Below are 72089 nucleotides of genomic sequence, written 5' to 3'. Positions count from 1 at the left end.
GAAGAAAGAAAGAAAGAAAGAAAGAAAGAAAGAAAGAAAGAAAGAAAGAAAGAAAGAAAGAAAGAAAGAAAGAAAGAAAGAAGAGTTGGTTTTTTATGCCAACTTTCTCTGCCACTTAAGGGAGACTCAAACCAGCTTACAATCACCTTCCTTTTCCCTCTCTACAACAGACACCCTGAAGTAGGTGGGGCTGAGAGAGCCCAAGGTCACCCAGTGGCTTCATGTGGAGGAGTGGGGAAACAAATCCAGTTCACCAGATTAGTGCCCACCACTCATGTGGAGGAGTGGGGAATCAAACCCAGTTCTCCAGATCAGAGTCCACCGCTCCAAACCACCACTCTTAACCACTACACCAACGCTGAAAAAGCACTTCAAGTATGGTTAGGGATATTTTGGACAGAGCAGGCAATAATAGGGTTGCCAGGTCCCCCCTGGCTACTGGTGGGGGATGTGGGGTAGGATTGCCAGCTCCAAGTTCGGAAACTTCAAGAGATTTGGGGGGTGGCACCTGGGAAGGACGTGGACCTCAGTGGGGCACACAATGCCATAGAGTCCACCCTCCAGAGCATCCATTTTCTCCAGGGGGATTGATCTCTGTAGTCTGGAGATTAGCTGTAATTCCAGGGGATCCCGAGGTCCCACCTGGAGGCTGGCATCCCTTGGCAATAAAGATCCAGGAGAAAAAATATGAGAGTCAGGAGCCAGTTTGCATAATCTGGTTGTGGTTAGAATTCTGGACCAGCATCTGAGAGACCTGGAATCAAATCCACAGTCAGTCATGGAAGCTTGCTGGGTGACCTCGGGCCAGTCATTCTCTCAGCCTCACAGGGTGGTGGTTACTGGGATGAAAAAATGGAGGAGGGATAGATAAAGCCTTCAGACTTGAGGGAAAGGGATTGGTTTTAGTAACATTGGCTGCGGCTTTCACTAGACAGGCCTGATATTAGGGATGCCAGCCTCTTTTTTTATTTATTTTTTATAATTTTTATTGTAATTTTTATTAAACAGAAAACAAAACATTTTAAACAATAACAGAAAGTTACAGAAAAGAAAGATTATACAATTGAGATTAGAAAAAAAATAAAAAAATAAAAAGTCCCCTACCCCCCCTTTGTGCTATGTGTCTACCCACCCCCTATTGTGACTTCCGGAGAAGCACCTCTTAGCTTTATATCATCCGCTATATAATTGAATTTTCTTTAATACAATATCTTGATTTCATTTACAGCTCTTCCACAATCTTCATAAAATCAGTCTTTGCTGTGTCAGCCCAGGGCACAAAGGCCTTATGCCAGTCTCTTTTGAAGTCTTCTGCATCATATCCATGTAGACTATTAGTTAATTTGGCCATTTGTACAAAATATAACACCCCTCCAGGTGGGGCCTGGGGATCTCCCAGAATTATGGCTCATCTCCAGACTACAGGAACCAGTTCGCCTGGATTAAGTGGATGTTTAGGAGGGTGGACTCTATGGCACTGTACCCCCTGAGGTTCCTGTCTTCCCCAGGTTTCACCCCTGGAGCTGGCAACCCTATCCCCTGTCCCCTGCCAGTGGCTAGGAGGGACCTGGCAACCCTACCTGATACACAAGTGGATAACCCCTAGATAGGGTTGCCAACCTCCAGGTAGTAGCTGGAGATCTCTCGCTATTACAACTGATCTCCAGCCAATAGAGATCAGTTCACCTGGAGAAAATGGCCGCTTTGGCAATTGGACTCTATGGCACTGAAGTCCCTCCCCTCGCCAAACCCTGCCCTCCTCAGGCTCCGCCCCCAAAATCTCCAGGTATTTCCCAACCCAAACCCTACCCCTAGATGAATATACATTAACCCCTTATTGTGTTTCTGTAACAATTCCCTATCATCCCATGAAAATGTGCTAAAATCCTTAGCCCTGGGTCACTGCCTGCACTGAAGGGCTGTTTTAATGTGCCAGCTGCTCCTGTATCTGAGCCTGCTAACTGCATCCTCACTCTCCTGCTGGGCCAACAGATGTCTTCTAACTGCCCACTTGCCCAAATAATTCTGAACTTACTGGATTTCACAGCTACAAGGAATTATGATAACGTTTCCATCACACTTGGCTAAGGGAATTGTCACTGTATCCCAGGCATGGGGTCAGGTGGAATAATGAAAACAAGTCTGGACTTGAGAGCCAACCAGCTTGTTAGAATATGGCAGGTGTAAAAAGACCTGAGTCATACTCTGCCTGCTGGTTTGTACGTTCATGATTTCCAGGTAACAGAGATCGATTCACCTGGAGAAAATGGCCACTTTGAAAGGTGGACTCTATGGTATTATACCCCATTGAAGTCCCTCCCCTCCCTAAACCCCGCCCTCCTCAGGCTCCACCCCCAAAAACCTCCGGGTATTTCCCAACCCAGAGCTGGCATCATGAATTTTTCTGGTGTGGAGATGGGGAGGGAGCAATTGCTTGTACCTCCATACAGAGGGCCATTTCATTCTTCTGGTTCTAAAGAAAGGAACAGGATCCTGAGTCAAATGAACTCAATATGGGGATTTCCCAGTATCTGGAATGGAGAGAGTCCAGGATGTTCTGAAATAGGACTGCGCTCATAGGGTGGGATCCAGCCAGGTTTTTCTTCTCAATCTTGCTAAATTCCCCTCCTTATTACTGTCCCTGACCCATGTGGCTTTTGTCTATGATTCCCAGCAGACCTTTTGGTGGCCAAATGTAACCCCATCCCCCCTTTTTTCAATCAGTGGAGAAGCTGGTTGGATCCAGCCAATGCACCGCTTGCCAACAGATCACAAGTTTCCAGCTAAAGCTGGGTGGTAGACAGAACTGAATGAGACATGGGCATTTTCTGGAGCCAGACTTTCATAGAAGACTTATAATGAGGCTTGTCTCTCGTTTTCCCATTACACTGGCTTTTAAATGCTGTTTTCTAAGGTGCCTGTCTCATCTCTCATTGGCTCTTTTCAGTTTTTAGTACATTAAGCAAACGAAGGGCTATTTCGCATTTAGTTCCAAAGGACTGGATGTCGCCATGTCAAGAAGACTTGGCACTTGCTTCCTGCCAATGAGAACTTGTTCCCCTTCCCATATAAAATGTGGGCAAGGTTTCGATTCTTCCCCAGAGTGCATCCACTTAATTTAACTAATTTCGCAAAAGCTGCAAGGTGTGCATTTAATTTAAGAATTCCTGACAGCTACTTTTCAGCCCGCTGATAAGAATCAAAGCAGGAGAAACTTATGCCCAGTGTCCTCAGCCTAAGAGAAGAAGAAGAAAAAAGGTTGGAATGGGGTGTGCAGGTGTGAATGGAATTAATTAGAGACCATAGAATAGAATCATAGAATCATAGAGTTGGAAGGGACCACAAGGGTCATCTAGTCCAACCCCCTGCCCAATGCAGGAATTTCACAACTACCTCCCCCACACACACCCAGTGACCCCTACTCCATGCCCAGAAGATGGCCAAGATGCCCTCCCTCTCATGAACTGCCTAAGTTCATAGAATCAGCATTGCTAACAGGTGGCCGTCTAGCCTCTGCTTTAAAACCTCCATAGACCTGGTCTTTCACTGGCTCTTAAAATGGCTAGAGAAATTTGACTCTTATTAGAAGTTCAATGCAACCTCCATGTTCAAAGTCAATTAACAGGGGGCAGCCCTAGCTACTGTGGGAAACAACTATGGGACGGGACAAAGAGCCTGGCCTGATTCTGCAACACTATTCATATATTTTTATGTTAGGATAATTGAATGAAATAAAAGCTCAATTTTAAAACTGTAAGAAGGAAAAATGGATGACCTACTTTCCAAAAAGTATATTAGGGGAACACAGCAGCTATCTGGAAAGGTGGGATTTTTTACGGTTAGGTCCATCATTGGCAATGATGGCTAAATGGAACTGGCTCTGTAACGGGGGTTTTTGGTCTGTCCTTGGGCTTGGGCAAGAAGCTTGGGATGGATCCTTCCCTCTATACAATGTGCCCTTTTCCATCCAAGAGACTTACAGTGATCTCATTTGAATACTGGTCACATGACAGTGCTAAGTCTCTAGTATTGTCTGTTGTTTATTCATAGCTCTGCCATTAAAGGATTGGCTGTACGACAGTCTGGGATGGATCCTACCAACTTTTTCACTTCATCTCGCCCCAGCCCCACTCCCTTCCTCACTGCAGTTCCCATCCTGTCTGGATTTTGTCCATATTTGTTCCAGGATCCCCAGCACAGCTTTTTCAGTGGTCAAAAGGGGCTCCATCCTACCTCTTTTTCCAGCAGAAAAGCTGGGGGGGGGGGTCCAACCCTCAGTTTCCTATGGCCAAATACATCAGGTCCAAGGGAGAAGGTGAAGGGTGGAGACTGGGAAATGGAGTGAGAAAAAAAATCTTTTAAATTCTCTTTACACATACTCAGTTTGCCTACTTGCTAAGGATGTTAATAAGGCAGAGAGCTGTATTTTATAGAAAAGAACCACCAAAACCTAATGGTTTGAAATTATCTCAGGCAATATAGCGACATTGCATACATACGCACAATTCATGAACGTCGTACAGAAGACTTTCTGCTCTTCTGTTTCCAAACCTGAAGCTGCATTTTCCCGTGCTAAAAATTTGCATATTTTCTCAGAGCCCATTTCTTTCTCACAATAGACAATATCCAGCCCTCCTGCCAAAGAAATGTCCGAATGCTAAAGAGTGGTGGCTATAACAGTCATTATTACAAAAGCCACTTTGAGTTGCAAACACTTTTTATTTTAGAATCATTACTAAAAAAAAAGATGTGTATGCGTCTTCGCTGCTGTAATTAATTATCCTATAACCATAAATATGCAATTTTTTAAAAAGTTGTATTCACAGGCCCAGCATGAACAAACATTGTTAACTGTGTTTAATATTCATGACTCATGGTTTGCATTTGCTGCTAGTGGGGCGGGGAACTGGAATTAATTAAGCAGCTGGCTTTATAAACATTCACACCATTGGAGAAGATAAAATAAAGATTCATAAGACTGTGTGCAAGTAACACCAGCATAATGAGGGCCATCAAGAACTCAGGCCAACCTCTGTAGGGATCAACTGGATTTGACCTTGAGAAGACAGCATGATACGAAGAGGAGGGAAAGAAGTTGGCCTTGATACACGAACAAAAAAGACTGGATCCTAAAAATAACAGAAGTGTTGGAAAAACCAAAGCTCATAACAAGAATAAAGTTAAAAGGAAGCATGCAGTTCATGGGTGATAGAGAGATACGGAGGGTTAAATAAGAAATTAAATTATAACTAGTGAATTTTGTTACTACTGATCTAATCCTTTTGCTTAAGGAATATATTTCAAAAAAATTTTTACTATATATTAAATTAACAATTAATATGTAACAACTGTAATGATTTAGACAATTCAGAATTAATTTAGTAATTAAGTTTGATGTATATTTTTGGATTAGAATCTCAATACAAAAGAGTACATAAATTTATAGCAAGATGGAGGAAGTTGAGAGGGAAGTCCTTTATTTTAATATCATTTTATTAATGGATGAAATGCTTTTCAACGACGCTGTTAAATTTTTCTTTATTTTATATTTGAAATGAATGTGTTGCTGAAAAGTTACCTACCAGTAAAAAATTGCGAAAACAATAAAAAAATTATTAAAAAAAAGAGAGAGAGAGAGAGAAGACAGCATGATACAACTTGGTGATCTGGCAACTTGAATTTATGGTTTAACGGCTGTATCATTTTATATGTTATTTTCATAGAACACTAGTGTCACTGCTCCCACGTTCTCAGGCTCCAGTGGATACAGCCCTGATCCTTGAACGGCAGCCCTCCTGGCAAGCAAAGCCTGACTCCTTTGGATATGAAGATTTACTTCATCATAGGCCTTCTTGGTACCTCCCAGTTCTTCAGAGTACCTCATGCTTCTCTGAGGGTCAATTTAAAGACTCTTGTCTCGTTGCTCACAGGGAGTTTCTCTCCTGCTCCCTGGACACTCCATGATTGTCCCCCAACTCGCTTCCCCCTAATAAGGGAACTCTTCACTGGGTGCCAGATGATTACCAGCTATTTCTCTTACACTATTGCTCGATGAGCTAGATTCGAGTCCAGGAGCACCTTAGAAACCAACAAGGTTTTTGGGGATATTTATTTAATTAATTCATTTAGACCCCGCCTTTCTCCCAAACGGAGACCCAAAGTGGCTTAAACCATTCTCCGATCCTCCATTTTAATCTCACAACAGCCTTGTGAGGTATGTTAGCTTGAGAGAGTGTGACTGGCCCAAGGTCACCAAGCGAGCTTCCATGGCATGACTGGGGATTCAAACCTGGATCTCCCACATACTTGTCTGACACTCTTACAGCGCATTTCTGAGCCTCCAGGGCAAAAGCCCTGAGGTCTTTCCATTCCTCTGTTAACCCAGTTCTTCCCTCTCTCCTGAGCTCAGCCCGGCTGAAATCTCCATGCAGAAGGCAAAGCACTGGACACAGAAGCTTGCTTTCTCTCACAGCCAATCACAAAGCAGCATGTAAAGAGGCGGGGATTCAAATGCTTCCTGGGAGCTCTTTCTGAGCAAAAGAAACAGAGGCTTGGATTTCTCCTCCACGCAGACACTTTCCTTTCAGATTGCTCCGTTTTTTGTTCTTAAAATGCTTTTTTATGTGGCAATTGGGTTTGGGGGGAATTTTCTCCCACAGTGAGCACTGCGAAGTAAGCCAATTACAAAGCAGAATTTAAAGAGGCGGGACTTGATTTGAGCTTGGAGACTGCTGGTGCAGAGATTCCCAACTGGAAAGTGTGGGTCCCAACTAGAAAGTGTGGGTCCAGCCAGCAATGAACCTCAACTCCCATGCATAAATGACCCTGGAGAGTCTTCTGTAAGTTGCTTGCCACGGGTAGCATTTAAAAAGTGAGCATTCTACGATACACAGTCTCTAAAATCGAATTGGACCTTGAAAGATAGAAAGATGGAATACAAACAATAAATAAATAAATATCTAGTATGTAAGTTGCTCCTCTTCTTTGGATTGCCATCCAAGATACTAAGGAATTGTCTAGAGATGCTTTTGGTAACTGTAACTGTCCATTCTTTTGGTCAGTATCCTCTTCTTTCTCCTATTGTTATCTAAAACATTTCCATAGCTCTTTGGGGTGTGATTTGTTGCCCTGGTTTTTTTGCAAACCTGGGGCTATTTTCAGACTTGTAGGAAGAACTGTTTTAAAAAATAACAGTTTAATAACAGTTGTTTTTTTAAAAAAATATGTAGCACGTATTGGTTAAAACTTACGTATTAGTTCAGTATTAGGAAAAGAAACACCTGTTTGTGAGGAACAGCTGGGATCATCACTGCTTTTAACTAACACCTGGATGAATATAACTTCAGGAATAAAAGTTTCTATCTCAGCGTAGGTGGCTAGATTACATTACCATTTTTTTCATTATAATATACTTTTAACTGCCACTGTAACTATTTAAAAATCAGCCTAATTTCTTTGAGAAAGCACAAGATTTCGGACAAAATCTATGGAAATAACACTATTAGATCTCCTGACTGAATCCTGCACTACGTCTTTGCTAATGGAAGGGATTTCTGCCAGTGGAACAGGACTTCCTCATCCCTCCTCCCCCAATTGCAGCCCAAGATGATCCCTGAAATGATGCTTCTGGGGAACAGGAGACCCCCCTCCCTCCATGGATAGCATGTGGAAACACTTGGAGGTATGCTGTGGGAGGAGGGGATTTTAAGAAATTGCCCTCCCTTCAGGTAGCAGAATTTTTCCATGGGATCCAACCATGCAGCAGCAGCAGAAGAAGGAGGAGGAGGAGGAGTTGGTGTTTATACCCTGATTATACCCTGATTTTCTCAAACTGGCTTACAATTGCCTTCCTCTCCCTACAACAGATACCTTGTGAAGTAGGTGGGGCTGAGAGAGTTCTGAGAGAACTGTGACTAGCCCAAGGTCACCCAGCAGGCTTCAAGTGGAGGAGTAGGGAATCGAACCCAGTTGTGCAGATGAGAGTTCACCGCTCTTAACCACTACACCACACTGGATGCCGCAGCTGAAGTTTAAACTTCCCAGAATTCCCATTAACCTGTTTGCTGTAGAACTGTTTGTGTGCCCCATGAACACTGTTCACTTCACAGGTTTCGGTTGTGAGTTCTTGCTTCAAACTGTGTGTGTGTGTCAGGCCTATTGAGTTGGCCTTCCTATTGCAAAAATGGGGAGCATATAATGAAACTGCCAATGCTCCCATATATATATATAAATATATATATATATATAGTAACAGGATAATGACTATATACACCAATAAATATTTGATAAAAATAGTCACTCACTCCATGGGGGAGCCATTAAGAACATGATTTTAAAATATGATACATAATTGCAGTCAATATGAATAAAAGTCACTCATCCCTTAAGTTCAACCCAGCCTCGCCTAGTCTTCATAGCTCGCCATCCAAATTTGGCCACTAAGGTTAGCTCCATGTTCTTATCTGAGAGCATGTTAGAAAGGCGGATTGTTCTGGATCTCCCTGGGAAGCCATCTATTACAGAGGAAATGGTTTCACATATCTTGCTATAGATTTTCCAGTTAAACATGACATGATCGAGGGTCTCTATACTCCCATCAGAGCAAGGGCACAGACGTTCACTGTAAGGTAACTTTTTATATCTCCCTTCCGATATAGCTGAAGGAAGAGCATTACAGCATTTCCAATTTCATCTGTTCTAGGGTTGCCAGTTCTGGTCTGGGGAATTCCTGGAAATCTGGGGACAATGCCTAAGGAAGGGGGGAATTTGGGGAGAGACTTCGCCTAGAATCTATGGTATGCCATGCAGTCTGCTCTCCGAAGGTGCCGTTTTCTCCAGGAGATCTGACCTCTGTTGTCTGGAGATCAGTTGTAATTCCAGGATAAGCCACCCCACCAGCCTGAAGGTTGGCAAACTGTTTGCAACCTTGTTGTTATAATCTATGGCATAGACTCAATAAATAAACAATACTTAATACATAAATATAAAACATATGCAGCTTATACTTCTTCATATATTTTTGTTAACATGAAATCTAAATGCCATCCTAGGCCCTGTCTCCAAAGCACTTAGGATGGCAACTAAACCCAACTCTGGCACATTATGGAGACACACTGGCTTTAAGAGTCTCAGGTTTGGGTGCATAGTCTTTTCTTTTTCCCATCATTGTGAAATTCCAGGGACTGTTCTCACCCGATCTTCTTTGTGAGATTCTTTAATGTTAATGTGAGCTTAGGATCACACCATGGATCTATGTACATCATAAACATTATCTCTTTACTTTGTCTTTAAAAAATCTAGACTGTCTTTCAAACAATGTGGTCCTCAAGGCACCTTACAACACTAATTTAATACTGTGTTGCAATAAGATGATAAGAATTGGATACAGATACAAAGCAGAGCATGATAGATAAGTCAGAAGAATATAGCCAAAGGCCGCTTAATCAAATGATGCTTGGGGAAACAAATAGGTTTTCACTCAGCGTGTAATAATAATAATAAAACAGGTGCTTGACAAATCTATTTGTGGAACATATTAGTATATATGAGTGAGCCAGCATGGTATAGTGGTTAAGAGCAGTGGTTAGGAGCGGTGGAATCTAATCTGGTAAACCGGGTTTGATTCCCCACTCCTGCACATGAAGCCAGCTGGGTGACCTTGGGCTAGGCACAGCTCTCTTAGAGTTCTCTCAGCCTCACCTACCTCACATGGTGTGTGTTGTGGGGAGAGGAAGGGAAGGTGATTGCAAGCCAGTTTAATTCTTCCTTAAGTGGTAAAGTTGGCATATGAAAACCAACTCTTCTTCTTCTTCTATGTTAATGTTTGTTTCTGACGATATTGCATGGAGTTTAATGTTACTTTTATTTATTTTTAACCAAAGAAGCCTCAACAGGCTATTAATCTAATTGGAAGGAAATGCAAGGCAGGGAAGAATGCTGCTTAACCTTTTCCCTTTGGTAAGTTTCCAGCTGAAATCACCCCTTCAGCTATTTGTACATTCATGGGAGAAAATTATGTTGGGGAGGGAGGGGAAGGGAAGCTCTTATGCCTGTCATCCCTTCATTTGGGACTTCTGGGGCTGCTTTTAAGTTAACCCTCACACACACACACACGCAACCATTGGAGAGGGAATACAGAACTCAATTGTAGCATGTCATTTGGGGCCTTAATGTGTCTAACTACATATTATCTGAAACACAGTTTAATGGCACTCTGATTGCTGCTGTTTGTAAAGAAAAGCAGTTTCAGGAGGGGGCAATTTTGAGGCCAGAAATGACAGCAGGCAGGTGTCATTCTTTGCTGCTGAGTCCCCATTGTACAAGTAAACATTCATTAGGGAAATGCCCATTCCTCTGCCACTTCACCTCGCAAAATCAAGAAGGCAGGGTGACACAAATAGCAGCGATGTCACAGGCACCAGCCAATAGTACCTTGGGAAAACTGGGGGTGGAAAGTGCCGTCCAGTCATGGCCCACTTATGGTGACCCTGTAGAGTTTTCAAGGCAAGAGACTGATGTGGTTTGTCGTTACCTATCTCTGCATAGAGACCCTTGACTTCCTTGGTGGGCTCCCATCCAAGTACTCACCAGGGTTGGCCCTGTTTCTCTTTTGAGAGGGTTGGCCCTGTTTCTCTTTTGAGATCTGATGAGATCGAGCTAGTCTGGGCCATCCAGGTCATGGCTTTGGAACAACTTAAGCGAGGCCTCCTGAGCCCTTGCTGGAGGAGTGGGGAATCAAAGCTTGTTCAAATGGTTCCTCCCAGCATAACTGAGGCATAAAGGTGTTACAGGCCTCTTATTCAATTCTCTTATCCTGATTTGGTTATTACTTAGGGATACCTTGCCTAGCCTATAACCAGTCTATAACCTGGAAAGAGTTGAAGGCTTAAGAAGAGTTACTATGCTTGAAAATATTTACAAATGTAACTCAGATTCATAGAATAGAATCATAGAGTTGGAAGGGACCACCAGGGTCATCTAGTCCGACCCCCTGCACAATGCAGGAAATTCACAGGAAATTCCTCCCCTGCACACCCCAGTGACCCCTACTCCATGCCCAGAAGATGGCCAGCATGCCCTCCCTCTCATGATCTGCTTAAGGTCATAGAATCAGCACTGCTGACAGGTGGCCATCTAGCCTCTGCTTAAAAACCTCCAGGGAAGGAGAGCTTACCACCACCCAAGGAAGCCTGTTCCAATGAGGAACCGCTCTGTTAGAAATTTCTTCCTGATGTCTAGACAGAATTCTTCCTAATGTCTAGACGGACAGTAGGCCATTGTGCTCAGCTGAGCACAAGACATAGAAACAGTTAATACAATGGCAGATGATAGTGAACAAATAACAGCCACTTTCAGGGGAAATTATGAATGACTAGACCCATGCCTACAAGATCCCAGAGCTCTTTAGAATAAGATCACAATCTGCTCCTTTAGATTCCCTCATCCTTGAAAGACTAAAGAGCGATGATGGTGGTGGAAAGCGTTGTCAAGTTGCAGTTGACTTATGGCAACCCTGTAGGGTTTTCAAGGCAGGAGACAAAGGGCAAAAACAATGGTCGCTTTAGCCTCCTTTATTCCCTGTTTCAGCCACTCGGCGAACAGGGAGTAAAGGAGGCTAAAGCATCCATCCGTTTTCACCCAAAGAGAGGTGGTTTGCCATTGACTGTCTCTGCCTAGCATCCCTGGTATTCCTCGGTGGGCTCCCATCCAAGTACTCACCAGGGCTGACCCTGCTTAGCTTCCAAGATCTGATGAGATTGACCTAGGCTGGGCCATCCAGGTCAGGGCTTTGGAACAACTGCCCGAACGCTAAGAGTTGCACTTGCATTTGTGTGATAAGAAATTGTAGTTCACCAGTATGGATTACATGGATTACCACGTACCCCAGAAGGGAAGTGCTTGGTGAGTCACATCATCTGATAATTTAAGCGAGGCCTCCTTGCAAGGAAACCACAGCATCTGGAAGGGCCCTAAGCAAACATTTTAATCCAGGGCGTGCCGTTTCTTTCCCGTCATTGTCTTTACAGATTGGTGTAAAGATATGTCTTATTTCAGCTAGTTGTTAGAGACAGGGGGGGAAAGGAAAAATAAGGCTGTTTCACAAAAAATCAAGATGGAAATTTCATCCCAAGGAAGTAAATTGGGGGGAGGGGGTTAAAAGATTTAGGATGCCACTCTAGTGCGGTTGGATTCTGCTTTTTTTTTTACTGCAAATCTTTTGTGAATCCCTACAAATCTTTGTGTTAAATATGGAAAGAAAATTGACAAGACTGCTTTTAACTTCTGAAACTATAAGAGCATTCATACACCGATACTCCAATCTTGATGTGGGGATAAAGATTTTTTTTAATGCTTTTCTATGATAACCATGAAGCAGCCACCAACATGCCTTCCAAGACCGCGTTTCATCGCTTCAGACGTGTTCAGCATCCGAACGCGGCCTCCCGGGAGAAAACATGACAACGGTGATCCTAAAGGGATGTGAATCGACAAGCAACAACCCAAACCAGAGATGCCTTTGGAACCACCCCCGCCCCCCCCAAATCCTTCCTAACTTCTGTTTGCTGAAAGTTCAAGCCGGAATTGGATTTACTCTGCAGGACTTTAAACCAGACCGTAAAGAACAAGCCCTGTCTTGCACTTCGGGTAAGTCAAAGAGGGCCCAGGGAGGAATCGTCTCTGATCGTGCTTGCTCTCTTCTTGAGCAGGCTCCAGTTCAGCTCTTGAGAAATTGAAAAAGATTACCCCCCCCCCAAAAAAAAGAGCTTTCGTGGAAGATTGCCCCCACCCTACCCTACCCTACCCACAACCTTCTAAAGAAAATCATAAAGTAAGTCAGCATGCTCAGTTGTGGTTGTTTTAAAGTCCCCTAAAGGGGAAATGTGGTCCTGTAGGGTGACGTTTGGATCATTTGGGATGATCCAAAAGGAGAGAGAAAGCGAGCGGGGGGGAGGAGGGGGGGCAGAGAGAGAGAGAGAGAGCCTGTGTGTGTTTTCGGTTCTTCCTAGGTCCAGATTTTGCATTTATAATGAAGCTGAACCGACAAAGCGTGAAAGTGGTCTAAAAGGGAAAACAAACGCCAGCAGCTCCGCTTGCAGGGTGCCAAGACTCATCAGTATTCCTGACGCTCCGCTTCCAGCGCTTCCCGACACACACACACACACACACACACACACACACACACACTTTCCCCCCTCTCTTGTGTTTTCATTTTTTCCCTCCCCTCCTGCACTGGCGACTCCTCCCCTTTTCTTAAGTTGCTGCGATTTGTAAGTTGCAGTCTGCAAATCCCATGCCTCTGGCCAGCCTTCCCCGGGTCTCTTCCTAGCTGCCTTTTCCGCGGGTTTCTTTTCTTTGGATCCCCTTGCTGTCTTCTGGGGATCTGACCTGAGTCCTCAGCTGCTGCCTTTGGCTTGTCAGGATCTGAAAAGGTGAGCGCCTTTATCGATTCAGGTTCCTCCTCTGGTTCCTTCTGCACCGTCGTTGTCGAGTCCACTGGGTCGCGATCACGCTTAAGGGTGTCGCCTGAATTGTCCCTCCCCATTTTAATCATAAATTGTTATGGCAGGTAGGTGGGAAGTCCCTTGAATACTCCTCCAGCGGGGAACAGGACTGAATAGATCTCTAACTGGGTTTAAAATGAACACATCCACACTAAGATTTAAGCTGTATGAACAATTCCCAATACGATGTTTGTCTAGGTTCTCTAGAGATGACCGAAACGAATGAATGATCATCCCTTTCCTCTGTTATAAGGGCAGAGGGATGGAAAGGTTAAAACATAGGAGAAAAGGGGAGATATAGTCAATAATTTGTGAATCGCTTGATTATAAATATATTGAAAATGTTATCTTCAGTGCCTCAAGCCAAGTTGGAAGATACCATGGTAAATATAGTTGTGTCTCATCTCTGTTCTGATGTGATGCCTGATTTTTGCGGAGAACCGCCGGGTTTTCGCAGCGGGAGGCTGGAAGAGCAAGCGGTATTGAACAGCATGGTCAAACTGGATAAATTAATAATAGGAAGCAATTGTGGTATACTTGAAGGAAAGCAGAATGGATTTCAATCAAGATTTTTAAAATGATTATTAAACAAACAAAAAACCACCCTTAGAATGGTTAAAGTGCCAGTTCTGGTCTTTGGTTTGGCTTTGAAGCAAAACATTATTTTGGAGCTTTATGTATAATAAGCAACCAGTGTTAACCTAATAGGTGTTTTTAACGTTTAGTTGGTTCTGTTTACATTGGTATTCTGAGAACAGTACTTCTCATGGCAGAGGAGTGGTAATTGTAAAAAAAATTATAATAAGAGTGCATCTCGCGGAAATAGACAAAAAGTTTAGATGGTCTTGTTTCTGGCCATGGGTCTAACGCAAGGCATTTGGATCGCTTAGGAAAAGCTGGGGGGAAAGCACACAACTGTTTAAATTCTTCTAAAACACATAATACTCTGGATAGTGTGGTTTCCTTTTCCAAAAAAAATCTAAAATATTTGATATGGTACAGATTTGTAGGAAAGTTTGTAAGCGGTATTCAAATGATCATGCATGATCCGGTGGAAGATAAATCCTGTTGATCGCAATGGGAGTGTTAAGTATGTGCTTGAATTTCATCCTTTGACATCAATGGGGCTTTAAAATTTGGCTGGATTGTGCTCACATTTCTTCTCTCTTGATGTAGAAAGCTCATTTCTCCTTTATCACACTACGTTGTAAATTTATTTCATTACATCAGCTACAGCGCCCTGATGTTTAATGCTCAAGCAACTGAGTGGAAAAGTCATCTTAATTTGTGCAATTTAAATAACCACCTAAACCAACATCATACTGAGAACTAACTGCGCAGTCCGAAGCAGATATACATCCTTGTAAGTCCATTGAAGTCAATAGACTTAGAAGCGTATAGCCCTGCTTAGGCTAGCACTGTAGGAGAGCAACCTAAGTAGGTCTAATTAGAATCCTACTCAGGTCTGTTAAATGAGGCTTACTCCAAGGGTTGTATTCTTGGGGTTGCATTGTAGCATTACCAAAAACCTGCAGATATATGCAATATATTTCTTGCAAATTCATAATTCTGTTTTCCAAACAGTCAGATTGTTAAAATGTTACAGTGGTCAGTCACACTTCATGGTTTTGAAGTTTGTAGCTTAACCCATATTCTCTCTCTCTTTCTCTCTCTCTCCCTCTCTCTCGGTTTTTGTTATCCTTGCTCAAGGAGAAAGAGATTTCCAGTTCTTTCTGGGGAAATTGTAACTTTGCAAATTTATCAAGACATATTCCCAAGATACAGATGACGAAGGGTAACGGAGAAGACACAAGATCTAGCAATAGGATGGAACGCTTCCAGCAAGGAGTCCGGAAACGTACAGTGATGGCAAAAAAAAGGGTCCAGAGTATAACAAAGGATGGTGTTAAAAGCTACCTGCTGAGGAATTTTTTTGTGCTGTTCACCGTCATCGGGGTCATTGTTGGTGAGTAATTCAATCGCAGCGATCTTGAAAAGCATCACTAGAACAGAAGTGTTTCTATTCACTGTTCTTCCCGATTGAGAAGAACCTATTGGCTTAGAATTATCTTTTTCTATCTGTTTACTCCAGGCCTGGAGAAAGTTTTATTATTCATAGTATGGTTTTCAGTCCTGCCTACCAGCCCATTCAGTTTAAATTAGTAGCATTCAAAAGAAGTAAATCAGAGGGAAACTTGAAACATCATTTTACTGACACCTTTAAAAAGAAAAGAAAAGAACAAACCTTCATCAGATGCCCATTTTGTCAGATCACTTAATCAAAATGGTTGAATCTACGAAAGAAAATCAAGTACGATCTCAATACAACCCCACTCAGGACGTCCGTCCATTTCACTTAAGCAACCTGTAAATTACTAAAAAGACCAAACTGCCCATTGACTGTTCCAAAGAAAAGAACACACACATCCTAAATAGCGGTTTTCTTCTCATAGTCAAAGAACTGCAGCCCACTTACATCCAAGGTCATTTTAGTACTTGTGCTGATCATGAAATTCAGTGGCCAATGGGAAATCTACCTGCTCAAGGAAGGCAGAAGGCAACCCGATTAGGTATTGTTTGCAAAGCAGATTAGGACAATGTTTGCGGAAGTTTTAAAAGAAATAAAGTTGACTTAAGGAATTTTTCATTCTGTATTTACAATAACCCAAATATTAATAAATAATATTTTTAAAACTTTTTTTGCTATAAATAAGTAGTGAACTGGATCTGAAGAACTGTACAAGAAAATTCACACTCCAAGTATGTTTTGAACTTGCTTCATGGTCTATTTCTTTAGAAACTGAGGACAGTTTTAAAAGCAGTTGATGAGATAATATGGTCATCTGCTAGGGTTGCCAGGTCCCTCTTCGCCACTGGCAGGAGGTTTTTTGGGTGGAGCCTGAGGAGGGGGGCTTGGGGAAGGGAGGGCAGGGACTTCAATGCCGTAGAGTCCAGTTGCCAAAGCAGACATTTTCTCCAGGTGAATGGATCTCTGTCGGCTAGAGATCAGTTGTAATAGCAGGAGATCTCCAGCTAGTACCTGGAAGTTGGCAGGTACTAGCTATCAAAGCTAGTACCTGGATAGTTGGCAGGTACACAACTATCAAAATGTAACTATACTCTTTGGCAGGGCTGCCCTTTATTTTATTTTTAGTTGAAAAATCTGAACAAGTATTTGATTTCTTTATTACATGTGTATTGTCCTTTCTTTTAAAAACGCATGGCTTTTCAGGTAGCTTCCCACCAAGGCACTGATTGACAGATATGCTTAGTAAGCTATAACAATTCATCAGACCACACATATGCTAAGAAAAGATTACATTTAGACACAACCATGAAATAACCTTAGTGTATTATTTATAAACTATTCAATCAAAAGATTGATTGCTTTGTGAAACTCAACCATCAGAAACCTATGTCTACGAGTCCTATAGAAAGTATGGGATGTAATCTCAGTTGAAGAACTTAATTCCCATTAAACAACTGACTTGAAGGACTGATGGATGTATCTTCCTAGGACATTACAACAATAAATATCTTTGAATGAAAACACTTCCACCCCTTTTTCGTAATGGTCATTTGGATGAGTTTCTGACAATCCTCCAGCTGCTCATGTCTGCAAAAATATTATTCGTGTGAGCCATCTACTTGAATGAGCAGTGTAAGGCTAGAGCCAAAGATTGACATGAGATTGCAGCTTCTATTCAATGGACTTGAGGGAGGGGAATCACCGTCTGACCTTTCGTAGTTCAGGGAAGGAAACGGGTGATCTTGCTTGACTTTTCTGCTCACACATCACACTCAGGAGTAGAACCATGACATTAGGGTTGCCAACCTCCAGGTACTAGCCGGAGATCTCCTGCTATTACAACTGATCTCCAGACGACAGAGATCAGTTCCCCTGGAGAAAATGGCTGCCTTGGCAATTGGACTCTATGGCATTGAAGCCCCTCCACAAACCCCAGCCCTCCTCAGGCTCCACTCCAAAAACCACCCGCCGGTGGCGAAGAGGGACCTGGCAACCCTACCATGTCATGAGCTTGTCTCTTGTGGAAGTGGACCAGCTAGATCGTTTTCCCACCCTGCTGTGATTCACTGATAGTTGCTTCCACATGTGTGTTCATTGGAGAAGAAGTCATATCAATTTCTTCTCTTCCCTCAGTAGTATTTGGCAATTGTAAATATGAAAACTAAAATGTAAAATTCAGTTCCAGTGAAGCAGTGTATTCTGAAATGTCTCTGTTGCAAGGGATAAATTTGGAAAGCTTGGTTCATGTAGTACCTATCTTTCTGAGTTTCCAGATATGAAATTATGTCAAGTATAACTGAAGGTCTTTAGTATATAGTTTCACAGCGATGTTTTCAAATGGTTCATTTGAATATTGAGTTTGAGGAAGATGATCTTCCAAAACAATCCAAACTGTAATAATATTTAATAACAACTGACAGTTACAAAACCATGATCTAATTTTATGGTTTATTGAACTCTTCCTCAAGCTGAGCAAAGAAAAAATATAGAGAGGGAAGAGAAACAGGTGTGACACACAGACCATGATGGAGGACCACCTGCCATATGTATTGGCCCAGCCTGTTGGGATTTGTCTTAAGATGGTGGCTCAGGAAGCTATATAAAGACAATGCCTAATTAACATAATGTTTACGTCCAGTGCAAAAAAGTTCGAGTTGCAACAATGATTTTTCCTAAATAGACCAACTTGGCTACCTGCATTTATAAATAGCTCTTATCTTTTTGGATGGATATTGTCTGTTCTAATCAAGAATGCAAAGAGCCAACAGGCAGGCATGTAAGAGCGCTTCAAAGGTTCAGGCAATGATAAGGAGAAAGAACACACTTAATGGCTAAAGTCAGGAAGAAAAGTCCACATAGTATGGTTGCCACATGCCCACTGGGAGTGGGAGATTTCCTGCCAACACTCCACTGTCTGACAGGGGAAAGATTTTTTTAATGGAAATGATGCCATGCATCTCTAGGGATTACCAGAAACTCTATGGTAAAACCATAGAAGTTTTGGCAATTCCTTGAAAGGACTGACATCATTTTGAGGAAAACCCTAGAAGTGATGTCAGACCTTTCTAGGAATCACTGAAAAATCTCTGGTTTTACCATAGCATTTCTGGTGATTCCTAGAGAGGCATGACATTACTTCCAGTTTTTCCCAGAAGTGACATCACACCATCGCTGATGGCTGCCTTCCCCCCACATGTCCCCACCTCATCCAGTCTCTTGCTGGTTGTCACACAGACTTGCAGGATCACCATGGCAGAAAGAGACCTGCCCTCTTACCAAAATAACAGTGGTAACATTCAGTCTTTGCAACAGGAAATGCTGCTTTAAAATGGCTTTTTCACATTTGCTTATGGGAGCAGGATGGAGCATCTCCCATAATTTAAAAGCTTGACTTCTCTACTAATATCATCAGTAAAGATACTGATAGATTTATCATTTGTATACTTGTGCAGCTACCACTCTCCCACAACAAGTCAGTAAAACAAATAAAAAGTATTGGACATAGAGGTATATCAGGAGGGCCTCCTCCAAATGATTGTAATCCAGAAATCATTAGTTTAGATCCTGGGTCTTGAATGAAGGTAAAGAAACTGAATGTAGAAGCAAGAAGAAAATGACTAGGAGCTACTGTAATCCCCGAATGGGTCTGACTTTAAAAAGGCAATAGTGTTATCTTCTAACAACTAAAAACTAACACAATTTTGTTCCAGTGTGAATTTGTTTATTTTAGCTGCAGCAGACTCCCCCTCAGGGATTAGGTTCAAGGAAAGACTTTGCTAAATCTCCAGACATCCGCTTTTTATTTTCTCTCTTCAGCCAAGAGAACTCCACTGCCTTTATTCTTTTCTTCTCCAGATGAAAAGGACCAACCAGGGTCCCCCACTGCCCATTTCCAGCTGTCACTGTAGATGAACATTCTGAGCTGCTCCCAAGCGGAAAGAGCTCAAAGCCTGCAGTATCTTCCCCTTGCGTATTGGTTGAGGCCGCTATCCACTCTGCAGTCTTGAGTGTAGGGTTGCCAGGTCCCTCTTCACCACTGGAGGGAGGTTTTTGGGGCAGAGCCTGCAGAGGGCGGGGTTTGGGGAGGGGAGGGACTTCAATGCCATAGAGTCCAATTGCCAACGCGGCCATTTTCTCCAGGGGAACTGATCTCTGTCGCCTGGAGATTAGTTGTAATAGCAGGAGATCGCCAGCTATTACCTGGAGCTTGGCAACCCTACTTGAGTGCCATGTGGTAGCCAGGACTGGGTTACTGAATAAGGGCACCTGAAAAGCCAAATACAGGTGCACATGCATTGTTGTGCATTTGGGGTTCTCATCCTCCTCCCATTGGCCCCTGCGTCCTCTCATCTTGTTCAGATTCCCACCTTCCTGTCACTTCCTTTCATTCTCATGGCTTAAGGAGAGAGCCAGCGTGGTGTAGTGGTTAAGAGTGATGGTTTGGAGCTGTGGACTCTGATCTGGAGAAGCGGGTTTTATTCCCCACTCCTCCACATGAGCGGCGGAGGCTAATCTGGTGAACAAGGTTGGTTTCTCCACTCCTACACATGAAGCCAGCTGGGTGACCTTGAGCTAATCACAGTTCTATTAGGAGGTCTCTCAGCCCCGCCTACTTCACAGGATGTCTGTTGTGGGAGGGGAATGGAAGGTGATTGTAAGCCGGTTTGAGTCTTCCTTAAGTGGTAGAGAAAGTTGGCATATAAAAATCAACTCTTCTTCTTCTTCCACACACCTCTCCTGTTGCTACCACTGCTTCCTCCTCCTCCCCACGGCCTTGCCCATCACCTTGTCCTCCACCCAACCCTCTCATCACCACCCACTGCTTGGGTTGCCAAGTCCTCCCTAGCCATTGGTAGGGGATGGGGGGACAGGGTTGTTCGATCCAGGCTGGGAAACTCCTGGAGATCTGGGGATGGAGCCTGGGGAGGACAGGGACTTCAGTGGAGTACAATGCCCTAGAGTCCACCCTCCAAAGCATCCATTTTCTCCAGGGGAACTGATCTCTGTAGCCTGGAGATGAGCTATAATTCCAGGGGATCACCTGGAGGCTGGCATCCCTACCCACTGCTGCTTTCTCCTTCCTTTCCCCTTTCTGTTTCCACTTCTTCCTCTAGGGTTGTCAGCCTCCAGGTGGTGGCTGGAGATCCCCCGCTATTACAACTGATCTCCAGGCCACAGAAATCAGTTCACCTGGAGAAAATGGCCACTTTGGAAGGTGGACTCCAGGGCATTATACCCCATTGAAGTCCCCCCTCCTCAAACTCCACCCCTCTCAGGCTCCACCCTTAAAATCTCCAGGTATTGCCCAATCTGGAGCTGGCAACCATAGACCCACAGCACACTGTCTGTGCACATGAATCACCCATCTCTTTCCTCCAGATTTACAGAGACTAGTGGACTACAAATTATGGCTAGTTCCACCCTGCCCATGATTCCTATAAATACCAGCCCTTCTATCCAAGCTCCCTATTCTGCATAACTGAGAGATGCCTTGCATGGTTTCATTTTGCTTATAGTATCCTAGAGTTGGAAGTAGGGTTGCCAGGTGCCCACTGGTGGCGGGCAAACCCCCGGCAATTTACCCCTCTGCCTGTCGAACACCTGAGGGTCAGCAGGCAAACATGCATGTGCGCGTGCATACTGTGCGCGTCACTTCCGGTTTAGAACTGGATGTTCTGCCTCGCGAGGGGCCTTATACCCCTTAGTTTGAGTGATAAAGGGCCGCTTTACCTCTCAAACTAAGAAATAAAGGCCCTTTGCGAGGCGGCACTTCCGGTTCTAAACTGGAAGTGATGCGTGTGTGTCGGCGCGCGCACACACGCACACACCCTCCAGGAATTGCCTGGAGAGTGTTTGCCAAACTCAAGGGCTTCCCTGGACTGAATTCTGTGGTTACCAACCTCCAGGGCTTGCGTTCTAGCAAAAACAACCTATTATAATCTTTACCAAGTTTTCATATCAAGGTTGCATATTTAATGGTGATATTCCTACACTCTATATTCTAACTATAACTATAATGCGAGACATAAACCAACTCAAAACTATGCATACAAAATCTCCCACCTATATATAATACAGTTACCATACAATTGATCAGTCATCATACAAAATCTCAAGGTCAGAGGGTAATAGCAATAGTGATATAGTTTATGGACTTTACTTGTTACATATGGAGACTGTACCCTCTGATCCAACCCCCTTGAAGTCCCTCCCCTCCCCAAACTCCACACTCCTCAGGCTCCACCTCCAGCATCTCCTGGTATTTCCCAACCCGGAGCTGGTAACCCTAGTTGTAAACCAAGCCTACTTCACCTGGTATTCCCTGGTGGTCTCCCATCCAAGTACTAACCAGGGTCAATCCTGCTTAGCTTCTGAGATCAGCCAAGCATGTTCAGGGTGGTAGGGCTATAGGCCATCTCATCTCATTTCAGAAGCCTACCATTAGGTTGCCATTATAACTGAACCAGCAATGTACATTTTGTGCTTGCCCTGCACTGTAGGATTGCAAATCATTATCTCCGGTTGCAGTCCAGGCAAATGATCTGCTTAGCAATGCCTCTGAACCAAGAAATCAGGGTCATCTCAATGAAAATGACCTTCAGTTGCTGCAGGGCAAAGAAAAAGCATTTCTTCCCATAGAGTAATGAACAATAAAAAGATGTTGTGATGATCACTAATATAGACTGTTAAGGGATGGATTAGATATTCATGCCAAATTGGTCTTTCAATGTCTTTTACCCATGATCAGTGGAAGTTTTATGTGCTGAACTAGACGGTGGGAACAAACCACAGGACAAAGCTACCCTAATTATCTGCTTGTTAGCTTTCTGAGGGCATCTGGGTGCCATTCTTAGAGATTGCTGGATTACGCAGTTCTTACATTCCTATGCTCTCCGTTAACTTTCTGTCAAGCCATGAAAAATCTTGATTGACCTTAATTAGGATGAGGTACAGTCATTGTAATTACATGTTCTTCTATAAATATATTATATCAAGGTTTTGTCTTGCTGCATTATTAGTTCAATTCTAAACAGAATTACACCCTTCTATGTCGCTGGGTTAAGAAGACCGTTTAGGATTGCAATCTGTTTATGGCTGCAATCCTCAGAATACTTTTCTTGGAGTAAGCTCCATTTTTAAAAAAAACGGACTTCTGAATATGCTCCCTGTGTTTTTCAGGACGACATTACAGAGTTCAATAGGTTTCTCATAGTCAATCGGATGTGACAGATTTCACAGACAGGCAGCCCATTCCTGAAAGGAGGTGACTGCTCCACAGAATACGGTGTCACCTGCGCTGGCGTGGGGCAAAATATGGTAGTGTCCAGGCTCCGCCGGCTCTAGGGTTGCCATCCTCCAGGTATAGCTGGAGATCTGATGCTATTACAACTGATCTCCAGCTGAGAGAGAAAATGGCCCTCCCCAACCCCACCCCCAAAATCTCCCACTGGTGGCAAAGAGGGACCTGGCAATCCTAGCTGGCCCCTTCCGCCAGCGCAGCCTCACTATTTTCAATGGGGCATTTCCCCCATTTTTTCCTTTCTTTAATTTTAAAAACTTTTTTTAGGCTCCACGGCAGCCGAGAAGCCACTCAGGAGGTGGTGCTGCTCCACCGTTCCCGGCCACCACGGATCTACCCCTCCCTTCAGGACTGCGCTCTTAAGCTGTGTTAACTCTCAGTATTTGTGCTTCTTAGTGGACAGGTGGGATACAAATTTAATAATATAAGTGGAAGGAAGATATGTTTTATTCAACTGATGGGCCCTCTATTCTCCACTTCTTCATAGTGCTCTTAAGCCAATCATGGAATCGTGTTTGAGGGTTTTTTCCACGTTTCTATTCCAGTTTAACTTGGATAGGAAGCAGTGTTATCTTTACATAAGATAACATTTCGCTGACACTTCTTAGCGCAGAGGTCACCATTCTGGATGACATATTAAACAGGATTCTCAATGGATTCACAGTGTTTTCTAAGCAGCCCCTTGAACTCTTTCTTGGTCCTGTCGGTTCTCGGTATTCTGGATTTGGTAAAAATTCAGGAAGTCTAGTAAGTTAGTGGCTAACAATTATATACCATTGTCTAATGGTCCCCTAACTATTTTAAACGGTGTGAGGTGTCAGCTTTAATATGTTTAATCAATTGATTAGTAAGATAAATCATTAATTGATGAAGAAAAGAATTCAAGTGTAAGTTAAGGGTATACACATTTATTTTCTGAACTGTTTCGAGCCAGGTATGTCACTGTAATATGAAATGAAAGCAGGAAATATTTAAAATAGCCTTTCTGCATGTAAAGTACCTACACATCCTTCATAAGGTTGCTAACCTCCAGGTACTAGCTGGAGATCTCCTGCGATTACTCCTGATCTCCAGACGATAGAGATCAGTTCACCTGGAGAAAATGGCCACTTTGGCAATTGGACTCTATGGCATTGAAGTCCCTCCCCTTCCCAAACCCTGCCCTCCTCAGACTCCACCCCAAAAACCTCCGCCAGTGGAGAGGGGGGACCTGTCAACCCTAATCCTTCAGTATCTCAAAAATGGGCCTATGTGAGGTTTGCTGTTATGCAATTTAATCAATTTAAAAGGTAGTAGTATACTTCAAAAATGTTGGCTGTAACCCAGGCAAAATCAAGCATCAGCTATTTCAATGGGACTTATGGGTGTTGAACTTTAGTTGGATCAAGCTTGTTATTTTAAGGGAGCAATTCTAAGCATGTCCTCATAAAAGTCCCATTTTATTCAATGGGGCTTACTCCTTGAAAGTGTTCTTGGGATGGCACTTCTAGAATTAGTCCATTGAGAAGGTATTTTGCTGCCTTGGTCCAATTTTTGGGATGATGCAGATACAGTAGGTGATGTATAGCAGCTGTGTGGAAGACAGCTGTAGCAAAGGAAATGTTAATATCTACAATTGAGGCTGGTGGTGTGATGCAGAGAGGGGCTTCAGATATGTCTGTCTGTCTGTCTGTCTGTATGTATTAGAAAGCCCTATCCTGCTTTTCCAAAAAATGCTCAACAGCCTACAGAATGAATAAAATACAACCATAAAAAATGGAAAATATATGGCTAAGAGCACATGAAAACAAACTGTTGTTTGCCTAATCCTAACAGTGAAGCCACCAGGCAGATCTCTTAAGAAAAGGAAATCTAGACATGTGGTGCTGCTATAGAAGAGATCCTGTCTCAGGTCATGGCCTTACTTATTTCCTAGAGAAGTGTCTCTAATAATAGGGTTGCCAGCTCAGGGTTGGGAAATACCAGGAGATTTGGGGGGTGGAGCCTGAAGAGGGCGGGGTTTGGGGAGGGGAAGGACTTCAGTGGGGTATGATATGATGGTGTCCCCCTTCCAAAGCTACCATTTTCTCCAGGGGAACTGATCTTCATCGCTTGGAGATCAGTTGTAATCCCAGGAGTTCTCCAGTCACCATGTGGAGGTTGGCAACCTAATCTAATAATGATTGAACAGGCAGATTCATACAGGATGAAGTTTCAGAGGGTAGTCATGTTGGTCTGCAATATAACAGCTAGATTCGATTCCAGAAGCATCTTAGAGGCCAAGATTTTGGGGGTATAAGCCTTTGATAGTCAAATCTCCAAAAATATGCCCCAAAAATCTTGTTGGTCTCTAAAGTGCTACTAGACTCGAATACAGGAGGAAGTGGTTCTTCAGATATTTCCGACCCATTTTTGTATGAATGTGAAAAGGGAAAGATGGTGGGTGGGCGTTTTGGGGCAGCTTAACCTACAGACGGACCTTCTGTACTTCCAATTGATCCAATTTGCTAGGGATGGTCCCTATTTTCTGGTAGATAGCCCCAGGAGGGGCAATGGCTCAGTGGTAGAGCATCTGCTTGGTGTGCAGAAGGTCCCAAATTCAATCCCCGGCATCTCTAGTTAAAGGGACTAGGCAAGTAGGTAATGTGAAATACTTCTACCTGAGACCCTGGAGAGCCGCTGCCAGTCTGAGTAGACAATACTGACTTCGATGGACCACGGGTCTGACTCAGTATAAGGCAGCTTCATGTGCTCATGTGTTCACTATCTGTATTTCATTCCTACATTTTTTTACCTTACTTTTTAAATTGTTGTTAGTGAGAACTTGCATGCTAGAAATCATCAGTCACTCCTACATCTCTAGAAATTAATGGCAGATTTACACCCTTCTAAATCCACTGAAGTAAATGGGTTTAGGAGGATAAACTCTGGTTAGGATGGCACTGTGTCTCTTATGGGAGGATGCAGCTTGTATACACATAGAGATGCATGCATTCTGAGCACCAAATAACCATCCATGTGGACAGTAAATGGTGCTGAAGGTGTATGTTGTGGCTATGCTGTAATAATGCAGCCAGGTCAGTTGTGGGCTTAAGCATTTGGAATGGTTTTTCAAACGGAACTTATGATAATCAGCTTATTCACACACTCTGCCCTAGAGACCGGTGAAATTAATACTGGCAATTACCTTTGGTGTGAAAATAAAGTACAAAAGAGTACAAGACGGAGGAGGAGGAGGAGGAGGAGGAGGAGGAGGTGGTGGTGGTGGTGGTTGAGGTTTTTTTATATGCCGACTTTCTCTACCGCTTAAGGGAGACTCAGCCCTGATCTGGATGGCCCAGGCTAGCCTGATCTCATCAGATCTCAGAAGCTAAGCAGGGTCGGCCCTGGTTAGTATTTGGATGGGAGACCACCAAGGAATACCCGGGTTGCTGTGCAGAGGAAGGCACTGGCAAACCACCTCTGTTAGTCTCTTGCCATGAAAACCCCAAAAAGGGGTTGCCATAAGTTGGCTGCGACTTGACGGCACTTTACACACACACACACACACAAACCGGCTTACAATCACCTTCCCTTCCCCTCCCCACAACAGACACCCTATGAGGTAGGTGGGGCTGAGAGAGCTGTGACTAGCTCAAGGTCACCCAGCTGGCTTCATGTGGAGGAGTGGGGAAACCAACCTGGTCCACCAGATCAGACTCCACCACTCCAAACCACCGCTCTTAACCACTACACCGCGCTGGGCGTTTGGGCTAAGGGGAAGATGCTGATATGGTAATTGACATCGCCATCAGCACATCTGCCAGACGAGACTTGTGCAGGACAGTCTTAAGCATGTTTGCTCTGAAGGAAAATCCATCGGAGTTCAAGGGGGCTTACTCCCATGAAAGCATATTTAGGATTGCAACACTAGGCAAACAGCTAGATTAGAGACCAGTAGTACCTTAGAGACCAACAAGATTATTGGGGTATAAGTTTTCAAAGAGACAAGGCTGCCTTTGTCAGCGACAAATTTCAGTGTGTGCATTTTATACAAATGCGCACACACATGCTCGCACACATAAACATGCAAACAGTCTGTTTCATTTTTAAAAATTGCAATTTGCCTTTAATAAATAGTTCAGGGAAAATTAGGTATGTGGAATTTGTTTATCGATTGGAAACATGTGGTTTTCCCCCTTCTTTTACAGAATGTTTGCTTCTCCCCCCACCCCATGTGAAAGGTCAAGGGAAAACCTGTATAACAGCTTGGGGGGATTTCTTTTGAAGCTTTGTTCCACTGAAGGGCTCATAAATGATTTGGAAACATGAAACTCTTACTGAGAAGACGTTGCTACAGATGCAGCCGCTCCACGCCTGATCCTGCAGGGGTTCCTCTTGTGTGGTTACTAAGCACCCTGGATTCTCAGTCAAATATAGCTGAATATCTATAAGTTTTTTATAATTAGGTTTTTTTTAATTAGTTGGTTCTTATACTCCGATTTTATCTACCCTTAAGGAGTCTCAAACTGGCTTACAACCATCTTCCCTTCCCCTCCCCACAACAGACACCCTGTGAGACAGGTGGGGCTGAGAGAGTTTGGAGAGAACTGTGACTGGCCCAAGGTCACCCAGCAGGCGTCACGTGGAGGAGCGCGGGAAACACAACTGGTTCACCAGATTAGAGTCCACCACTCATGTAGAGTAACAGCAAACCTCACATAGGCTCATTTATGAGATACTGAAGGATTAGGATTGACAGGTCCCCCCTGTTATGGATGTATGGATGTATGGATGTGAATCTTAGGGTGGCCATGAGTCAGAAGCGATTTGACGGCACTTAACACACACACATGTGAATCAGTGTGGGTAAGCAGGGGAAACCTGGCTGAGCTCGGGATTCTCCAAGGCTCCTGAACTTGTGTGTACCTATTGACTACTGGGGGTTGTTCCCCCCCCCATCACGGTCTGGAGGGGAGTGGCCGCAGGCAGCCAGGGGGCATATAAGCAGGGTCTGCCCACTGTAGTTCCAGTTCTGTTCTCGTTCTCAATAAAGCTGGTGTTGTTGGAACTCCGTCTCTGACCTCGTGTGTCCTCCCCCACGCGGACCTAACAGTGGCGACGAAGGCTGGTAGGCTGACCGGCTGTCCTGCTGATCTCACTCTTGCCTCTGCTGAATTCACGGTGCCCGGTAGGCAGCCCGGTTTGCCTTGCTGGTTTCACTTCGACACGCTTGGGAGACTTTTCGGGGTGGAGCCTGAGGAGGGCAGGGTTGGGGAAGGGGAGGGACTTCAATGCCATAGAGTCCAATTGCCAACGCGGCCATTTTCTCCAGTTGAACTGATCTCTATCGGCTGGAGATCAGTTGTAATAGCAGGAGATCTCCAGCTACTACCTGGAGGTTGGCAACCCTAATGATCAGGTGCCTGGAGCCCAAGCCCTATGAGGAAAGGCTGAGGGAGTTGGGAATGTTTAGTCTGGAGAAGAGGAGGTTGAGGGGGGACACCATTGCTCTCTTTAAGTATTTGAGAGGCTGTCACTTGGAGAAGGGCAGGGAGCTGTTCCAGTTGGCAGCAGAGATTAGGACTCGCAATAATGGGTTTAAATTATGGGCGGAAAGGTAGCAGCTGGATATTAGGTAAAGAAATTTTACAGTAAGAGTTGTTCGACGGTGGAATCAGCTACCTAGGGAGGTGGTGAGCTCCCCCTTCACTGGCAGTCTTGAAGCAGAGGCTGGACAAGCACTTGTCAGGGATGCTCTAGGCTGATCCTGCATTGAGCAGCGGGTTGGACTAGATGGCCTGTAGGACCCCTTCCAACTCTATGATTCTAGTCTGACTCTTGGGAAAGGGCAGGCTGGTGTGGGTGGAATCCTGAGCATTTGTGAGAGGATCCAACCTAGTGGCTAATCAGTAACAGCCTGTTTGTGTCTGAAAGCATGGTGGATGTCATAACCAGTTTAAATTTTTTCTTCCTCAGCCAGGTTTCTACTTTGTCTACCTGGAGACCTGCGCTGCTGGTTTGTTCATTTAAAACCAACCTGTAAATAAATGAATCTTAGTTGTTTATATATTAAGCTAGTCTCAGGGATCTCGGTAATCTCCTTGAGCACCACAAAACTTACCTCACAGCTGCAAACCCAAAGTCCATACCCTTGCTACCTGTAGAACACTTGGAAACTGAGGGGAAGGGTTATAGTTCAAAATGAACCTAGATCTCAAAAATCCTTGTAGGCTGCATGCATCCCCTCAGTGGGAAAAGAAGGCTTCTCACATGGCCCATTTGGCATTATTTACTGTTTTGACTGGCAGCTGTTCTTCAAGGTAAAGGCCATCCACATCACCCACTATGTGTGTGTGTAAAGTGCCTTCAAGTCACAGCCAACCTATGGCGACCCCTTTTTGGAGTTTTCATGGCAAGAGACTAACAGAGGTGGTTTGCCAGTGCCTTCCTCTGCACAGCAACCCTGGTCTTCCTTGGTGGTCTCCCATCCAAATACTAACCAGGGCTGACCCTGCTTAGCTTCTGAGATCTGACGAGATCAGGCTAGCCTGGGCCATCCAGGTCAGGGCACATCACCCACTACCCAGTGCTTTTAACTGGAGATGCCGAGGCTTGAACCTGGGACCTTGTGCCTGCGAAGCAGCTGCTCTGCCATTGAGCCACAGCCCCATGCTTGTATGTGCTCCTACTTTTTATATTGCAATTATTTAGAAGGGATGCACTGTAGATTGAAAGGTGTTATTTTTCTCAAGATGCAGTTCTTTAGGTGCATCCCTGCAGCTGCCAATCACACATGCTTCCACCGGCCGCAGCAACTGGTGGAATAGCCTTCCTGGTGACATCAGGGCCCTGAGGGATCTTAAGGAGTTCCGCAGGGCCTGTAAAACGGAGCTATTCCACCAGACCTATAACTGAGGACAGTTATAGGCCTGGCGGAATCCATCATTACTGGCCTCCCCATCCCGCCCTCCACTCTTGCAGTCTGTGGGGGGCTGAACTGCTGATATTCTATTACTCTGTGGCACCTGGGTACATTTATGGCCCTCTGCGTGTAAGTGTTTACTGAGATTCAAGATCAAGTTTATTAATATGGTCAACTGACCAATCACGTGCCAACACATCAACATTTCCAGACACAATAGTTTTGCACCGCAGAATCACAGACTACCCGTGCCTATAAAGGTGTAAGGTCAATAAAAGCAACCCCTCGTTAAAATTATCCCATTAAAATTGATAAAATTGTAAAATATTCTAACAATCATTCTCTAATAAAGCTCTGCGTATTTTAATAGCAACAGCGCAGAACTTGGCAGTTTGGAGCGTAAGCTGAGGATCTTCTAATAGGAGCTTCTTTGCCAAAAGCTCAACTGACTCTTCAGGGAATTTGCCAAGTAGGGGGGGAATAAGCTTTGATCTGACTTTGTGGTAGAATGGGCAACATATCAGTGATTTTACTGAGATTATGGTTTTATTGACGTTGATGATTTTATGTGTTTTATATAGATTATGATTTTAATCGTTGTTACCCGCCTTGAGCCTGGCTTACTGGGGACGAGGGCGGGCTATAAATTTGAAAAATAAAAATAAATTAATAATTATGGCACAGCAAGGAGCCTGTTCAAGAGAGCCGGGTGCAGGGGTTCATATCCTCAACCACGAAACCCCAAAGAGCTTTCTCCGTGTCGCTCAGCCCTGCATCTGAAAGCTTTTGCACAGAGATGCTCTGGAGAGAAAGTTGCAGGAACCTGCAGGAGGAGAGGCAAAGAGGAATGCAGGATCTGGCATGTCTACGCTCACTTCCGGCACACTAACTCTTGCTGTGTAGAAGAACGGCCAGCTTGCTTGCAATGAGAGTTTTCTGCACATCAGTGCCATTTTGGATACTGTCTAAGGCACTACTTGAGCAGGGATGCCAGGTCCCTCCCTCTCCTCTGTCGGGAGGCTATGGGGCTGAGGTTGGGATTGCACACGCCCATGCTGATGCGTGTGCACATCACTTCCGGGAAGTGCTGCCTTGCAAAGGGGCCTTATACCTCTTAGTTTGAGTGGTAAAGCGGCCCTTTACCACTCAAACTAAGAGTTTCAGTGATATAAGGCCCCTCGCGAGGTGGCACTTCTGGTTGTAAACCGGAAATGATGTGCGCGCGGTGTGTACGCGCAAGTGCACCTTTGCCCACCGACCCTCAGGTGGTTGGCGGGCAGAGGGGCGAATTGCCGGGGGGTTGCCTCCACCACCGGGCACCTGGCAACCCTATACTTGAGGGATGTGAAATATACCACACACTCACAAAGCATCTTCAGTTCTGTGTTATCAGGTGAGGGATAGGTACCACACATGGAAACTGAGTCGGCACAGGGAGCAGGATCCCACCGTGTGATAGCGGAAGAGAAGTTTCCCTTAACACTATCCTGTTTGCACAAAAGTTCCTGCGAGATTTTTCATTTCTTATCCGGGCCGCTGGGTACAAAAATCACAAGGCAAAAGGCTCTTTGGTGCTGTCCTTACAGTCTGATTGGGAGGTATAAATGTGAATTGATCAAAGGACATTATCCGGGCAGGGGTTGGTTTGCTGAAAGATACCTCACATTTGGGCGAAAATGCATGGTCGCTTTAGCCTCCTTTATTCCGTTTCAGCCAGGATCAGCCAGGATCAAACGCACGTTCAGCGAAACACCTGGGTTCGATCCTGGCTGAATCCTGGCTGAAACAGGGAATAAAGGAGGCTAAAGCGACCATGCGTTTTCGCCCATTATATCTTGCACAGGCTTAAATACCAGACAGGATTCAGTCAGCTTAATGTAGTGCAAGGGATATTTATGTTTCCACTTGCCCAAGAGCCCTTGCACAAGTGGAAATATTTCACGGGATCCAACCTTGGAATATTACTGGGTGTGAACGTAAACGGTTACAGGCTGGTACAGAGTGGCAGTGGTAGAAAGTGTCATCACGTTGCATCCGACTTATGGCGACCTCGTAGGGTTTTCAAGACAAAAGATGAACAGAGGTGGTTTGTCATTGCCTGCCTCTGTGTAGCAGCCCTTGATTTCCTTAGTGGTTTCCCATTCATGTATAAATGTGTCTTGTTTGTGGGCTCCCTAGAGGCCCCTGGTTGGCCACTGTGTGAACAGACTGCTGGACTTGATGGGCCTTGGTCTGATCCAGCAGGGCCTTTCTTATGGTCTTATATTATTACATGGGCATTCTACAGGGATTCCCGCTTGGAAGGAAACGGGAGCAAATGCAACCTAGACGTTTCCTCAAGGGCATTCTAGGTTGATGCACCCGACCACCCTGCTTGTGGCAGCCACACTGATGTACAAAATGTCAAGTTCTGCTCACAAGTCTGGCGACTCACTCACCATGAGAAAGGAACCACTACAGACAGACAAAGGAAAACATCCATGCTATGTAGCCGGGCAGGTCATGAGTGTGGTGACCTTTGGTGACTGGCTATTCAAGTGAAAACAAATGGTACCACAAGCAAATGAAGGCTTATGTGAGAAATCCTGCTAAGGGATAAGGCCTCCATGAATGAACTCAAACTGTTTGTTTCCTCTTTCCAAAAATCCCTGTGACTTGTCTTGCGGGGAGTGGGGAGGGATAGGGATTTCTAGCAGAGTTTTTATCTCTTTCACAAAAATACAATTCCCAAGGACAGGGCCACTGAGAGGGGGGGCTGAGGGGACAAAATTCAGGGGGGTCCAAGTCAGCTGGAGGGACCCTGATCCCATCATGCCACCCTCCAGGGGGTGGCTAGAGATCTCCCACTATTACAACTGAACTCCAGGAAACAGAGATCAGTTCACCTGGAGCAAATGGCCACTTTGGGTGGTAGACTCTATGGTATTATACCCCATTGAAGTCCCTCCTATCCCCACACCCTGCCCTCCTCAGACTCCACCCCCAAAATCTCCAGGTATTTCCCAACCCGGAGCTGGCAACCCTCGTTGTGCTGCATTCACAGAATGCATTTTTTTAAAAAAATTATAATGCAGTTTTAAACTGTAGCCATTAGGGGCGGAGAGAAGGCATAGTAAAAAGCACTCAAAGGCCATTTATGCAGGGCTGTTTCCCTCGCGGTCACCCCGCCGACTACTTTGAAACTTCCTTTTGATTATGCATGCCTTTCCCGACCGTCAGAGGTCGCCTCGCTCTCCCTGCGCTTTTCTGCACCTTTTCCCCTTGTTTTCTGGATGCTGTTTTAGCCAGAATCCGGAAAACATGGGCAAAACATGTGGAAATGTGCGGGGAGCGCAAGGCGACCTCTGATGGTCAGGAAAGACATGCATAATCAAAAGGAAGCCCTGAAGCAGTCGGCTGGGGTGACCACAGGGAAACAGCCCTTCATAAATGGCCAGAGTCGAGCCCGGTTAGTACTTGGATGGGAGACCAACAAGAAAGTCCAGGATCACTACACAGAGGCAGGCAATGGCAAACCACCTCTGTTTATCTCTTGCCTTGAAAACCCTATGAGGTCACCACAAGTCAGCTTCGACCTGATGGCGCTTTCGACCGCCACCAATAGTACAGACTGACAACGGTATTCCAGGGTCTCAAGGCAGAAATCTTTCCCAGCCCTGTTGATATCATTCAGCTGGAGATGGCCAGGATCAAACCTAGGACTTTAAGCATGCAAAGCATGTACCCTGCCGCAGTCCCTGAAATTCTGCTCATGCTCTGCCCTCAGAGCCTAAATGAGACTCCTCCTCTTCCATTGCAACTGTCCCAGATCCATGTTATGATTTCTTTCTTTATTGCTTAAATTTGCTGATTGGCTTTCTTTCTCTGCAGGAATCATCCTTGGATTTGCTCTCCGGTCATACCACTTCAGCTACCGAGAAGTGAAATACTTTTCCTTCCCTGGAGAACTGTTAATGAGGATGCTGCAGATGTTGGTCTTGCCTCTCATCGTGTCCAGCTTAGTGACAGGTACAGATGTTACCATTCCCTTTCTGTATTTTGTTGGTGCTGCAGTTATTAAAGCTCTGTTTTCCTATTTTTTATACATGTATTGATAAAGAGATGACAACAAAGAGTAGATTCTCCACACTTTATGTATATGCAGGTCACAGTGACATTTTTGGCCTGATTGCGGTTGCCATTTTATAAGCTACTGTGGAAGAAACTAAAAGTACCGGTAGTGGATTTAAATAATGGAGAAGACATTGGGTTGGATCTTGGGATTCCCTTCCGTTATGTCAGGGGTCCCCAACCTTTTTGAGCCTGTGGTAGGGTTGCCAGGTCCCTATTCGCCACTGGCTGGAGGTTTTTTTTTGGGGGGGGGGAGCCTGAGGAGGGTGAGGTTTGGGGAGGGGAGGGACTTCGATGCCATAGAGTCCAGTGGTCAAAGCAGCCATTTTCTGTAGGTGAACTAATCTTATCACCTGGAGATCAGTTGTAATAGCAGGAGATCACCAGCTAGTACCTGGAGGTTGGCAACCCTACCTCCCAGGTTTGCCGCGTGCAGCAGCAGACCCTGATGCCACAGGTAGGTAGCAGACAGGCTGCCGGGTGGGGGGGGTGACAGGGCTGGTTGCTGCCCTTTTTGCCCTGGCACCCTAGGCGATCACCTAGGTGTACTAGTAGATGGGCCGCCCCTCTGCTCAGGTGGCATAGTGATATAAAGTATCTTTTACAAATGTAGATCAGTGTGTCTTTTGTGGCCCATTCTGGGGAGAGAACCTTGCCATGTTTATTTGTGCTCTTGTAGCATTCAACTTAGATTACTGTAATGAGTTACATATGGGGCTCCCCTTGAAAATGGTTTGGAGAACAAACAACAACAAAAAAATATTTTTTTTTCTTTCAAAGCACATTGAATATATTATCTTGAAACTTACAGTTCATTTCAGAACAGTGTAGCTAAATGGCTATTTGCCAATTTGAACATATTTTTCCTATGCTAAAAAGATCTGTGCTGGCTACTTGTGTGTTTTGAACATATTTTTCCTATGCTAAAAAGATCTGTGCTGGCTACTTGTGTGTTTCCAGGCACACAGAGGCCTTTCTGGATTCCCCCTCTTTCAGAAATCAAGCAGGTTGTGACTCTTGGGAAGTCCATTTCAGTGGTGGAGATGAATTCATAGAGCTGGAAGGGGCCACCAGGCTCATCTAGTCCAACCCCCTGCACATGCAGGAAATTCACAACTACCTCCCCCACACACCCTCAGGGACCCCTGCTTCATGCCCAGAAGATGGCCGAGATGCCCTCCCTCTCATGATCGGCCTAAGGTCATAGAATCAGCATTGCTGACAGATGGCCATCTAGCCTCTTCTTAAAAACCTCCAGGGAAGGAGAGCTTACCACCTCCCAAGGAAGCCTGTTCCACTGAAGAACGCTCTGTTAGAAAATTCTTCCTAGTGTCTAGATGGAAACTCTTTTGATTTAATTTCAACCCGTTGGTTCTGGTCCGACCTTCATTGATAGGATGCTATCCCAGAGAGATGTGAGGTACCTACAATATTTGAATTTTGGTGCCAAGACCTTTTTGTGCTCCAAGGTTTTCAGCATGGATTGATGTTTCTGTCATTGCTTTTTGTCTGATTTGTATCCAACTCTCTTCATATTCTGCTTTCCTGACGTTGTCTTTCGTTTTTCCCCCTGGTGTTTTTTGCTTGAGATTTTATTGTGAGTGGCTTTGGAGGATGTTTATAGTACAAAAGTGCCTTAGAAATGCTTACTAGTGCAATCCTAAGCAGGTCTACTCAGAATTCTACTGAAGGCTTACTCCCAGAAAAGTGCTCTTGCATTGCAAATAACTAAGCAATGAGTTTCAAAGCAACAACGAACACTGGATCTCCATCATGAATTGTACGAAACAGTTCTTAAGGCAGAACTGGCTATAATGATGATGATAATCACAATGACAGTGATGATGATCATATAACAACAGCAGCAGTGTTGCCCTTGTATCAGGGGCAGTGCCGGGATCAAATAAGAACCCTCACTGGCCCCAAGGTGAATACAGCCCATTCTTGAACTCTAACAGGAGAATTAGCTGTAGAGATTTGGGAGACCAACTAGGGTTGCCAGCATTGCTTCAGCAAATGCTGGCAGATTTTGAGGGTGGTTTCTGGGTAGGGTTGCCAGATCCCTCTTCACCACCAGCGGGAGATTTTTGGGGCGATGCTGAGGAGGGCAGGCTTTGGGGGGGGACTTCAGTGCCATAGAGTCCAGTTGCCAAAGTGGCCATTTTCCCAGGTGAACTGATCTCTTATCGGCTGGAGATCAGTTGTAATAGCAGGAAATCTCCAGCTAGTACCTGGAGGTTGGCAACCCTACCAGTACTCCATCTCTGACCTAGATGGCCCAGCATGGCCTGATCTCATCAGCTCTCAGAAGCTAAACAGGATTGGCCCTCATATGTACATGAATGGGAAACCTGGAAGCTGGCAACCCTATTTCTGGGGAGAATGATTTCCCCCTATCTCTATAGTAAAGACCAGATAGATTGTAGGGAAATTCTTAAAAAAAATTGCTAGGAGGCCATTTTCTGGGCATTTTTTCTCCCGCTCCTCAGTTTCTTGAGGGCGGGGGATCAAGGTTGCCAGGTCCTTCTTCGGCACCGGTGGGAGGTTTTTGGGATGGATCCCTAGGAGGGCAGGGTTTGGAGAGAGGAGGAACTTCAATGCCATAGAGTCCAATTGCCAAAGTGGCCATTTTTTCCAGGAGAACTGATCTCTATTGGCTGGAGATCAGTTGTAATAGGGACTTCAATGCCATAGAGTCCAATTGCCAAAGCAGCCATTTTCTCCAGGTGAACTGATCTCTATTGGCTGGAGATCAGTTGTAACAGCAGGAGATCTCCAGCTAGTACCTGGAGGTTGGCAACCCTAAGGGAGATTGATGCTGAGGGCAGGGGTTTGCCTGCCACATGTGGGCAAATGGCAATTCTAGGGTGAGGCCTATTAATGTTATTTGGTTCCAATGTTGACAAATCAGTATAGAGATTTCACTGCCCAAGGGGGATTTACTTAATGAAAGGAATAATCCACTGAGCGGCTTTACTGTTATGTGCCATTTATCTTCTGTCCCCCTTCCTTGGGGGTGTTTCGGTTGGGCAAGTCTAGTATCGGGGAATATCTCCCTTTCTGGACCCCACTTCCCATGACCACAGTGTGAATAAACTGTTAGAAGGTTATTGTTGTAGGTATGGTATTGGAGTCTGGAAGATGAGGAGTAACTTAATTAGGAGTAGCGAGTAATTGGCGTTCACACAGTGTGTCATGTGAACTGACGAGAACGCAAGATTCCCAAGCGCTTTCCTGATTGGTGTGCGCAGGACTTCATCAACTTGGTTCACAGTGACCCCAGCATTACATGAATAATTGTAAAACGGCTGGTATTAACTAAATTGGGATGGGGTTTATGAGAACCAGTGGTAGGAGAGAAGTCAGAGGGCAGGGTTTGTGTATTTCATTAATACTCTCCTACCCTCCCCCCATAATTCAAGAGCGGGTTTTAATAATACCAGGGATCAGCGGGGCCGGGTTTTGAACTTGGTTTCCTTGCTGCAGAGCTTTGAAATTGCCTCTGAATTGGTAGACGTCCTTGGGAGGGAGTCGAACTTTCAATAGTGGCGCTAGAAACTCACACTCAACATTTCCACAAAGCATTCTTAGAAGGCCAAAACGGAGATGGGTTTTTTCTTGGACAGCAATAAGGAAATTAAAAGATGTATGGACATTCTTCTAAGAATAAAACTCAGTTTGCTATATAGGTAGGGCTTTGAATGTTTGGGATTGTAATGAATAGATGTTCTGTGTTTAGAATCTTCTCATCGGTTCTGCATAACTTAAAATTCAACAACAATATTGTTTTTTTTAAACTTTCCCTTTCATATGGTTCCTCCCACCTCCAATCCCACTGTTTTCTTGGTGATCGTGGTCTTCTGCATTCCTGTTTAAACCTCCTGACCTTCACTCCAACCCCTTTAACTGAAACATACACACAAAAAACTTCCAGCCACATGGCTGCATAACCCAAAGGCACATATTTTGCAGTGAGTGAGGTGCTCCTTCTAGCAGTTTTCTTTCATTTTTAATGTTTTTAACTTGGAAAAAAAAGATTACGGAAAAATAAGCATGTAAGAAGAGCTTTGCTGATCATACCATCACGTGTGAACTAACATAAAGGGCTTTGATGTTATCAGCCTTCTAACTTTTTCAGGGGCTTGGAGATTCATTAGAGCAAGAATAATGGAAAACATAAACAGCACTTTGCTGCCACGGATTTTAATAACAGCTGTAAACATGGTTGAATTAAAATATTTGTGTTTAGGGCATTTGGGAATATAATGTGTTGTTCACAGTGAAAGCAAAGTCAAATCATTTTTCTAACAATGACTAAGCGCTATTTAGGATTCATTGTTTATTTTTAGTTGCAGTCCACTTGGTTGGGTTATGAATTAAGATTAAATGAATTTCTTATGACTCTTCTAGCTGGTCTTTCTCTAACAAAGGATACAAGCACAGAAAGGGTTAAAAACTTGCCTCACACCACATCTCCAATCTAAATTGAATGTGCCCATGGCTATTACTACAAAAATTCTCAAGAGATAATTCATAAATTTCCCAGTTCATAAATTTCTAGATTGGTGTTTCTTGATCTCTGAGGATTAGGCAGGGGGAAATATGGGAGGTGGCATTATTCTGGCACAGTGATGGTTTTCCCATAAAGTTTTTGAAAATCCTAGCATGTCCAGTGATGCCACTTCCAGGTTTCACAGGAAGTCACGTCATTGTATCAGTAGGTAAGGTTGCCAGCTCTGGGTTGAGAAATACCTAGAGATTTTCGGTGTGGAGCCTGAGGAGGGTGGGGTTTCGGGAGGGAAGGGACTTCAATGGGGTATAATACCTAGAGTCCACCTTCAAAAGCGGCCATTTTCTCCAGGTTTCTTTGTCACCTGGAGATCAAGTAATAATCCCAGGAGATCTCCAGCCACCACCTGGAGGTTGGCAACCCTAATACCAGGCCCTGCCTCTCTCTCTCTCTCTCTCTCTCTCTCTCTCCCCCCCCCTTTTTTGCTCCTACTAAGCCTGTTGAACCCTACTAAGGTTCTCTATGCTCTCTTGGAGGCATGGTTGCCAATCTTACATCTGTCATACAAATAAGTAGGTTTTCAGTACTTTGTTGTACATGTTGCCAGATTGCCTTTCTCCACAGCGTGATGTCTTTGGTGATCTGTTTCCTGTGTGATATCAAGTTTCAGTGGCACCTGCTACAGGGCCTGTGGCACTGGAAATACAGAGTACCAAAGACTTATGGTATTTTTCTAATGTCTATAGACATCTTAACCATAGAAGAGCTGGTATTCAGGCAGACTATGCTAGACCTAATTAATTGTGCCGTCAATATTTTAGTTTATTGTTATCTAAAGATTTAAAGCACCAAGGATTTCTGAACAGTATTCTCTTAAAATATTCCATCCCTGATAACCTTCTAGAAGCCACAGCTGATAATTACCACTTTAGAGATTGGGTTTATATAGCCAAATGCATTGATAGATTGCTCAGTAATCTTAAAATCTAAAGCAGCGCCACAGTATAAACTATTTAAAAATGACCACTCTAGAACCCTCTATCTAGTTAACATCGCAAATGCTAATTTTAGAACATCTTTTACATCATTGCGCTTCCAATCCATGCCCACGGCTTTATTGGCTGGTCGATATTCTCAATTACCAAGGGAACAATGCGTGTGCGTTTGCGGAGCCTCAAAACTGGAGGATTTACCTCATTATATCCTTTCTTGCCCCCTGTGCGATGGTCCTAGGGACAAATTCATAGGAGGAATATTATCCATTATTACGGCAGATTTGGATGAGGATAAAATTAAATTTCTGTTGTCTGACATAGATGCCTACGTAACACATAAGGTTTCTTTGTTTGCCCTAGCAACAAAGAAAGTAAGATCTAGGGTTTCTGAAGGAGCTATCAATTAAGTTTAAAATGACAAATTAGTATATGTTAGTATATTTTGGTATCTGATTTAACATTTTAATGGCTGATATGCTTTATTTATATTGTTGTATAGCTATGTTTTGCCCTGACCTGGATGGCCCAGGCTAGCCTGATCTCGTCAGATCTCAGAAGCTAAGCAGGGTCAGCCCTGGTTAATATTTGGATGGGAGACCACCAAGGAAGGCCAAGGTTGCTATAAAGAGGAAGGCACTGGCAAACCACCTCTGTTAGTCTCTTGCCATGAAAACCCCAAAAAGGGTTGCCATAAGTCGGCTGCGACTTGACGGCCCTTTACACACACACAACTATGTTTAGCTATTTGTGATGGCCAATGGCCACATACAATAAATGTTCAGTTTGGACTATGCTAGTCTTGCTGAAGCTATGCCCTAAGGGTCACTTAAAAACGGGGGTGTATCATCACCCACCTGATCAAACCCTTGAGGCTGATCTCAAGCTGGAAAAAAAATAAGGGACGTAACTAAAGCAGATAATATTGTGGAACAGAGTGATTTCAACTGCCCTCACAATGACTGGGTAAACATGCTCAGTATTCAATATGGTCTTGTTCAAAGATGATAATGCAGGATATAAATTTATTAAATAAATAGATGAAGTAATACCCGAGCTGCCCTGACCTGGATAGCCCAAGCTAGCCGAATATTGTCAGATCTCAGAAGCAAAGTGGGGTTGGCCCTGATCAGCTTTTGGATGGGAGCCTGACAAGGAATACCAGGGTCGTGAAGCGGAGGCAGGCAATGGCAAACCACCTCTGAACGTCTCTTGCCTTGAAAACCCCAGGGGTGGCCATAAATCAGCTGTGACGTGACAATAAAAAAACAAACAAAAACCAAACAAAACCAGAGCAACATTGCAAAATTAAATACTAAGTGCTTTGGAAAGTGGAATTTGCAAACCATGATCCTTAGTGCAGGTTGGAGAGGAGCTATATCAAGACACTTTTACAGATCTTCTGAGTTACTTAAAATACATTTTACTACATAACAGTTGCAAGATATCTGATCTAGAGTTTTGAAAACAGGCTGTGAAAAAGAAGAATAGCTCAGAATCTACAAACCAAAAGCCTAATCTCTCTTTCAGTCTTTAAAGGGAAAGTATTAAATACTTCTGCCAGGTCCCTCTTTGCCACAGGCGGGAGGTTTTTGGGGTGGAACCTGAGGAGGAGAGGGTTTGGGGAGGGGAGGGACTTCAACGCCATAGAGTCCAATTGCGGCCATTTTCTCCAGGTGAACTGATCTCTATTGGCTGAAGATCCATTGTAATAGAAGGAGATCTCCAGCTAGTACTGGAGGTTGGCTACACCCCATAGAAAATAATGGCCCTATAGAAAATAATTGCCAAGGTCATCTAGTCCAACCCCCTGCACAATGCAGGAAATTTCAAACTACCTCCCCCCCCACATGCCCCAGTGACCCATACTCCATGCCCAGAAGATGGCCAAGGTGCCCTCCCTCTCATGTTCTGCCTAAGGTCATAGAATCAGCATTGCTGTCAGATGGCCATCTAGCCTCTGCTTAAAAACCTCCAGGGAAGGAGAGCTTACCACCTCCCGAGGAAGCCTGTTCCACTGAGCAACCACTCTGTTGGAAAATTATCTTTGCTTCTCAGTTATCACCAGTTCCATTAGCATACATTTGCTTACCCTGCTCACTGAACTTCATTTGCCACCTCTACACTCACTAACCCAGTCTGAAGTGGTCGTCTAGGATCTCTGCTTGTTTAGTTGTGGAATGGTTCATTTGTAATGGGTTGGGTGTCCCCAAAAGGATTTATATAAAGGAGGCCAGAGTTCATGAAGATTGGTGAAGATTGTCAAAGTATTTTCAACAATTAAATTTTTAAAAAACATTCAGTGCTTGATTAAACATCTAAACATTCTTGGTTATCCCAATGGAAAACTGGTTTCATTCTTTAGAAGAAGAAGAATTGGTTTTTATACTCCACTTTTTTCTACCTTTAAGGAGTCTCACAGCAGCTTACTATCGCCTTCCCTTCCCCACAACAGACACCTTGTGAGGTAGGTGGGGCTGAGAGAGTTCGGAGAGAACGGTGACTAGCCCAAGGTCACCCAGCAGGTTTCATGCTTAGGAGTGGGGAAACAAACCTGGTTCACCAGATTAGTGTCCGCCGCTCATGTGGCGGATTGGGGAATCAAACCCGGTTCTCCAGATTAAAGTCCACCTCTCTTAACCACTACACCACACTGGCTTTATTACTTATTTATTTATGTACTGTATTTGTAGCCCACTTTTCTCCCAAAAGGAAACACAAAGTGGCTTACATTATTCTACTTTATTCTAACATCAACCCTATGAAGTCGCTTAGGCTGAGAGTGTGTGACTGGCCCAAGGTCACCCAGCAAACTTCCATGGCAGAACGGGGATTTGAACCTGGGATCCAAGATCCTAGTCCCGTGTTGCCGAACCTATGGCACGGGTGCCACTTCCGGCACGCGTAGCCCTTTCTGCCGGCACACACGGTTCCTCCAAGCCGCTGGCCTTTCCGGCTCTGCCCCACCCCGGATGGGGGAGGCTGTAGCCCAGGGGTGGGGAACCTCCGACATCATTGGCAGTGGCCCCCGGACTCTCCCACAGAAGCTGCCGCCATTGCCGCCACTGGAGCGTGCGTGGCCGGCCAGGTGGATGGGAGAGCGGGGAACAGAAGCTGAGCGCTCACACTCGGCATGGCCGGCGGCTTCTCCGGCGCCCTCTGGGCCTGTGCGGGCGGAGGGGCATGGCTGGTCGGTGGCTGTGAAGGAGGCGCCCTCTGCCCCACCCTGCTCGCCTCTCACAAGCCTGCCGCCGTGCCCCACCGAGTGGCAAATCCAAGGCAAAACCTCCCATGTATAAATGGCCTCTTTCTTTTTCTGTCTCCCTCTGTCCTTTTCTTTCTCTCCCTTGCTCCATTTCTTTCTCCCTTTCTCTCTCTTTTTCTTTCTTTCTCTCCCTCCCTTCCTTCCCTTTCCCCCTCCCTTCCCTTCTTTCCTTCCTTCCTTCCTTCTTTCCCTCCAGCGGCTTCTCCGGCACCCTCTGGGTCTGTGCGGGCGGAGGGGCGTGCAGTCCTATTCCACCTTTGAAGTGCCCACAAGCTATCCTCCAAACACCTTTCCATTTGTCTAGATATGTAGAGAGAAAACACTAAGGAACTAGTTGCCAATCTCCAGGTACTAGCTGGAGATCTGCTATTACAGGTGATCTCCAACCAATAGAGATCAGTTCCCCTGGAAAAAATTGCCACTTTGGCAATTGGACTCTATGGCACTGAAGTCCTTCCCCAAACCCCGCCCTCCTCAGGCGCCACCCCAAAAACCTCCCACTCATGGCGAAGAGGAACTTGGCAACCCTAGCCTCTCCCTCTGGGCCCCCTCTGGGGGTGGTATTCAGGTTACATTGCCGCATTGGCACTCGGCGATAAATAAGTGGGGTTTTGGTTGCAGTTTGGGCACTCGGTCTCTAAAAGGTTCGCCATCACTGTCCTAGTCCATTACCCTATCCACTACACCATACTGGCCCTCAGTTATTCATGAAAGCGTCTCATGAAGCTTCCTGTGCTGGACTAATTTAGGGCCGTCTTTGTAACCTCTGAAACTGTATAAAAGCTGTATTGCTTTTGAGAGCTTGTAGAACATTGTGGCTGAATTTCACAGATCAAACTTCACTTCTGCTAAAACTTACTGAATGAACTCTAGGCTAACCACAGTTTATACGGTTGCCAACCCCAGGTTGGGAAATGAGTGGAGATTTGGGGGTGGATTCTGTGGGGAGGGCAGGGTTTGGGGAGGAGAGGGACCTCAAGAGGGTATAGTACCTTACAGTCTGTCCTTCAGAGCAGCCATTTTCTCCAGGAGAACTGATCTCTACCGTCTGGAGATCAGTTACAATTCCAGGAAACCAGAAGTGATATAATTGTGTTGGCATGGCCGCGCGCGTGCAGTACCCATCCCAGCTCTGCCCCAAAAACCTACTGCCAGAGGAAAGGGGGGGACCTGGCAACCCTAGGTACAATGCCATAGAGTCCACCCTCCAAACCATCCATTTTCTCCATTTTCTCTGTAGTCTGGAGATGAGCTGTAATTCCAGGGGATCCCCTGGTCCCACCTGGAGGTTGGCACCCCTACTCAATTATCCCCTCCTTCCTGCCTCATGTTTTAGTTGCTGTCCTTGTGTTTCATACATGTATTTTATGTTTTGGTTTTAATTGGTTTTATGATATACTTTTATAATGGTCTGTTTTTAACTGATAGCCACTTAGTTGGCCCTGATCGGGCAGAAAGGGGGAATGTACATTTTGTAAATAAATAAAATTATGCCGCACACCTGCTTATCTCATGGGCGTTCCCAAGAGTTCTTTTGATACCTCTTTCAAATCCAGAATGGACAGGGGCTCTGTGTATTGTTCCTGGGAAAGGCAGCCGAAGTACCAGTTCTGGTACTCAGTTCATGGCACTCTTCATGACACATCCCATCAATCCCATTACCCATGTCTGAGAGCAGGTGATAAGCCCCCTAACTTTGTGGGGGGAGGAACTCAAATTCCGTATGGCTTCCCTCTGCCTGAAGGTTTTCCCCATCTAGAAACATCTCGATGGTATCATTGACTTTGTTCTGGGGCTGTATGTAAAGAATGCTGCAGCCCCCCGTGCTAGCCTTTTCAGCAAAACCATGATCTTTGACACACCTTTCCAGGGGTCAGAAGGTAATGGCTGATAGCTGGAAACCTGGCTTACAACACAACGGGGGTGACCTCTGCCTGAAGCAACAGGGCCATACCAGTGCGTTGCAGAAGAATGCAGTCTCGCTGGTTTCCGTCTACAAATATAATCATCCACCAATTAGGTCCTGGATTTGGGGAGCAATAATTGTATTTGGGGATATGCTGCATGGTTAATGAGCAACCAGCACTTCGCTGGGAGCACCGGAGTTGGAAGTCCTAATTTGTACCTTGTCTCAGCCTTAAACGTCCTGGGTGGCCTTAACCAAGTCATTCAGCATCAGACACCATGTGGACCAAAGCACTATATAAAACGAAGCATTATTTTGCAGCATTGGTTTTAAAAATGTCAGTACACAAATGCATGCCCACACCTTGTGCATTCTGGCTAGGGATTTTGTTGGTGGTGGAAAGTGCCATCAAGTTGAAGCCAACTTATGGCTACCCCATAGGGCTTTCAAGTCAAGAGATATTCAGAGGTGGTTTGCCATTGCCAGGCCTCTGTGTAGCATCCCTGGTATTCCTCGGTGGTCTCCCTTCCAAGTGCCATCGAATCGCAGCCAACTTAGGGTGATCCCTTAGAGTTTTCAAGGCAAGAGATGTTCAGAGGTGGTTTATATTGCCTGCCTCTGCATAGCAACCTTAGGGCCATTTATGCTTGGTAATTAGCAGCGCGTTCCAGGCTGAAGCGCCCCACATATTTTTTTTATTTCTTCACGCTGAACCTTCATTCCAGACGTCACTGCTAAGCCAGTGCATTACTGCTTCGCATTTCTTAAGAGCCCCTTTAACGCGATGTTTTGTATTTGCTCCACCCCCGCATCGAAGCATTCGCTGAAGGAAGCATGCAGAATCCCAGCCGCGGCTTAGCTATGCAAGCGACTATTGCTAATGGCTATGCAAATGAAGGAATGAAGGAGCAGGCAAGGAGGGGGAGCTGGAATTTGTTTGACTTTCTCCTCTTCCATCAGGACCGTGAATAGTCATTTTAAAGGTCAGATTTAAAAAATCAGCATTGAGCGAGAAGCAAAATTGACCCTGCATAAATGGCCTAAGACTTCCTTGGTGGTCTCCCATCCAAGTACTAATGGGGGCCAACCCTGCTTAGCTTCTGAGATCTGATGAGATTGGGCTAGCCTGGGCTGTCCAGGTCAGGATTTCTTGTCAGATAATAAATTTGGACCAATGAGCGTCACTGTCCTGCCGGCAACACATTGTTTTCATGCATCATTTACTCTACAAGTGTTGTTTTTACTCAGACGTTTACTAGGGTATTTTTGCAGCTCAGCATCTTGCACAGCCGGGTGGTACGGCTGACTTGAGAAGCTGCTATGATGAACTTGCTTCTAATGAAACAGAAGTCATTCACCGTGTTAAATTGTTGCATTTAATGTTAGGAAAACCATCAACTAGAAAGTCCTTTTTGGGGGGGGGGGAAGCCGGGGTCTGCTCGTGGGTGTTTCCCACCTGCCCCTCCCAAACACCAATTTTTGTGAATGGGCAACTTTAAACCTTTTCGAGAGGGGAAGGGGGATTGTTCTCACAAAAGAGGATGCTAATTTAAATGTCTCAGACGTAAAAGGATGGCCTTTTTATGTCTCTGTTGAAGCAGGTATCGTCTGTGTTTTGTTACAGGAAATTTTTGTGCCGCAGTTCTCTGTGCTCTTGTGTTTCTGATCCTTGGCGCTGGGACAGTAAGCCCTTTGTGCTCCGGTATTACAATGAGGCAACCCAAGAGAAAGAGCCTTGGTCTGGGGCCGTCAGCTGTTACTAATCACTGCTCTATGGCTTGCTGTGAATCCCTGCAGCTCCCTACCTCCTGCTCTGCTTAGCACACATAAAGAAGATAAATTACTCCCTTAGTTTCCCTTCAAAAAGCAGATTGTGGTGATGCATTCCAATACTCTGAGCAAAAGATGGAATCATGCGAAGAGTTAAAATTGGTATCTAAACAGCCACCCCAGTGGGGTCCTGCCCTGGCAGATGCAAGGAACAGGAAGCGGACCGCTGTGCCCGGCATCCAGAAATTCTCTGTTGCTTTGCACTTGCCAAATCTGAGACTGCAGATCAGTTGCAGTCTGAAGGACAAGGAACCCGGAGCCGAGTTCGAGCCAAGACTCACCAGGACTTAGCTGCAGAATTTGGCTTCAGTACCAGAGCTCACAGAAGTAATAATAAAGAAGAAAGTCCAACTGAGCATGTAAAAAGCATTTTGGACACACTGTCAGACAATCATGATTAGCTCTCAGAATCTGGGGTTGGAGGGAGGGACTTTGAACACATGAACGCATGAAGCTGCCTTATATTGAATCAGACCCTTGGTCCATCCAAGTCAGTCTTGTCTACTCAGACCGGCAGCGGCTCTCCAGGGTCTCAGGCAGAGGTCTTTCACGTCACCTACTTGCCTAGTCCCCTTAACTGGAGATTGAACATGGGACCTTCTGCACGCCAAGCAGATGCTCTACCACAGAGCCATGGCCCCTCCCCCGTACTTGGATTTTACGGACCAAGGCGTCTTTGGTGTCTTGAGTGACATTGTTGTTTATCATCAGTCTATGAAGGACTGAAACGTGGCCCAAATAAATATATTCCTTTATCGATTTTACTGGAGGTTCCCATATGAATAATCTAGAAGTGTACAGAAAGCCTTGAGAATGCCCTCCCACTTAGGGTCCCCACCAGCGGGAGGTTTTTGGGGTGGAGCCTGAGAAGGGCAGGGTTTGGGGAGGGGAGGAACTTCCATGCTATAGAGTCCAATTGCTAAAGTGGCCATTTTCTCCAGGTGAACTGATCTCTGTCGGCTGGAGATCAGTTGTAATAGCAGAAGATCTCCAGCCACCACCTACTCCAGTAACCCTACTCCCACGTCAGGCTCACTTAGTGGCCGTGTCAGTATCTTTTGGTTGCCGGGCCAAAACATGTCTTTTTACTAACGCTTTTAACTGAGGGGTTCCATCTTTTGTAGCCAGGGCTGGTTGGGAAATTCCGGGAGATTTGAGGGAGGAGCCTGCAGAGTTTTGACTCACCCCTCTCCATAATATTGCCTCCAATGATAAAATCTTGAGTGTTTGCATTCTAGAGGAGCAAGGAACCAGGGAACTTTTTGCCATGCTGCATTTGAGAGAAGTTGTACTTGAAGGACATTTTGACTTACATTTTTATTGTCTCTTTGGGCTAGGGTTGCCAGGTCCCTCTTCGCCACCGGCGGGAGGTTTTGGGGGCAGAACCTGAGAAGGGTGGGGTTTGGGGAGGGGAGGGACTTCAATGCCATTGAGTCCAATTGCCAAAGTGGCCATTTTCTCCAGGTGAACTGATCTCCATTGACTGGAGATCAGTTGTAATAGGAGATCTCCAGCTAGTACCTGGAGGTGGGCAACCCTGCTTTGGGCAGATTGATAGGGTTGCCTACTCTGGATTGGGAAATTTTTTGAGATTTGGGAGTGGAACCTGGGAGGGGAAGTTTGGAGAGGGGAAGGACTTCAGTAGGGATGTGATGCCATAGAGTCTACCATACACATCAGCCACTTTGTCCAGGGGAACTGAACTCTATAGTCTGGAGATGAGTTGTAATTCCAGCAGATTTCCAGGTCCCACCTGCAGGTTGGCAAGTCTACAGATTGACCAGAGACATTTTGTTTTCTGTTGCACATACCTGGGTCTGGGAATGTGTGTCCTTTTAAAGGATCGATTACACATGCTTCCTTACATTGTAATTTCATAGGGTAGCCATGTTGGTCTGCGGTAGAATAGCTAGATTTGAGTCCAGTGGCACCTTAGGGACCAAAAGGATTTTGGGGGTATGAGCTTTTGAGAGTCAATGCTCCCACCATCAGGCATCTGACAAAGGGAACTTTGACTCTTGAAAGCTTGTACCCTGAAAATCTTGTTGGTCTCTAAGATGCTACTGGACTCCAATCTAGCTGTTCACATTGCAGCTTTCGCCCACAATTGATGAGTTTGTTTCTATTACAGTATAACAATTTTGATAGGGTTGCCAGGTCCCTTTTTCACCACTGGTGGGAGGTTTTTGGGGTGGATCCTGAGGAGGGCGGGGTTGGGGAGGGGAGGGATGTCTATGCCATAGAGTCCAATTGCCAAAGCGGCCATTTTCTCCATGGGAACTGATCCCTATCGGCTGGAGATCAGTTGTAATAGCAGGAGCTCTCCAGCTAGTACTTGGAGGTTGGCAACCCTGCATTTTGATTTCATCTGTGTTAGCCGTAATGCAAAGGATCTCCAGTGCACAAATCAACTAGCTTCAGTCAAGAGGTTTCCACTTACTGCCAAATGAGGCTTTTGTCCTCTCCTACCCCATTTAATGCACAATGGAGTTGTCAATTTCATTCTCCAAAGTGCGGCTCTCATTTCATTAAAGAGCAATTCGATAAGAGCTTCCCCTCCTTCCCTACATGTTTCCGAATGCTGAATGGGCACTAAACAGAATATTCGTTTATCGAACATGAACCACAGAGAAGCAAGTGCAAACGCCCTTTAGCAAAGTGCATTCGTGGACCTTGGGTCAGTCACTGGATGCTTCCACATACAAGTTTTGTACTGGTTTGGAATCCACATCAGAGGGGTTTGTTTGTTTTTTGGAACATCCATATGATGTCATCTTCTAATTGTCCACTGTGACAGACAAGTCAGGGTCCTACCCATTTCTTGAAAGCTACCGATCCCCTTTTAAACCTGGTTGGGGTGTTCACTGAACTGGTAACAGACGGATCAGGGCCCTTGGGACCTTGACTGAGTAGGCGGGAGAAGGAATTTGAGGCACAAAGCAGCTAAATAGCGGATTAGCTACCAGTGAGGCAGGTCAGGGAAACTGGTTTCAGGAGACAATGGCCATTTATGCATGGTCAATTTTGATGCTCGCTCAAAGCTCTTTTTAAAAATGTGACTTTAAAAATGCCTATTCACGGTCCCGACGCAAAAGGAGAAATTTCACCCCGCACACACTCGCCTGCTCCTTTGTTCCTGTTTGCATAGCCACTAGTATGTGCATAGCTAACCCGCCACTGTTATTTTGCATGGTTCCTTCAGGGGGATTCTTCGTGGCGAACACCAAAGGTCATGTTAAATGGGCTAAGTGTAATGCGAAGCAGGTATGCACCAGCTACGCAGTCACTTCCGGAATGACAGTTCAGCGTGAAAAATTCAAAAAAATATGCGGGGCAATTCAGCCTGGAACTCGTTGCTAATTACCATGCAAAAATGGCCACAGTGTCACTCAGAGTCTGATTTCAGTGGAAGCAGGTTGGTAGAGGGCAGTATCTAGGAAAGACTCACAATTAACAATTCAGTATCACTCTGACTTGGATGGCCCAGGCTAGCCCAATCTTGTCAGATCTTGGAAGCTAAGCAGGGTCAGACCTGGTTAGTACTTGGATGGGAGATCACCAAAGAATACCAAGGATGCTACACAGAGGCAGCCTGCAGGCAATGGCAAACCACCTCTCCATGGTCATTTATGCATGGGAGTTTTACCAGGGATTCGTTGCTTGCTGGACCCACACTTTTCTGTTGGGAGTCTATGCACCAGCAGTCTCCAAGCTCAAATCAAAAAGTATTTGAATCCCCACCCCTTAAAATGCTGCTTTGTAAGTGGCTGTAGTGAGAGAATAGTCCCCCCCCCGAAACCCAATACTGCATAAAAAAGCATGTTAAGAGCATTTTAAGAACAAAAACGGAGCTATTTGCAAGGAAGCGGGGAGGGAGAAACCCGAGCCTCATTTTTAAAAGCTCAGAAAGAACTTAGAGGAAGCAGGAAGTATTTGAATCCCCGCCCTTTGACATGATGCTTTGTAATTGGCTGTCTGCTTGCTGTGAGAGAAACCAAGCTTCGGTGTCTGGCGCTTTGCCTTGTGCATGGGGATTTCAAGTGGGCTGAGCTCAGGGGTGAGGGAAGAATCGAGTTTATAGAGGGATGGGAAGTCCCGGGATTTGTGAGGGCTGACAGTGAGGTTATCTGTAATGGAAGGAAAACTCATGCATAACTCTGAGGAACAACCGAGACAGATGGAGGGTAAACGTGAGTGGAAGTACCCACTCATAAACAACCTTTGTCTCCTGCCTTGAAACCTCTACAGGTTGCAGTCAATGTGCATTTGCATGACTTGTGTTTGGGAAGACACACATTTTTGCAATTCCTGTCCAAAGTAGCACCATTTTCTTTAGCTCAGTTATACAGCTACAGTTTCCTGCCCCACCACAGCAAAAGGCTTTTGGGACTTTAAAAAAATGGTAATTGATATATTGGTATCCCATTATAATGATCTGTCTACATGTTCCTCTGAAGTCCCAGCTCTCGTTTGAATTCCCAGGTGACCTTGGCTAGTCACAGCTCTGTTAGAGTTCCCTCAGCCCCACCTACCTCACAGGGTGTCTGTTGTGGGGAGGGGAAGGGAAGGTGGTTGTAAGCTGGTTTGAGTCGCCCTTAAGTGGTAGAGAAAGTCGGCATATAAAAACCAATTCTTCTTCTCCTTCTAAGTCTCTAGGACTTTTCATTGCAGAGTTATGCCTTTCCCCCACAGCTCAGCGAAAGGGGCTAGACACTCACTCTTTCTTTTTACATGAAAGCTGGGAATTCAGAGGACTGAGCAGATAGATCATTATAATACTATAGCAATGCTATAACAATATGCCCTTCAGTAGTGCAGGGGAGGAATGGGAGCTGTGTAGGGGCAGAGGAAAGGAAAGTGCTAGAAAAACTGTGACTCAGTGGCAGAGCCTCTGCTTGGCATGCAGAAGGTCCCAGGTTCAATCCCCGGCATCTCCAGTTAAAGGGACTAGGCAAGCAGGGGATGTGAAAGACCCCCACCTGAGACCCTGGAGAGCCGCTGCCGGTCTGAGTAGACAATACTGACTTGGATGGACCAAGGGTCTGATTCAGTATAAGGCAGCTTCATGTGTTCATGTGTTCGTGCTCCATTGTGACTGCAAATGTCTCTGTATTTGCAGAGGCAGAGAATCGTCGCCGTGTGGGAGCAGCCACTGTCTCTCAGCCTACCCTACCACATATGGTTGTTGTGAAAATGAACTGGAGAGACTGGTGAAGTGGTGTTGGCTACCCTGAGGATGGGATGGGATGCAACTGTAAGAAGTAATGATCCCCAGACGAACATACTGTTATTTTCATTTTCATCCTTTTATTTGTCTCTGAATTATAAGGGAATCCAGTTTAATGAACAAAACAACCCATGGAAATGGCCAAAGTTTGGTCAGAAGCTACCTGGCTTTGTAGTGTTGTTATCCTTTTATCTTCGCTTTGCTTTGAAAATGGTCTTAAAGAAATGACAGTGAACACCTGATTGCTGAAATTACCTGATAGTGATAATTAGCTGGGTGATTTTGATTGCAACTCAAGAATCCTTTTACTTGCTCCTTCAGCCTTTCAGGCAGAGTTGAGAGCAATCCTAGGGAGGTGTACTCAGAAGTAGGTCCTGCTTTATTCAATGAGGCTTACTCCCAGGAAAGTTATTTTAGGATTGCAACCTTAGTTTAAGGCAAAATTTGACATAACTATGGCACAAACCAGCTCCAATTAAATCCTCCCCTCCTCTCCTATGTTTGCTGTTTCTATGCGTGGAATTCCCTCCCACGAAACCCCTCCCCAATCAGCCCCCATCCATATGAAGGGTGCACATATGGCACAAACTGGATCGTTATTGCTCGTGTCTATAAGCTTTTATGGATGATGTCTTTGGTTTCCTAATAAATCATTTAGATAAAGTATTTACAGGTTTGCCTTGAAATTCAAGGGTTCTGCCCCGGTTGCTACCATTTTTGCTTAATGCTAATTTTATCATACTATGTCATACTGGATGCCCTGACCTGGATGGCCCAGGCTAGCCTGATCTTGTCAGATCTCAGAAGCTAAGCAGGGTCAGCCCTGGTTAGTATTTGGATGGGAGACCACCAAGGAATACCAGAGTTGCTGTGCAGAGGAAGGCACTGGCAAACCACCTCTGTTAGTCTCTTGCCATGAAAATCCCAAAAGGGGTTGCCATAAGTCGGCTGCGACTTGAAGTCACTTTATACACACATGTCATACTATGTTGATCCTGAATATGAAAAGGGGTAGATGGTAGAATATAGAAGATCCGTGCTTTAACAGAAGGGATGGGCCACCTAAACCTCTCAGAGTTCATAGCCATATTTCTGACATGTTCCCAACTTTACGAGCCTACATACCTGGCAATACCAGGCACATATATTTTTTAACTTTAAAAAAAATCATTCTGGCTTACAAACATACACCCAGAAAAACATTTTTAAATGATATGCCAGTTATGGGTTAGACAGGAAAATGTCTGGAATCTGCCACTTTTGAGTGATAGGTCTGTCTTTCTCTTTCCTTGAAAACCTTTTTCTTTTCCCCCTTTAAAAACATTGACTTTGCACATATGCACTCATTTACCCACCGGTGTACTATATATAGCTGCAAGGAGGTGTACTCAATAGTGGCCAGCTGGATGTCTCTTGGGAGTCTCCAAGCAGTGCATGAAAGCAGAAGCACTGTCCAGTTGAAGTACTAGATGCCAGATGTGTGTGTGTGTGTGTGGTTGTTTGTGTGTGGTTGTCTCTGAAGGTCAGTTAGTTAAAGTATTATCACAATGAAATATCTTTTAGGATCATTTCAGATGCTTGCACTAGCAATTTCCTTGGAAACTGCAAATTCCAGTACTTAAGAGCATTGTGTTTGAAGCGGGAGAGGCATAATGGGTGCTATAGTATCCTTAAGCAAGGAAGAGATCAGTGAGGTGTAGGGGTTAAGAGCAGAGGACTCTAATCTGGAGAACCAGGTTTCATTCCCCACTCCTCCACAGAAGCCTGCTGAGTGACCTTGGGCTAATCACAGTTCTCTCCAAACTCTCTCCGCCCCACCTACCTCACAAGGTGCCTGTTGTGGGGAGGGGAAGGGAAGACGATTGTAAGCCGCTTTGACACTCCTTAAAAGTAGGGGGGAAAGCAGGGTGTAAAAATCAACTCTTCTTCTTCTATTGATCATCTTTAATTTGGTAACACCTCTTCTATGAAATGCCTTCCTCTCAATGGTTTACTTCGCACCTAGACTGTTAAGTGTCAGGCGGCAGGGGATACTTTTTTTTTAGGATAATGATCAGCCATTGTCTTTACCTTTTGTCTCTGCCTTCATTTTTTAAAATTATTCACCACTTTTACTATTGCTGATTTTAATAGCCTTTTTATTTCTGCTTTCTCATTGTTTTATTGCTGTTTTGATTTGTTGATTGTTTTATTTGTATTATTTGTTGATTTTCTTTTATTGATTGTTCTTATCAGTAGAAAAATTGTTTTGATTTTAGTTATAGTATTTTTATTGTGGTGCCGGTTTGTTCAAACATTTGCACCCCACACTTTCTCCCTCAAGAGGCGCTCAAAACAGGTCACAAGGTTCCATGATACAAAATCAGATCAGATAAATTTGCATTTTTGCAGCAGTCAATCAAAAGCAGGGATGCTAACTCCAGCTTGGGAAATTCCTGGAGATATGGGGATGGTGTCTAGGGAGGGCAGAGTTTGGGGAGAAAGCTCAGCAGGAATGTGCTGTCATAAAGTCCACTTTTCAAAGCTGCCATTTCCCCTAGGGCAAATGATTTCTGTAGTCTGGAGATCAGTTGTAATTCTGGGAGAAGTCTAGGCCCCACCTAAGGTTGGCACCCCTAATCAAAAGCCCAGGTAAATAACAGCAAAAGCCTGCTTACCAATCTCTATTTTGCACCTTCTCCTAAACACTAGTCAAGAGGTGGTCCTTCTGAGCATTCTTGGAAGTCCATTTCTCAGGGTAAGGGCTATTGCAAAGAAAGCCTAAGACCAAGGTCACTTATGCATGGCAGTTTTAACTGAGGTTTGTTGCTCGTTGGACCCACACTTTTCTCTTGCAAATCTATGCAGCAGCAGTCTCCAAGCTCAAATCACGTAGCATTTGAGTCCCCGCCCCTTGAAATGCTGCTTTGGTAATTGGCTGTAGTCCTTACTGTGAGAGAAAAGTCCTCCCCCACCCCAGCAAGAACCCAAGTGCCAAGTCAAAAAGCATTTTAAAAATAAAAGCAAAACAGAGCTCTCTAAAAGGAATGGAGAAACCCAAGCCTTGTTTTTAAAATCCTTTCTTCTGCTCAGGAAGAACTCAGAGGAAGCAGGAAGCATTTTAATCCCCGCCCCTTGACATGCTGCTTTATAATTGGCAGTAGTGAGAAAAACGTCACTCCTCCAAGCGTCAGTGTCCCGCACTCTGCCTTATGCATGGGGATTTCACCCGGGGTGATCTTAGGGGAGATAAAAGAGTCGGGTTAGTTGAGGAACGGGAAGTCCCAGGATTTGTGAGGGCTGGCTGCAAGGTCATCTCTAATGGACGGAAAACTGATGCATAACTCCAAGGAACAACTGAGACAGACTGGGGGCGAACATGAGTGAAAGTACCCATGCATAACCGACCCAAGATGAGGTTGTTCTTAGTGACCTTCATGACAAAATGTATGTGAGGAGCTGCTGGTCTGAAAGTAGTTGTCATAGTTGGTCAGAAAGTAGCTGCTTTGAGTGTTTTGAGGAGAGGGCAGTTAACACGTACCCTAAACAAACAGATTTTTTTCTCAGAAAAGTGTTTAATTAGCTATGTATGCTGATTTCATCTTCTAAAGATATAGAGACTCTAGCCTTACTGTTAGTGCTTGCATTTTCTAGGGGTTTCTGCCCTGGACAGCAAAGCATCAGGGAAGATGGGGCTCAGAGCAGTTGTCTACTACATGAGTACCACCGTCATTGCCGTCCTGATTGGAATAATCATGGTGGTCATCATCCACCCTGGGAAAGGGTCGAAGGAAAAGATGCACCGAGAAGGCAAAATTGTACGGGTGACAGCTGCAGATGCCTTTCTGGACTTAATCAGGTAAGGCAGCATTTTCTACAGTGTTTGCAAAGACAGAAGTGTTCTTTCACACCTGCCACAGGTGACCATGTGTGGCTGAATGAACTTGATGGCATGAAGCTGCTGTCAGAGCTCTGTCCCCTTTTTTTAAGCTGGCATTCTCAGGGCAAAAAAATAATTTGGAAACATGGACCTGACAATTTTAGCCTAATTAAAATCTGATCACTTCCTTTGCATATAAAGAAATTAAATATTAGCCATGAAAGGAACGCAATAGTTGGGACAAGGCATGTGTGATGGACAGCTAACTGCAGATGCTAACTGAGAACACTGATCGATGGGGTTTTTTTGTGGGGGGGGGATTCTACTGTTGACCTGGGAGAGTGGCAGTTGAGGGCAGCAGTTGAGAGTGGCAGTTAGAGGTTGGCAGCTAGAGTGGAAGAAGGAAAAGTAGTGAGGGGTCGAGGAGGATCCTGAGATAGGGAAGTGAAACCGGTAGTCCTTCCCTAAGGGAAACAGCTCCAAGGAAAAGGGAGTGATCCCTATCAAATGTTAAAGAAGGAAAATTGAAACCTGTGTGTATATTCCTGCCTCCACAAATATTAGCAATGTGTGTCGAATAAGCTTATGCCGGTTTATTTAAGGAGTAACAACCAAGTAAACTCAACAGCTACAAACACCTGTCCATAGAACAAAATAGCTACATTCACGTGACAGACTATCTATTGTATTTAGTTATATGAAGTTTACCTCATTCCTTTTGCCTTTTCAGCTACCATGTTTAAACCTGACACCTCCCTGACACTCTAACTTGACCGTTTCCCCATAAGAGTAAAATAGTTTATGTGTTGAGAATTCATATCAGCCTCTTGTGTGCCATATTCAGACATATACTAACGTATATGTTAGAGAGCCAGCATGGTGTAGTGGTTAAGAGTGGCAGACTCTAATCTAGAGAACCGGGTTTGATTGCCCCACTCCTCCACATGAAGCCAGCTGGGTGACCTTGGGCCAGTCACAGTTCTCTCAGAACTCTCTCAGCCTATGTGGAGGCAGGCAATGGCACACCACCTCCGAATGGTAGAGTTGTTTCCTCCTAAGCTTCTGCTTGAAAAGATGGCTAGTGTATCTTAAATAGATTTTCCCCCCCCGCCCCCCGCCCCCCGCTCAGAAATATGTTGTTTCCTCCTAAGCTTCTGCTTGAAAAGATGGCTAGTGTGTCTCAAATCGATTTCTTTTCCCCCCCTCAGAAATATGTTTCCTCCAAATCTGGTTGAAGCCTGCTTTAAACAGGTAACACTGTGTTATTAATTTCATACAGGAATTTTGTAGATCATCTTTTGAATTGCACACAGTTTTGCCTCCTGATTCTGTGGAGTTTAATAGCTTGCTTACTTCCATGTAGAGTTCACTTCTTTTCTAGACACAAAAGCACATTATCAAATTTAGATGACAAATATTTATTTACTTACTTCACTTATAATCTTTCTCACAGAAACTCAAGATGGATTGTAAAAAAGCCAATGATATAATAAAAACCATAAGTACAGTAAAAAAAGGTAAAGGTCTCCTGTGCAAGCACCGGGTCATTCCTGACCCATGGGGTGACATCACATCCTGACGTTTACTAGGCAGCCTATGTTTACGGGGTGGTTTGCCAGTGCCTTCCCCAGTCATCTTCCCTTTACCCCCAGCAAGCTGGGTACTCATTTTACCGACCTCGGAAGGATGGAAGGCTGAGTCAACCTTGAGCCGACTACCTGAAACGGACTCCCATTGGGATCGAACTCAGGTCGTGAGCAGAGCTTTTGACTACAGTACTGCAGCTTACCACTCTGTGCCATGGGGCTCCTATAAGTATAGTACAAAACAACAATATACACCATAAAAACTATCCAGAAAATTCCTACAGACATTAACATTTACAAAAAAAAATTAAAGATATTCCTTAGAAAAATGTCCTTCTAAACAGGTCCATTTTTCACATTTTACAGAATCATAATAGTGTGGGAGCTTTCCTAACCTCCAAGTGGAGGCCACAGCAGAGGATGCTCAGGTGTGAGCACCTGTAATCTTACCTGTTTGCAAGGTGACACCTTCAAATGGCCTTGCTCAGGTGAGCAAACCTCTCACAGTGGAGCATATCAGAAGAAGTCTTCCTGTAGATATACACAGGCCCATATGGGGCCCATGTAGGGTTTCCAACCCCCCCAGGGGGTTCCCTTGCCATGCCTCTCATTTTCTGTTGCTATTTCGAGCAGCAGTGGGAGATTTTTTGAAAAATAGCCATTGGGCCGACAGCATGATGTCACCTGTGGGGAAAATCTGGAAATGATGTCAGCCCTCTGTGGTTTCAGAGGGTGTGTTGGTCTGCAGTAGAAGAGCTAGATTTGAGTCCAGTAGCACCTGAGACCAACATCTGCCCCCACATGTCTCTGACCTCTAGTCTCCCACTGGTTGCTTGGCAACCCTACGCCCAGGCCATGAAAGACTTTTTATACATATACATTTTAATGGTCACATTACATCTCATTCAGAATTCAGGACACATTAGCAGTGTTGCTCTGATGAGAATGATGGAAATAGGTGAATATTCAAATTTCTGATCTGGTCAAAATACACACAAAAGTTGATCATGATGGGTAGCCATGTTAGTCTGTCACTAGCAGTAGAAAAGAGTAGGAGTCCAGTAGCACCTTAAAAACTAACAACATTACTGGTGGGAAATGAGCTTTCGTGAGCCACAGCTCACTTTTTCAGATATAGCTAGAATGAAAAACATTGGTTAAGGTGAAAAGAGTCAACCATCAAACTATGGTTTGCGTGATTCTGTTTTGCAAACAGTGGAGACATCCTCTGGTTGAGAGGCATGCTCTCCCAGAGCAAGTGAGTTCCAGTGGAGCAACAGTTCTTGTGCTAGAAGAAGGCTCTGCAATTCCAGAATGAAATTATAGGAGCCAACTCATGGTATCTCAATAAAGGTATCATGCCTCACGTTATGGGGCAGCAAACCTAGGATTGGCACAGTCTTGTATATATGATCAAGATTTGTAGCCAACTCATACCTTTTGGAAGAGTGTTATTTATGATGAAAATCACATACTCTCTACCTAACCTACCTCACAGAGTTGTGGTGAGGATAAAATGGAAGAGAGGAGAATGATGTAAACATTTTGGATCCCCTTTAGGGAGAAAGACAGGGTATAAATGAAGTAAATCAATTAATACTTTTTTTACTTAATTTATAATCCTCCTTTCTTGCCAAGATTTTTGTTATTTTACATATTCTCAGGATAGTTCAGCCACTGTTTTGGTTGCTGTGGCAACTGACCACCAAAAATGGCAGCCAAGCTCTCGCGAAACGAAGGAATCATGCTTGAGTTCATTAACCAGCATGTATGGATAGTCATGCTGTTTTAAAGAGGCATAAGGAGTCAGCATGGTGTAGTGGTTAGGAGAAGCGGGCTCTTATCTGGAGATCCAGGTTTGATTCCCCCCTCCTCCACATGAAACCAGCTGAATGACTTTGGACCAGTCACAGTTCTCTCAGAACTATCTGAGCCTACGCAGAGGCAGGCAATGGCAAACCACCTCCGTACGTCTCTTGCCTTGAAAACCCTATGGGGTCGCTATACGTCAGCTGTGACTTGACGGCACTTTCCATCACCAAAAGAAGGAAAGAGATAAGGGAATTATCTCCTTTGGCTCCCTGATAGAAGTGTCAGATGGGCGGGCGATCAATAGGCAGTTGGTTGGCAATGGGGACTGGTGGGGAGCAAGCCCCAAATCTACCTCAGAGTGAACTCCCTCAGGTTGCTTCATTATACAGCTGACCCTATTCCAGGGCCACAAGGAGAGAAAGGTCTCTTTCTCAACCCTTGCTACTTTTGATTCTTTATCTGGAGAGAAGCCAGGCTCTGGATCTGGGACCTTCTCTGTGCAATGTATGTGCTCTGACATTTGAGCCATAGCCCTTGCAGACATGGATATATAACATCTACTCTTTGTTGCACCACTAACAGTTCAAAACAAACTATGAAGAAAGGACGTACCGTGTCCCAGTCGCAGTGAATGAATCGTCAGTCATCGCTGCCATTATAAACAACGTGACAGAAGCAGTGGAGAATCTCACCCAGATGAAAACGGAGATGATCCCTGTCCCAGGTGGTGTAAACGGAGTGAATGCCCTTGGACTGGTAGTGTTCTCAATCAGCTTTGGACTGGTGATTGGGAACATGAAGGAGCAAGGACGGGCATTAAGGGACTTTTTTGATAGCCTTAATGAGGCTATCATGCGACTGGTAGCACTAATCATGTGGTAAGTGTTGAATGGTACATTAATGTACTCGGTAAAAATGGGATCATGTGACCACTAGCAAATGGGCCAGTTCAAGAACTAGTTTATTTAAGTATGTATTTGTTTAGATTTCTACCCTGCCCTCAATCCCCGGCCGAAGCCGGGCTCAGGGCGGCTAGCAACATGATATCAAATACAGTAAAATACTATAAAACACAATAAAAACACAATATAAATAAAACAATTTAACATCCCATGAAACATCAATAAATTAACAGACAAATGGCACTCAATTAGTGACACATAGAGGCCACTGTGGGCCTGGTAAGGCCGCCAGGGCCCCCACATGATAGTTGAGACAATGTACAAAGCCCCCACAAGTAGTTGTAATAGTATATAAGCCCAAAAGGGGAGAGGGGGACATTTGTTTACTTCAACATAACTTACTTCAAGATCATTTTCAAACCAGTTTGATTGTTTTTAATCAACCCGAATTGATTAACTACGGAGTCTGATCTTTTAAAATTGTTTTTATGGTCTGCTTCTATCCTGAAGACAGCTTTACCAGGTCATTTATACTGCTAAAAGTTTTATGTTGTGTTTTTAATGCTCCAGCTGGGCTTTTTAATAGCTGGATTCTTGTAATTTGTTAATTGTAATGGTTTGTTATGCTGATTTACTTTGTGTGCTGCTTTGAGCAGGTTCTCTGGACAGGTGGCATAGAAATTTTATAATCAGATAAATAAATTGGCAAAAAAAGATGTCAACATAAAGTAAGAATAAGCATCAATAAACAATTGCCCCATACACCAAAAGGAAGGCACAACAATGTGTAAGGATAAACAGAGGTCACAGAAAGAATGCAAATGATCAGCAACATGCTAACATTTTCCATTTATTCCCCATCAATTTCCTGCACAGTCTTTCTCAGGAGTAGTCAAACTGGGGATAGGAGGGGATAGAATGCATAGCTTTGGCTGCACTTACCTTTAGAATGGGACAGAGAAGTTCTAAGTGAGAGATTGTGAGATAGTAGGGCATATTTGGTACACACATGGGCTTGTTGCTGTATAGCATAGTATTATGTTTCTATCTTGAAGGAAGGCAGCATGGTATAGCCCAATCCTTTCTTGGAAGCTAAGCAGGGCCAGCACTTGGAAAGGAGAACCCCCTTCCCAGGAAGACTTTGCAGAGGAAGGTAATGGCAAACCACCTCTGCTTAATCACTTGCCTTGACAACCCCTTGCTGGGGTTGCCATAAGCCAGCTATGACTTGACAGCACTTTAAGCGCGCACACATAGAACAGAATCATAGAGTTGGAAGGGACCACTAGGGTCATCTAGTCCAACCCCCTGCACAAGGCAGGAAATTCCAAACTACCTCCCCCCCACACACAGCCCAGTGACCCCTACTCCATGCCCAGAAGATGGCCAAGGTGCCCTCCCTCTCATTATCTGCCTAAGGTCATAGAATCAGCATTGCTGATAAATGGCCATCTAGCCTCCTCTTAAAAACCTCCAGGGAAGGAGAGCTTGCCACCTCCTGAGGAAGCCTGTTCCACTGAGGAACCGCTCTGTTAGAAAATTCTTCTACCTTGCTTGTTTCTATCTTGCTTGTAGGTATGCCCCACTTGGGATCATGTTTTTGATCGCTGGGAAAATTGTTGAGATGGAAGACATGGGTGTGATTGGAGGACAGCTTGCCATGTATACCGTAACTGTGATCATTGGATTGTTAATCCATGCTATTGTCGTCCTCCCGCTACTGTACTTCCTAATCACTCGAAAGAACCCGTGGGTCTTCATTGGAGGACTGCTGCAAGCTCTCATTACGGCCTTGGGGACGTCGTCAAGGTGGGAACAAGTGTGACCCGAGCCTACTTTGCCTTCAAATGAAATTTTACATAGGATGAGTTGGTATTGTGATTACTGAAGACTTCCAGTGCAATCCTAGCCAGTGTTACACCATTCCAAATCTATTGAGTTCAGTGGCCTTAGAAGGATGGATGGATGGATGGATAGATAGATAGATAGATAGATAGATAGATAGATAGATAGATAGATAGATAGATATGAAAACATTGTGCATGGATAGCTAGCAAAATATACATGGAGTTGCACATTCATAAACATGCAAATCACTGAAACCAGTGCAGCAGGTATAAATAGTATCAACATTATCCAGTCTGTGCTGGTGCCCATCAGTCCAGCAATTGGATATCTGCACAAAAGCCTACTTAGGTGCACCAGTTTTCTTAACTAGATCAGAGTGCTTACTTGCAGCTGACTATATGCAGATATATCTGCACAAAAGCCTACTTAGGTGCACCGATTTCCTTAACTAGATCAGAGAGCTGACTCGCAACTGACATATTCAATAATTTCACTGAAAAGCGTTATATTTAAGGGGAATGCACAGTAACAAGGTGGTTGGTCCCTGTAGCATTTGTTCAGGGTTCCTGTTTCACACATTCAAAGTAATTATTGTTATTGTTGCTGTTAATGGTACTCAGTCACGAGTCACATCGCAATTTCCTGGCTTTTGCAGTGTGGTTGTGCTATCTTTCTGCTTTTCCCTCCTGCTCGCACTATAGTTCCGCCACCTTACCCATCACGTTTAAGTGTTTGGAAGAAAATAATGGAGTGGATAAACGTATTACGAGATTTGTGCTCCCTGTGGGTGCAACTATTAACATGGATGGCACGGCTCTGTATGAGGCACTGGCTGCGATTTTCATTGCCCAAGTCAATAACATGGAACTAAACTTCGGACAGATTATCACAATAAGGTATGGAACCCTTATGAAAACTGTGAGGTACTCGTCTGCATTGGCTCTTTTTTACAGTGCAGCTAAGGTATGTTGCAAAAGGGAAAATGTGTTTTCTTCCACTATGGATATGGAAGGTATCACCCATGGTGGATTTCAGCTCCTCGCCATGTTTACCTGTGGTTGGAAACACCTGTTTGTCATGCTCACACACATGGGGGCCCCATGAATCTGTAGCACTAACAACTGAGCTTTCCCTCACAAGGCTCTTGCATGAAAGGAAGGCTCTTGCACTAGAAGAAAGTGCCCGCCATTAACAGAATGGATCTTATAGGTTTGTATCCCCCCAAAATGTGTATTGAGATAGATCCATTTTGAATACATGAACACATGAACACATGAAGAGGGGAGTGGACATGTTCATGGAGGATAGGGGTATTCATGGATACTAGTTAAAATGAATACTGGTCATGATGCATACCTATTCTCTCCAGGATCAGAGGAGCATGCCTATTATCTTGGGTGCAGTGGAACACAGGCAGGATGGTGCTTTAGTCATCTTGTTTGGGGGCTTCTTAGAGGCACCTGGTTGGCCACTGTGTGAGCAGACTGCTGGATTTGATGGGCCTTGGTCTGATCCAGCAGGGCTTTTCTTATGTTCTTATTCTCTTATGAAGCTGCCTTATACTGAATCCGACCCTTGGTCCATCAAAGTCAGTATTGTCTACTCAGACAGGCAGCAGCTCTCCAGGGTCTTAGGCAGAGGTCTTTCACATCACCTACTTGCCTAGTCCCTTTAAGTGGAGATGCTGGGGATTAAATCTGGGACATTCTGCATGCCAAGCAGATGCTCTACCACTGAGCCTCTCCCTGTGGACTTAAATGAAAGTCTCTGCAGTCAAATTTCCGGCAATTGTACCCTTGTTGCAGTTTGGGGTTTGCCACAACCAAAGTTCCTCGGTTGCCAGTTGCGGGGTGGGGGTGGGGGGGCAAATCCTACTGTGGCTAGAAGGAGTTCTTTCAGACTAAGGAACTCCCCTCCAGCCTAAGGAGTCTCCCACCAAGTAGTTGTGTAAGTTGGAAGAAGCCTTACAGGTTGGAGGCAGGCTTCAGACTTGGCTGAGGCTCTGTTCAGTTTTGGGTTGATTAGCCCTGCCTCGTGATTCATTTTACTAGTCCACTACTGTGACAAGTACAGGGTTAACCACTGAGACTTAGGAACAGTCAGCCGATGCCAGCAGTCAGTGGGCAGAGTCTAGAGCTGACAAGGGTGCTTTTTGGAGGGAGAGAAGCGTTCTAGATCTTTTAGCTCTGAGCTCCTGAACGTGTGGTTGTGTGGAGAGACTCTGAGAACCTGTGTGTTCATACACTACCTAGCGTGAATAAACCAAACCTGAGTGGTGACAAGGGGAAGATTGTGGTAGAGAGAGAACCCTTCCTTCAGTCACTGGGAGGTGGCTCCTGAAATAGGGAAACTCCTGACTCGGTGTTCTTGGGGAGAAAGATTTGTTTTTCACAGGAGGTGGGCAAATCTAAGGAGTGAGAAAGGTTGTGGATGAACCTCCACTCTCTGGTATTTTGTGTGCTAGGGTAGTCAGAGTCCTCACTGAGTACATTAAGTATAAGAATATATTGAATAACATCTGAGTTTATTACTGAGTAACCTGAAGAAACTGAACTAAGAACTAAGTACTGTGCCTGTAACCATCTAAGATTTTGAACTGCTCATAACCATCTAAGCTTTGTGCCTCTCTTGAAGAAAAACCATCTATCTAACAACCTTTTTCTGTAAATAATAAACTTCTATTTATATTCAACGTTTTAAAATCAGCTTCAACCTCTAAGCCTCTCTATTCACCTGGGGGAGGAAAGGGAAGATCTCTCCTCACACAAACAAGGGTGACAGACTGTGGGGAGTTAAATAATATTAAAACCTCCTGTCAGCTACTGGTAGCAGGAAAATTTGTGAGGGTTCAAAAAGAGGGGAAACAAAGAACCATCCCACCTCACAACTACATTCTGTTCATTTTCTTGCACACAGATATTCCTACTACTCCAAATTGCGAGCTCAGGTTTTTTTTTTGTTAAAACTACAGATGTGCAAATACAGCTTTACAAATAAATAATTTTGATGCAGTGTACATCTTAGCAACATTTTGCCATGGGTTGGATCAGTTTCCGCCTGATCCGATTCGCTTTCCCTGCAGCACATGGCAGCTGTAGGGAAGTTTATTCCCCAAGACTCGCAGGGACTGATTCAGATCAGGACCATGCCATCAGGGGAGGAGGGCCATCACCCCTGACCCACCCACCCCCCCCACCCCCAATAGTACATACACAGCCCTGCAGTGGGGCAGAAAGCATCTCCATGGCCAGTTGTAATTTATCCCTTAGTAAAGTAATAATTATGGGTGTGAAAACTGGACAGTGAAGAAAGCTGATAGGAAGAAAATAGATTCCTTTGAAATGTGGTGTTGGAGGAGAGTGTTACGGATTCCGTGGACTGCCAAAAAAACAAATCAGTGGGTTATAGATCAAATCAAGCCTGAACTGACCCTAGAAGCTAAAATGACTAAACTGAGGCTGTCGTATTTTGGTCACGTCATGAGACGACAAGAGTCACTGGAAAAGACCATCATGATAGGAAAAGTTGAGGGCAGCAGGAAAAGAGGAAGACCCAACAAGAGATGGATTGACTCAATAAAGGAAGCCACAGCCTTCAATTTGCAAGATCTGAGCAAGGCTGTCAAAGATAGGACATTTTGGAGGACTTTCATTCATAGGGTCGCCATGAGTCGGAAGCGACTTGACGGCACTTAACACACACAAAGTAATAACAATAATAAGACTCCAGATGGATGAGAGACGTGAGTTGTATGCAGACCTCCCAATACCTGCTATGCCTTATTATAAAGCCTGCATTATGCACTTGTGCCTGTCAAATTAATGGTGGAAGGGGGGGGGAAGCCAACCTTTGTTGGATCTTATGAGAATCCCTCTACTCTGAAATATTAAAACCATAAACAGTGGTAGGAGTCCTTATAAGGATTCCCGGATGTGTAATTGAGCTGCAAAAAAAGCATCTGGGGAGGACCCCAAATTAATTTTTTTCCCCATGCCATTTCTCTGACTGGACATTCCTACCTCCAGGCAACTTTAAACCCTGGGAGATCCCAGGTTCAATCCCTGGCATCTCCATTTAGAAAGATCAGGTCATAAGCAATGTGAAAGACCTCCACCTGAAACCCTAGAGAACCACTGCCAGTCTAAGTAGACAATATTGGCCTTGATGGAACAAGGGTCTGTTTCAGTATGAGGTAGCTTCATGTGTTCATGTGACTGACCCTCAGTTCTTCCACATCCGTAAAAGCAGGACACCGAAGTGTTGGTAATAAACACAAATATAATTGATTAGTCAATCAGTTAAAAGACAAATGATTCATCAACTAAAAAATTATTTAATTTGTTGGCATTCAGTCAACACAGTAGGATTGTATGTTTTAATCTTACTTCGCTTACTTAGGGGAGGTGCTGTAGCTCGGTGGTAGAGCATCTGTTTGGCATTCAGAAGGTCCCAGGTTCAATCCCCAGCATCTCCAGTGAAAGGGACTAGGCAAGTAGGTGATGTGAAAGACCCCTGCCTGAGACCCTGGAGAGCCGCTGCCGGTCTGAGTAGACAAGAGTGATTTTGATGGACCAAGGGTCTGATTCAGTATAAGGCAGCTTCATGCGTTCATGTGTTCACTCAATGCAATATGAAATTCTGCTTTCAGGTTCACGTGTACTGAGGGATACATTGCTTTGTATATATGCATGAAATGCTCCATGGGTGGTTTGGTTTGTTGATGAATACTGTATTCATACTGTATATGCATATGAATAGGGTTGATGAGTGCTTTATCTCGTTTATTACTTCTGTGTTGTCTGATTGTTGAAGGAGTCTGGAAGTATGGATGAATGATCAGGCTTAGGTGCCAAACCACATTTTTGGCTACGAAAACAAGCAATGGATTCAAGTTATAACGTTCTGATCCAAATTGCTGAATTTGCTCAAAAAGTGATTCTCGGGACATTTGCATTGTAAAAACCAACAAAGAGTTATTTCCTCTCTCTTGCACAGCATCACGGCTACAGCTGCCAGCATTGGGGCAGCAGGAATTCCTCAGGCTGGTCTGGTCACCATGGTGATTGTATTGACATCTGTCGGCTTGCCAACAGACGATATTACCCTGATCATTGCAGTGGATTGGTTTCTGTGAGTATTCCCATCAGGGCAGTGTAAGGTGAACAATAAAAGGACTCAGGCTAGACAACCCTTGTTAAAACTGAACTTTCCAATTATTTTGTTTCATTCCTCTATGGAAAATTACATGTGTTTTTTTTCCCTTTTAAAATAATAGTAACGTGCAGTCAAGGAGCCCCGTGGCGCAGAGTACTAAGCTGCAGTACTGCAGTCCAAGCTCTGCTCACGACCTGAGTTCGATCCCGACGGAAGTTGGTTTCAGGTAGCCGGCTCAAGGTTGACTCAGCCTTCCATCCTTCCGAGGTTGGTAAAATGAGTACCCAGCTTGCTGGGGGTAAAGGGAAGATGACTGGGGAAGGCACTGGCAAAACCACCCCGTAAAACAAAGTCTGTCTAGTAAACGTTGGGATGTGACATCACCCCATGGGTCAGGAATGACCCGGTGCTTGCACAGGGGACCTTTACCTTTTTAACGCGCAGTCAACACCACCTGTGTTCGTCTCTTACCTGGAAACCCCTACGTGGTCACCATAAATTGACAGTGAATTGACAGCACTATCCACCACCAATATGTAGCCATATTCAATAGAATATCGGACTGTTGATGTTCAGCCATCAAGAGACCCAGCATAATGACGTGATTAGAGAGTCATGGAGTTTTAGGATTGGAAAGAACCTTGGAGGTCATCTAGTACAACTCTATTCTCAGTGTTGGAATCTGCAAGTACAGTACCCCTAAGAGATGGTCTTCCAGCCTCTGCTTAAAGACCTGATGCAGTACCACAGAGTCTAATATGTTTAGTGTCGTCCATGATACACAGAAATAGCCCTGAGGAGCTGCTGTTTTGGGCTGTTGGGAAACGTTCGTGTAATGATAGCTAAGGAGCCACTTCAGGTCAGGAAAAGAGTGCAGGGCGGAAGGCTGAAACTCTTTCCCCAATTGCACTGTGATCCTAATCTCTGAGCTCTGCTCACGATCTGAGTTCGATCCTGACGAAAGTCGGTTTCAGGTAGCCGGCTCAAGGTTGACTCAGCCTTCCATCCTTCCGAGGTCGGTAAAATGAGTACCCAGTTTGCTGGGGGTAAAGGGAAGATGACTGGGGAAGGCACTGGCAAACCACCCCATAAACAAAGTCTGCCTAGTAAACGTCAGGATGTGTCGTCACCCCATGAGTCAGGAATGACCCGGTGCTTGCACAGGGGACCTTTACCTTTACTTTTACCTAATCTAAATCAGGTCTGCAAGCGCAATCATGGAACTCTCTGCACACATGTAGTGTTTGTAGTGTTCATGGTGACTTTGTAATGTGTGAATTGGCCCTTAGAGTTATAAAATGATGTGTGCTGCTGCTTTGATAAAACTCTGAGTCCCTCTTGGATGGCTTACAGCATACCCAAAATGTCACGAGAGCCAGTCACAGATCACCTCTGCACTGCATAGTTTGACCCTTAGCAGGTTTCACAATTTTATCTTTTTCTGTATACCATAATACCTTCTCGTTGTGATACCGACACACACAAAAAACTTTGATTACACTTCCTAATTTCAGCTCAGTATTACGTATATCGTCATTCTAGAACATGCTTTCAACAGCTCCTTCGAAATAGTGACTTGACTTATTTAAATTCTTAAATTCTTCCAAGTAACATCAGGGCCCTGCGGGATCTAAAGGAGTTCCACAGGGCCTGCAAAACATGACTGTTCCTCCAGGCCTACATCTGAGGATAGCTGCAAGCCTTTCTCCATTTTCATCATTTGCTGGCCTCCCCATCCTCCCCCAACCAGATTTGGGGGTCCGCTGTTCTCCAGGCCTGTTTAGGGTCTAGTTGCTGCAAACGAAAGAGGATGCCATCTTGTTCTATTGTTTTAATGTATAATGAAGAATGATTTTACAGTATGTTTTAATGTATGTTTTAACCTATGTTTTATCTTGTTGTGAACCGCTGTGAGCCCGGCTTGCCGGGAATGAGGATGGGATAGAAATGCAATCAATAAACAAACAAACAAACAAATAAATTACAACCTATTCCACAGGGACCGCCTGCGTACCACTACTAACGTTCTGGGAGATTCCATTGGTGCAGGGATCGTAGAACACTTATCACGGCACGAGTTGAGGAACAAGGATGCGGAGATGGGCAATTCCGTGATCGAGGAGAACGAAATGAAGAAGCCTTACCAGCTGATCTCACAAGAGAATGAGAATGAAAAGCCCTTAGACAGTGAAACCAAGATGTGAGGTATAGACGGTTCAATACAAAGCACTAGATATGTGGGAAGTGTACACTTTCTCCAGCCCTTTCTGTATCCTATGCTCATCTCTGTTCAAACAGAGCACTTGGGGTGGGGAGATAGGAGTTAATTAGATTTTATGAGAAACACAGAGCTGCCGTCACCGAATGTCTCTTTGCCCCCCCCCCCCATCCTTGAGTTGTCTAGGTCAATAAAAAGCGTGACATGACTTCACACATGAAGACAGTGAAACCAAGATGTGAGGTATAGACCGTTCGATACAAAGCACTAGATTTGTGGGAAGTGTACACTTTCGCCAGCCTTTCCTGTATCCTATGCTCATCTCTGTTCAAACAGAGCATGGGGGGTGGGGGGGGACATAGGAGTTAATTAGATGTTATGAGAAACACAGAGCTGCCATCACCGAATGTCTCTTTGCCCCCCCTTCCTTGAGTTGTCTAGGTAAATAAAAAGTGTGACGTGACTTCACACATGGAGACAGTGAAACCAAGGTGTGAGGTATAGACAGTTCGATACAAAGCACTAGATTTGTGGGAAGTGTACAATTTCGCCAGCCTTTTCTGTATCCCATGCCCATCTCTGTTCAAACAGAGTACGGGGGGGGGGGGGGGACATAGGAGTTAATGAGATGTTATGAGAAACACAGAGCAGCCGTCCCTGAATGTCTCTTTGCCCCCCTCTTCCTTGAGTTGTCTAGGTAACTAAAAAGTGTGATATGACTTCATACATGAAACCGTACAGCTGCCTTATACTGAGTCAGACCCGTGGTCTCTCCAGGTCAATGTTGTGTACTTCGACTGGCAGTGCCCCTCAGGCAAAGGTCGTACACATCACCTACTAGTTTGATCCTTTTTAAAAAAAACAAAAAAACTAGAGATGCCAGGGAGTGAACTTAGGACCTTCTGTGTTCAAAGCAGATGTTCTACCATGGAGTCACAGCCCAGCCTAATGCGCTCACATCGTCAATACTGTGAAGCAGACAGAGGGCGACAAGCAGCACATGGTGCTTACCTAGACATGACAAGGAAGGGGGTGGCGGAAGGAAAATTCGATAGCAGCTCCATGTCTCATGTAATGTCTAGTTAAACTCAGTGAAATAAAATTTCAAATTAATAGTGCCTATGGTATACGATTACATTCCTTTTTTTAAAAAAAAGCGTGCATCACAATGTTGTGACGCAGCGTGCTGTGGGGCAAGAAAAAGTTTTTAAAATCAAATTACCATGAATATCGAAGTGTACATGTTTTCTAGTCCTGTAAATGTGATATCACTTTATATAAGCTGAAAAGTCAAAGTAGACAAGTAATCTTGAGAAGGGGGTTTGTTTTTTAAATGACTTTTACAACTTTCACAATGCCAGTAAGCCGCTTTTTACACTTGATGCTCTCCCCCAGAGAAGTGAGTATCAGAGTTTTTGGTTTCTCTTTATAAAGCTATTATCTCCTTATTATATTGCTATTGGAGCAATGCAAGTAGGGAGGCTGAGGTTTTATTCGAGGAAGAAGTGTGTGCGTAATGTTCCCCACGTCTCACATTTGCTCTAATGCCAGCTAAGGGAAAAGTACACACCATGTTGTCATGTCTAATCAATGGGATATTTTAGGATCAGGAAGATCTTGATAACTTCCTGATACTGTGCACCTTGGCATCCCATTGACTTCCTAGATCATGAACCTGTAAATACCTCTGTGTACAATACCACTTCAGAGTGGAGTTTTAAAATGGCTGCTAGGCTGCCTTTGGACATAATTATTAAGCCACTTAATTTACACTGAACATTCCACTGATCTGCTCAAGTTGTGACTCACCAATCTAAACGGACCCTGACCGGCCATTGGAGGTGGCTCAGCAGGATTTTGAGAAGCGTCCTGCTTTTGCTTCCAGATTGAAATTGCAAAATCAGGGGAACTTGTGAAATGTCAGGCAGATCACACAACACATGAGATATATTTGGCTCCATGGGTCATCAGTTGTACAGACCTGAACTAGAATTCCTTAGGGCCAAACTACATATTACATTTTTTTGGCAAGTTGGATTGGGGTTCCCCAGCCCAGCTTGCATAACCTGCAGTCACACAGTAGCTACAGGGAAAGGCATTTTTAAAGTCCCCAGGAGTCCAATTCTGCTCAGAACTGTGGCATGGGGGGAGAGGTGCAGCCTTCTCCTCCACACTGATTCCCCAAGCTGAAACAGCCCTGGAAGGAAGTTATTATCATAACTTTGGAGCTGAACATGCTCAGAATGATCTGCATGCAACTGCAAAGTTATGAAAATAACTCTGCAGGGGCTGTTTCGGTTCAGGAAAACATTGTGGAGGGGAAGGCAGGAGCCCTTCTCCTTCTGAGCTGAATCAGGCACCTGGGGAATTTAAAAATGTGTTTTCCTTGCGGCTGCTGTTTGACTATTGGGAGAGCAAGTCAGGTCTGGGAATTCCCAACCCAACTCGTCCTTAGTGAGTGAAACAGTTTCACACCAGAGTTTGGAACCTAAGTGACATGTTAATGTCATATCTACACTACAAACATATCGGTTTTATATCAGTTTAACTCATAGGTTTTCTGATGAATTCTAAGAATTGTAGCTATCCCTAGCTCCCCTCACTGAACTACAGTTCTATAGTGAGTGAGTGAGTGAGTGAGTGAGAGAGAGAGAGAGAGAGAGAGAGAGAGAAAGAGAGAGAGAGACTTTAAATTTGTGGCACACACTCCCCTTAACTGCTCAATATCTCTTCTCTAACTGCAATATAATTTTGTGAAAGTTGATCGTTATATAAAGGCAGACAGTCTCAAAAGTAATAGAGATGGCTTGTCACAAACATTCACTGCATTCTGAGCCTTTTGTTTTCAAAGGATGTGTTCAAATTATTTCCACCACATATAGAATGTATGCCATCGTTCAGACATCACAAGAAACTGTAGTGTTTATAGTGTGGTTTGACAAACTCTGGTTAGTTGTGGCATCTGTATGCAGACAATTCCACAAACTGTGATTTGTTGGTCGTCGCCAAACTGGAGTCTCAAAGCACCGTTTGTTAAGGACACGTTGAACTAATTGTGCTTGACTGTGATTCACAAGCTGCAGGTTGTTGAGCAGCGCTACCCTTCACAGCTGCCTGGTCTCAAAGGCAGCAATATAGGAGAGACTTCTTCCTTTC

At 44.6% G+C, this 72089-nt stretch overlaps 1 protein-coding gene across 1 annotated transcript; it reads left to right on the top strand.

Annotated features, from left to right (window-relative positions):
* Positions 1–15287: 15287 nt before the first annotated feature.
* On the top strand, positions 15288–69013 carry SLC1A3 (solute carrier family 1 member 3). Its single transcript, XM_056848392.1, has 9 exons — positions 15288–15468; positions 33585–33722; positions 55188–55392; positions 56622–56664; positions 59394–59689; positions 61289–61522; positions 62263–62457; positions 66557–66691; positions 68715–69013. Exons 1-9 carry the CDS (start codon positions 15288–15290, stop codon positions 68917–68919), a joined length of 1632 nt encoding a protein of 543 aa, XP_056704370.1. The 3' UTR covers positions 68920–69013.
* The last annotated feature ends 3076 nt before the right edge of the window (positions 69014–72089 follow it).

Source organism: Euleptes europaea, chromosome 4 (genome assembly GCF_029931775.1).
Source record: "Euleptes europaea isolate rEulEur1 chromosome 4, rEulEur1.hap1, whole genome shotgun sequence".
NCBI classification, from domain to species: domain Eukaryota; kingdom Metazoa; phylum Chordata; class Lepidosauria; order Squamata; family Sphaerodactylidae; genus Euleptes; species Euleptes europaea.
The sequence above is the reverse complement of the archived record's forward strand: the minus strand, read 5'-3'. Positions and strand labels throughout refer to the sequence as shown.

What these genes read in the sequence shown, in the direction of transcription:
- SLC1A3 (XM_056848392.1), top strand. Translation starts at nt 15,288, where the DNA reads ATGACGAAGGGTAACGGAGAAGACACAAGATCTAGCAATAGGATGGAA. An exon ending in CGTCATCGGGGTCATTGTTG is followed by an intron (nt 15,469 to 33,584) that starts GTGAGTAATTCA and finishes CTTTCTCTGCAG; the next exon opens with GAATCATCCTTGGATTTGCT. An exon ending in GGACAGATTATCACAATAAG is followed by an intron (nt 62,458 to 66,556) that starts GTATGGAACCCT and finishes TCTCTTGCACAG; the next exon opens with CATCACGGCTACAGCTGCCA.